Here is a 72,089-nt window from a genome sequence, read left to right as displayed (position 1 = left end):
GCACTCATATAATCTGTGCATTTATTGCAGAGGAACTGGGTGACTGACGTTTCGACTTGCGTCTTCCTCGGAGTTAACAGAGGAAAAGAAGGGGAAATGAAATATTCTGTTTTGCATTGGAAATAGAAACTATTTACAGGAATGATATATAGCGATCACTTTTCAAAAATGTGTAGGAAATGAAACGACTAGTCAGTGAAATCAAAGACCTATGTTGCTTAGTTAATTAATTATTATTATGTTGCAAACAGAATGGGCATTTTTATAATTTATCTTGGCCATCCACAATGATATTATGAATCGATTTGGCTGACGCACAGACATGTCAATCATGGCTTTTTTTCAGAACAATAACAAGCAGCTTCGGGTAGAATCTGTATGTTTCCATCGCATCATTTGTGCTTTTCTGAATAACATATTCGTATGTTACGAATCCCTAATGTGCATCCCTTCATGGCCATAATGTATACATCCTTTAATGGCTACTTTCAGCATAATACACCATGTCATAAGGCAAAATTCATCTCAAACTGGTTTCGTGAACATGACAGTGAGTTCAGTGTTCTTCAGTGGCCTTCCCCTTCACAGGATCTGAATCCAATAGAACACCTTTGGGATGTGGTAGAACGGGAGATTCACAGCTTGAAAGTGCACCTGAAAAATCTGCACTTTCAACACAATGTAGGCTGTTTTGAGAACAAAGGGAGGTCCTACCCAGTATTAGTATAGTGTTCCTAATAAAGTGTTCGGTGAGTGTCAGTTACTGTACTGTAGTTGCTGGGTAGCTTGGATTTACGGGGAAAAAAGTCAATTCATTGTTCTTCCCTCCTCTCGCCTTACTTGACTAGTAATAACCGTCACATGAGGAATGTTGATCTACTGCTGTGAACAATATAGCAATATTTAGTCCTAGCCAATGAGAAGATGAATCATCCTTCATGTGATGTATCTTGAAATGGATAAACCGGTGGTTTGGGTTTTCAAAGCACCAGTGAAATTGTCTCATACACAGTCCCAAGGGTTTAGAAATACACAGGAATTTGAGGAAGTCTCCTCTCATTTGGAGTTTGACTATGAACAATGTTGTGATTGTTGTGTTGCTGGTAAGCTGGGTGGCTAAGTGTTCTTATATTTAGTAATTTTTTAGGCCAGATAACCAAGCCAGATCTGATTGCCATAACTAGTGTTGTTCCGATACCGATACTAGTATCGGCATGGCCACCGATACGCACAAAAATGCTGGTATCGGTATCGGCGAGTACTTTACAAAAACAAAACAAAAATATTATTTTTTTTTTTTACTTAAGTTTTACAAAAACTTTACGGGCCGGTTTCACAGACAAGGCTTAAGCCTAATCCTAGACTAAAAAACATCTTCAATGGAGATTTTACATTGAAAGTGTGATTTAGTCCAGGACTAGGCTTAAGCCTTGTCTCTGAAACCGGCCCTATATGAGTTTTACAAAGGTTTTGAGCAGTGCCAGACTAAGTGTTAGCAATAATTTTACATCGAGGTTAGTATGTGGCTCAAAAAACATGTTTTTTTGTTTTGTTTTTTCAAACGCCGTGGTATCGGATCGGTACTCGGTATCGGCAAGTACTGCACGGTCAGGTATCGGTATCGGTATCGGGATCAAAAAATGGTATCGGAACAACACTAGCCATAACTAAGGTAGGCCGTTGCCACAAATAGGCCTGAATGTTTGTCCCCTGGTCTAGAGGTGGCAAAGAGGAGAGGAACAGCAAGTATAGTAGCGTGTCCCAGGCCACCAGGGGCCGCCAGAGAGAGGCACCAAGGAGTCGCCAGGGAAATGGCGACCCCAACCGTAACAGGTAGAAGCCGGCCCACTTCTGGCCCGGCGCACACAGTTGTCCTTGGGCCCAGGGTTCGAGTTATAAGCTGAGCTTTGTCGGGGTCTCCAAAATAACAGTGCGAAATGTTCTCATGCACGCGCGCGAATCATGCCCACACAGCGTTGGGACTTACAAGTTTTAATTAGCCATAGGCTACTCATTTCACCACATCAACAGCACCACATGAAACAACAGCTATAAGCGATAGTCACGGGTATCTCGGCCAATACACAATTAATGTGGCTGAAAGAAATCGCTGTTGAGTTACCATGGCAACTTGTAAATTAGCCTATTTCCTACACAGAAAAACCGCAAAATAGCTTTATATTAGCTTATCCTGATGTGATTTTGAAAATGTAAGGATACTAGGTGGTAGAACGCACATATCTAGGAAAAGTCATGAAAGGAGGGACCTGAAATTAGACATTTTGCAAAGATATAACGTTTTTCTTTACTCGGCTGTTCTAGTGTTAACTGTCAAGATTAAGTTAGATGCCTGTCAAAAATGTCTAACAGGCGGAAACTAAATCCCGAAAAACTGTTCCGTCAAGTGCCTTTTGGGAAACATCATGTCCGACCTTTTTAGATAGATTGATATATATTTTTTTAGATAGACATGAATATGCTTAAAGAAAAAAAAACATTTTTCAAATTGCTGACGGCTCATTCTCAAAACAGCAGCCTCAGATTGCTTCTTAGTCAGGATGGTGATCCCCCAATTGCATGTTTAAATTGTATCTTGATGTACTTCTGTATAAAAAAGAAAATCTTCAATAAACAAATGTAAAAATAAAATAAAAAGGGATGGTGATCCCCTTCACAGCCCACAAGGGACAAGGGGATGGGTATATTTAGTTATGCAAATAAGTTATTGGGGTTGTTAATACATCAACTAATGTTTGTTAGAAAATGGCCTTTTCCAAGCTCCGGTAGAAGTCGGGTAGGGAGAGAAGCTGATGTTGATTCTTCAGAGAATCATCACACTGCATTTCTATACGTTCTAATTGCAGACTATCTTCCACTTCTTCTGCATCCACCAGGAAGGGTGTAGAGAACAGTTTGATTTCTTTCTCAATGACAGAAAAATCTCGGAAGCGCTGACTGAAGAGATGTGATCACAGACACATATTTCCCTTTTTTAGCAGAAATGTTGGCCATTGGAAAAGAACATTTGGTTTTGGACAGCGTAGGGAAGTGTGCAACATTGAAGTTGCGTAGTTGTGTCTCAAAGAGACGAAGCTTTGCGCAGAATGCTTTCATGTGTGCATAAAGTTGTGGTACAAGCTGGTCTTTGCCTTGCAGGCTCTTGTTCAGTGTGTTAAAATGATCAGTAAGATCAACTTGAAATGCCAGGTCTGCCAACCATAGAGGGTCACTCAGTTCATGAAGAGGTCGGTCCTTCTCTTTCAGAAACTGGTCAATTTGTGATCTCAGGGAATAAAAGAGCACGTCCCCATATTCAGCATCAACATCACATAGGAAAGCTTTAAATTCTCTGTGGTAGAGCCCTCGTGCTCTAATTATGTTGATCGTTTTCACAACTGTGTTCATCACATCGTTAAGCTGGACTGCCTTGGCACAGAGGGCTTCTTGGTGGATGATACAGTGCATTTTAACAGCCTCACCTCAGTGGCGTAGCGCCAAATCCCGGGCCCCCCCCGCAAGGTGGCGGTGGGGGCCCTTTCGCAACGGAGTAAAAAATAAAAAATAGAAGCCGATGCGTTATTGACGTTGCGAAATTTCGCAATATGCACTCTACATTCTAAATGCTTGACTTAGCAAAAGCTACAAACAAGTGAGAGCAATAGCTAAAACCAAATGGTAGACTACATCAGTAGCATGTATTATAAGTAGAAAAGTACAAGCTTTATTTCTTTTAACAAAGTGTGGTGTGCACAGCAGCGCGATATCTGTAAACATACAAGCTGTAGACTCTCCGCTAAGGGTTGCCAGATGGGATTGAGAATTTCCAACCTAACCAATCTAAAAACTTCTAAATCCACCAAAAACCAGCCCATCTGGCAACCCTGTCTCCGCTGCATCAGAGTCTACTTGTTGCGTAAAATTGGCCAGGGTTTGTCAAATCCTTTGTTGGACATCTCGTTTCTTAAGTCCTGGTATATTGTGGCATTTCTTTAATGTTTGCCATCTGGTCTAGGAATACCCAGGGAGACGCAGACAGCAGAAGTAGAATAGAATAGTAGAATAGAAAAACTGACAGCCTGTGACTGTGAACTTGGCCGGACCCTGCCCTTCTGCCTGAGTTTGAGTATGATGCTGCCCAAATAAATGTTATTGTTTAGTGCTGTACGCTTTCGTGGTATTATATTGTGTGAATTATCATCTGTATGTTGTTTTTCTTTCACTCGACTAACCGCCGAGATAATACTTGAGACATGTACTTCCGTAAACATAATTTGTTTATTTTATTTTTTTACAATATCGGACCGACAGTCCCACATATAGCGGCTATAATGTCCGAATAGAGAATCTACCACCACCTAAAGAATGCTTATTGTACTTTGTATTGTATTTTCGCTTGCTCATTTTCCTTGTGTCTCGCTGCCTACGTGTGACGTCAAAGTCATGTTGCTATTGGATACGGCTAACTATGTATATATTTTTAAATATAGGCCTATATATTAAAATTAAGGTTGACACAATGAAGGGCCACTTATTTTCTTTGTTTTATATTTTTTTAAATTATAAAAAAAAAAAAAAAAAAAAGTTTGGATCCAATGTTAGGGGGCCCCCTAGTGGCTGGGGCCCCCCCGCGGTGCGTCGCTTGCGGGCCCGTCCGCTACGCCACTGCCTCACCTCCGCTCTCTCGCACCTTGGCGCACACCATAGTGGCCATTCCTTTGTGCTCACCTGTCATAGATGGAGGCCCATCCGTTGTAACTCCGCACAGCTTGTCCCATTTAAGTTCCATCTTGTCAATTGCATCTGACACGGCTTAAAAAATGTCCTTACCCGTTGTTGTGCCCTTTAGACTCCTAAGATCAAGCAGCTCCTCCGTAATGCAAAAGTTATCGTCAACTCCCCGCACAAAAATGAACAGCTGCGCGGTGTCTGTGGCATCTGTGCTGTCATCCCATGCAATCGAATAGAAATCAAAAGCACAAGCTTTATGTGACACTTGATGTTGTAAGTTAGCTGACAAGTCTTCGATCCGCCGCGCAATTGTGTTTCTGGACATGCTCACATTGTTCAATTCCTGCATCTTTTCCGGGCACATTAATCCTGCCACTTTAGTGAGGCACTGTTTTATGAAGTCACCATCTGAGAAAGGTTTTCCGTGTCACGCTATGAGTTGAGCTACCTCGTAGCTAGCTATTGTGGCATTTTCTTGTGTTTTCGTAGCACGGGAAAAAGACTGTTGTTGAGTTAGCAGGCTAGCTGCCATTTGCTTAACTTTCTCTTCTCGCTCAGCACCAGTGTAGGACTTCTAGGCCTGATGTTTAGTTTCATAGTGCCGTCGTACATTGTAGTCTTTCATCACCGCAACCGTTTCATTGCAAATCAAACAGACACACTTCCCCTTGACTTGTAGGAAAAAATATTCATTTTCCCACCGTTTCTGAAATGTTCTGCATTCACTTGCTATCTTGCGTTTCTTTGGTTCTGCCATTTTTGGTTATCCGTGACAAACTTATTCTTTGATTAATTTTGTGTTGTGGAGAAGCTGCATTGTTAAAGACAGCGCCACCTGTGTTAAAACTAAGAACTACAATACAGTCAAGTGCAAGTTCCGTGTGTGGGCCATGTTTAATTATATTTTTAGAATTTGTTTAGGGCCAATTAAAAACGGACCATGGGCCGCAGTTGGCCCGCGGGCCGTAGTTTGGACACCCCTGATGTAGACAGTGTGAAGTGAGGTGGACCAAAGCACAAGGTCCGGTCTGAGGTTGGTTGTGGCGACTTCCGGTGGAAAGTAGAGCCTCTCTTCCAGGTCCGCCAGTAACTTCCAGTCCTGTGCCACTCCCATCTGCCCAGCCTCTGAATTTGAAGTACAGGCCTTTTGTTGCTTTGCACCTTAATCTCACCCATGCATGAAAACAAGACTTTTCTTGTTCTGGCAAAATGGACAATGTGACAAATTTCAACGACAACTGCTGATTTTCCCCTTGTCTGTTACGGCTAGTTAATGTATTTGGACCCAGGTGCAGAGCAGAACAGAATAGATCAATGCAGGGATATGATATTATGATTCAAAATAAAGGTACTCTTTATTTGAGCAAACATGAATAATAAACCACACAGTAAGCGATGAAACAAAAGAGGAGAAAGCAAGTCTCCGATGAATGCGTAAATAATAATAGAAATCAAAAACAACAAAACAAAAGAGGAGATGGCTTTTGTCTCCCAAAACGCCGTCAATAGAATATGGCAAGGCAAGCTACTTACAATAGTCATTCGGTACTTATTTCCTAGGCAGACGAGGAGCGATAAGACTACGATGACACGCACACACACACAACGCAACGTAAAGTGAACAACCGACACAGAGGGGAAAACACAGGGGGATATAAATAGACCAAGACAATCACTCACAGCTGTTAACAATCACAGACATTAGGACAGACAGAGAAACAATTACACATCAAAGGGGGCGCCAAAGGGTCGCTCAACAGTAGAGCGATCCCCAACCTGACACTTGTCTACCTTTTACTACGCAACAATAGAAAAGAGCTACATCCACCATTCAATTTGACTGAAAACAAAAAACCTGCTCTTTAAATGCTTGGCTATGGTATTAATGTATTGATTTATCCACTCTGTTGTGATATTGTAGCTTGATACAGAAATTAGGCATATCAAAACTATCCCTGGCAATTACTGTATTTATTATAAAAGTATCATTTCACATCATTTTGATTTGATTTTATCTCAATGGTATGGATAGCCAATTTTGTGATGGCAGCTATGTAGTACCAGTGGCTAGTATAAAGAAATATATCATTGTAATTACAATTTCGCCTTGTTGTTTTCATGTATAGCTCCTTTATGAGTGACAGTACACTACTTAGCCTGGTTGTTTTTTTAAGTTATATTTCCCCAAGGACGGGTGACATCATTGTCATGCCCCCGTGTTTACAAATAATATAGTACATGGCTTGTCCAGTGGTGTAGCGCAAAATCCCGGGGCCCCCCCGCAAGGTAGCGGCGGGGGCCCTTTCGCAACGGAGTAAAAACAAAAAAAACAAAAAACGTGCGTTTTTTAGAGGCCGATGCGTTATTGACGTTGCGAAATTTCGCAATATGCACTCTACATTCTAAATGCTTGACTTAGCAAAAGGTACAAACAAGTGAGAGCAATAACTAAAACCAAATGGTAGACTACATCAGTAGAATGTATTATAAGTAGAATAGTACAAGCTTTATTTCTTTTAACAAAGTGTGGTGTGCACAGCAGTGTGATATCTGTAAACATATCTGTAGACTCTCCGCTAAGGGTTGCCAGATGGGATTGAGAATTTCCAACCTAACCAATCTAAAAACGTCTAAATCCACCAAAAACCAGCCAATCTGGCAACCCTGTCTCCGCTGCATCAGAGTCTACTTGTTGCGTAAAATTGGCCAGGGTTAGTCAAATCCTTTGTTGGACATCTCGTTTTTAAGTCCTGTTATATTGTGGCATTTCTTTACTGTTTGCCATCTGGTCTAAGAATACCCAGGGAGACGCAGACAGCAGAAGTAGAATAGAATAGTAGAATAGAAAAAGAAACAGCTATATATAGCCTAACCATGCTGAATGATGTACCTGTATGATGCACTGACAGCCTGTGACTGTGAACCTGGCCGGACCCTGCCCTTCTGCCTGAGTTTGAGTATGATGCTGCCCAAATAAACGTTATTGTTTAGTGCCGTACGCTTTCGTGGTATTATATTGTGTGAATTATCATCTGTATGTTGTTTTTCTTTCACTCGACTAACCGCCGAGATAATACTTGAGACATGTACTTCCTTAAACATACATTTTTTATTAGATTTTTTTTTACAATATTTGACCGACAGTCCCACATATAGCGGCTATAATGTCCGAATAGAGAATCTACCACCACCTAAAGAATGCTTATTGTACTTTGTATTGTATTTTCGCTTGCTCATTTTCCTACGTGTGACGTCAAAGTCATGTTGCTATTGGATACGGCTTACTATGTATATCTTTTTTAATATAGGCCTATATATTAAAATTAAGGTTAACACAATGAAGGGCCACTTATTTTCTTTGTTTTATATTTTTTTACATTTAAAAAAAAAAAAAAAAGAAGTTTGGATCCAATGTTAGGGGGGCCCCTAGTGGCTGGGGCCCCCCCGCGGTGCGTCGCTTGCGGGCCCGTCCGCTACGCCACTGGGCTTGTCATCATGTTTGGGGTTTTAAATAAAAGGCTGTTGTTGTTTTTTCAGTCAGAGTGGAGGGGTGGCAGAGCACTGAGGACACTTGCAAGGACCAACTCACCTTTTCTGTTAGTTAGGTATTTCTGTCTCTCTTACAGTATTATCAAGGAATATTATTTTGTATTGTAATAATCATTATTGCACAGTATGTTTCTTGAGGTAATTTATTGTACTTCTCCCCTCTCCTTTAGGCTCTGAGACCCCCTTCAGATGGAGAACCACACATACAACGAGTACATTCTACACCTGGAGGGGATAAAGGTCACCCACCAATCTTCGTACCCTGCCTTCATCATCCTCCTCATCATCTACATCTTCACCATGGTGTCTAACATCTCCCTCATAGTGCTGATCTCCATGGAGAGGAGCATGCACCAGCCTATGTACCTCCTCCTCTGCAACCTGCCCCTCAATGATGCTCTGTCGGCTGCTAACATTTTGCCTCGCGTTCTCAGTGACATTTTCATAGACAGTGCAGACCGGTATATCAGCTACATAAACTGTGTGGTCCAAGCATTCTTTGGCCATTTCTTTGGCACCTGCTCACACACAATACTTATGATTATGGCCTTTGACAGATATGTGGCCATCTGCAACCCCCTGCGGTACGCTACAATCATGACCAACAGAATGGTGGTCACACTAAGTGTGGCTGCCTGGGGGGTGGCCTTCTTCTTTATTCTCATCCTTATAGTCCTCAGCGTCCGTCTGTCACGCTGCAGGGATAGGATCCGCAACCCTTTCTGTGACAATGCCTCACTTTTCAAGCTCTCCTGCGAAAATCTGATTATCAACAACATCTACGGCTTGTGCTACACCGCGCTCCTCCTGTGCTCCTCCATGGGGTCTGTGACGCTGACCTATCTGAAAATCACTATGGTGTGTTTGAGGAGTAAGAACAGGGTGTTGAACAGCAAAGCCTTGCAGACTTGCACCACACACCTGGCCGTGTATGTCATCATGCTGGTGTCAGGCTTCACCATTGTCTTTCTGCACCGGTTTCCTGAGTGGTCCGACCAAAGGAAAATGGCATCCATTATGTTTAACGTGGTTCCACCTGCACTCAATCCTATCATCTATGGCCTGCAGATCAAAGAGATCAGACAGAGGATTTTTCACATGTTTCATAACAATAAAGCAACTGTATGATGATGGTTGAAGTTTGAGGAGCAAATACAAATAAAATATTTGAAATATCCAGCTCTGCCCAGGGCCTTTTCTGAGAATACCCGCCTAAAATAAGTGTGCCCAAAAAGAATATACTGTTAGTTCACAATGCCAGGGGCCACATGCTTGATTCTAGTATTAGAATAATGGTACTCTAACATCTATGTCAAGGTGAGAGTAATAATTAGGGGTGTACAAAGATGTCTTTATCTGTATCTTTTTTTTATTTTTATCATTGCAATTATTCACAATAACAAGCAATTATAAGTATGCATCCCCTCCTCACTCCCTCCCACATAGCAGAGTGATAGACAACAGGGCAGAGAAAAGAGAAAAGGTGTGTGTGTATGTTTACGTGCCTATAGATGCAGAACATTTTGTTTTCTATGTTATTTACATTTTACATTTTTGGCATTTAGCAGACGCCTTATTCCAAAGCGACTTACAATCAATGTTTTTTCAAAGTTTCTCAGTGAACCTTTCAGGGATAATCAAATATGTATCTCTAGCTTGATGAAATGTAATACATCCTTGATCCATCTAGTGTGGGTGGGTGGTGATGGGTGTTTCCATTTGAGAAGTATGAGGCCTCACGCGCTTCAGCCAAGTTTAAGATCCGAGGGTTTTGGTGCTCAGCAGTAAACTATTACCTGGGCACTTCCATTAGACTACTCAAAGCAAGACACCGGAGCACTCATATAATCTGTGCATTTATTGCAGAGGAACTGGGTGACTGACGTTTCGACTTGCGTCTTCCTCTGAGTTAACAGAGGAAATGAAATATGAGGAAATGAAATATTCTGTTTTGCATTGGAAATAGAAACTATTTACAGGAATGATATATAGCGATCACTTTTCAAAAATGTGTAGGAAATGAAACGACTAGTCAGTGAAATCAAAGACCTATGTTGCAAACAGAATGGGCATTTTTATAATTTATCTTGGCCATCCACAATGATATGAATCGATTTGGCTGACGCACAGACATGTCAATCATGGCTTTTTTTCAGAACAATAACAAGCAGCTTCGGGTAGAATCTGTATGTTTCCATCGCATCATTTGTGCTTTTCTGAATAACATATTCGTATGTTACGAATCCCTAATGTGCATCCCTTCATGGCCATGTAGGCTGTTTTGAGAACAAAGGGAGGTCCTACCCAGTATTAGTATAGTGTTCCTAATAAAGTGTTCGGTGAGTGTCAGTTACTGTACTGTAGTTGCTGGGTAGCTTGGATTTACGGGGAAAAAAGTCAATTCATTGTTCTTCCCTCCTCTCGCCTTACTTGACTAGTGCCCCCCTCCCCTCTCTGGAGGAGCTGTACAACACACGCTGTCTCAGGAGGGCCTCCAAGATCTCCAGGGACCCGACCCACCCTGGGCACGTACACTTTGTCAAGCTGCCCTCGAACAGGAGGTACAGGACCCCGGCCGCTAAGACAAACAGACTGAAGGACTGCTTCTACCACAGGGCCGTCAAGGCCCTGAACACAGAAAAGGCCTAAGTTCTGGGCCCAGGACAGTCCGGACGGATTGTATGGCAGCTAGTGCTGAGGCACAAACATGTACATTTTCAAGCCTGCAAACTGTGACACTTTAAAATAATGTGAAAAAATACTTTTGTGCAATATGACAACCCTAGTTGACTATCTGTGCAGTATAGTACAGTGGATTGTGTACATAGCCTTTATTGATGTAAACCAGCTCCTTACCTTCTTGTGATTTTATGCTTTTATGCTTTTTTTTTTTTTTTTTATTCTTTTTTTTCCCCTTTCCTAACACCAGGGGAGCCACCCCTCTTAAATTTCGTTGTTTGGTACCTGTACTGTAGCAATGACAAATAAAGTCCATTCCATTCCATTCCATTCCATTCCATTCCAATAACCGTCACATGAGGAATGTTGATCTACTGCTGTGAACAATATAGCAATATTTAGTCCTAGCCAATGAGAAGATGAATCATCCTTCATGTGATGTATCTTGAAATGGATAAACCGGTGGTTTGGGTTTTCAAAGCACCAGTGAAATTGTCTCATACACAGTCCCAAGGGTTTAGAAATACACAGGAATTTGAGGAAGTCTCCTCTCATTTGGAGTTTGACTATGAACAATGTTGTGTTGCTGGTAAGCTGGGTGGCTAAGTGTTCTTATATTTAGTAATTTTTTAGGCCAGATAACCAAGCCAGATCTGATTGCCATAACTAAGGTAGGCTGTTGCCACAAATAGGCCAGAATGTTTGTCCCCTGGTCTAGAGGTGGCAAAGAGGAGAGGAACAGCAAGTATAGTAGCGTGCAACTTGTAAATTATTTCCTACACAGAAAAACCGCAAAATAGCTTTATATTAGCTTATCCTGATGTGATTTTGAAAATGTAAGGATACTGGGTGGTAGAACGCACATATCTAGGAAAAGTCATGAAAGGAGGGTCCTGAAATTAGAAATTTTGCAAAGGGTTAGGGTTTAACATTTTTCTTTACTCACGGCTGTTCTAGTGTTAACTGTCAATATTAAGTTAGATGCCTGTCAAAAATGTCTAACAGGCGGAAACTAAATCCCGAAAAACAGTTCCGTCAAGTGCCTTTTGGGAAACATCATGTCCGACCTTTTTAGATAGATTGATAATTTGATAGTTTGATAGTTCGATAGATCTAGCCCAGGGGTGTCCAAACTTTTTTCACAGTGGGCCACAAACAGAAAAATATACTCAAGGCTGGGCCACTCACTAGAGGTGAGGTATCGCCTCACCTCTAATGTATTTAAGTTAATCAAATGTAGGTAAATTATGCTTGATACTTGAATATGCTTCAAGAAAAAAAAACAGCCCATATCATAACTTTCCATTAAATGTTTTTTATTTTTAAAATAATAATAATTGCTGACGGCTCATTCTCAAAAAAGCAGCCTCAGATTGCTTCTTAGTCAGGATGGTGATCCCCCAATTGCATGTTTAAATTGTATCTTGATGTACTTCAACTGATGGATGGAATCTTCAATAAACAAATGTTAAAAAAATAATTTAAAAAAGGATGGTGATCCCCTTCACAGCCCTGTATAAAGAGGTAAACATAAGGGACAAGGGGATAGGTATATTTAGTTATGCAAATAAGTTATTGGGGTTGTTAACACATCAACTAATGTTTGTTAGAAAATGCTATCAACTTTAATTGACTGTATTGAGTAGCCTAATTGGGCTTGTGAACACATGAATACGTGTAATATATTTGTAACTCACCTATAATGGGAACAGCGTTGCACTCAGTGGGAGCAGTGATGCTGCGCTTTGGACTGAAGGATGGCTGGCAGGTCAGGAGTAAGTTTGGTGGTTGAGATGCGAAGGACGTCACAGAGATGGCTGTCGGTCATTTTGGTTCTCAATTTGCTTTTGTTCAGAGCTAACAGAGAAAACGTTTGCTCAGTATGTTGAGCCGAACAGACTCGTCATTCTTTTTGCGTGGCGTCCAGTGGCGGCTCCTGCCAAATCTCTCAGGGGGGGCAATTGTTGCGTTGATGGTTAAGGTGACACGTTCAAGGGTAAATTCACCTAAATCAGCGGGCTTAAATAAATTGACTCTCACAGCCATTGGTATTCAGTTATCACATCTTTTATTTTAGGTGCAGCAAATCCAGGATAAAGAGCAGTGGCACAGGGGCTGATAATGTGCAATGGATGGATAAAACTATTTACATACTACAAAATACAAAATATGGACGGCATACATACTGCTCACTTGTATTGAAATTTAGCTCGTCTCTCTTTTAAAGCAGCAAAACAATCAATGACCCTCTCATTAAAATCAGGCATCTTCCTGACTAGTTCCCTCTCCATTGAAAGCATGGCCAGTGCATTCAGGCGCTCCTGGCCCATTGTGTTTCGCAGGAAGTTCTTGATTCTCTTAAGGGTCGAGAAACACCTCTCAGCTTCAGCTGTTGTCATGGGAGTAGTAATTAGGATGTTCAACAGAGCTACAGTCTCAGAGAAAGTCTCCTGGAGGTTGTAACTGTGTAGAACCTGGTACAGTGCCAGTGCACCAGAGCAGCCCTTGAACTCAGCACTCTCATAGACAAGGGACAGCTCAGTCTTGAGCTTCACCTGGTTCAGCATGGGGTATGCCTTGACAGTGGTGTTCAGAGCCTCAACAGGGAATGCATGGCAGTGCTGTTGGAACATCTCTCCTTGGAGCAGCGTGGCACTCACAAGGTGGTTGGTGAAAGAAAACCTTTCTTTGGAGTGGGCCAGGATTGTGTCGCAGATCTGTCAAAAGTATGGGGTGTAAAAGAAAATGTGGAAATAAGCACTTTGGAAGTACAACACTGAATAAAGACTGCTACCATCCCATCCCTGAATGTAACTCTGATTGGTGGTGATTTTCCAACACTGTGTTTCAAAACTTGGACCTACCTCTTTAGACAGCCTCTGCTTCTCTTCTTCTCCCAAGACCCTCCTTGATGTTCTGGTTCCTGTGGCTTCTTGCTGCTGCTCTTGAGATGAGCTTTGGTCCCTGAAGGCAGACAGACCAACAGTGTTAAGATTTCAAATAAGAAAATGTAGCTGAACAATCTGCTGTCTTGTAGTTGTAATTGTATCAATGTACAAACTATATTTTTTGATCTTACCTTATGGCCTGCATGCTGCTTGTGAAGCTTTGGACGGCATGTTTTATGAAGACTGCGTCAATGTCCTTCTTCTGCAGCTTCTGGTACAGCATGTCAACGTGAGGCATGATACCGTGGAAGAGATGCAGGAAAAACCGGAAGTTCTCATCCTCCAGCATCCTCACAAAGCCAGATGCCTCCTGCACTGTGGTGTTATCAAAGGAGCTGGTCCTGATGGTTTCGAAACACTCTATGAGGTCATCCAGGTTCTCGTATACAGTGTTCACGATTCTGCTGTTGAAATTCCATCTTGTGGACGAGGCTCTTGGCAGCCTTCTTGCAACAACCTCGTCGAGGATGCTCGTGCGTTTAGGCGACCGGGAAAAAAAAGTGGCAATACCACTCAAATCCGAAAAAAAAACTCTCACTGCGGGGATGTTAGAAGTGGCTTGCTGCATAATCAAGTTCAATTGGTGTGCGTAACAGTGGACATAATGGGCATTTCCATAATGTTCACGCACCTTCTGCTGAACACCAGCTCTCTCGCCCCTCATCACACTGGCCCCGTCATACGCTTGAGCGACAAGTTTACCTTGAATGAATGAATATTTTATTTTCGAACATGATTTAAATAATAAAAGAACAAATAACTAATATGTTATAACACTTTACAGTCCTATTATATTATAATCCAATTAATTAATAATAATGTAACGAACGAGGAACTGGTAGTGTAGCTCGCCCCATGCGGGAGTCGAACCCCGATCTCCCGCATAACCGCCGGCCTCGGCTCGCTAACCACAACACCAAGGGAGGAGCTGTTAACAGGCCCCGTACATTACCTTTCTCTTCTTCAGTGAAAAGGCTGCCAAGTCTCTCCAGCAGTACAGTAGCGATCGAGTCGGCCGTTGCATTCAAGATGGGGATGAATTCAAAAAAACGTTCTTGGACAGCATGGTTCCTGTCTATGTATCTCAGCACAAGCACCAACTGAGTCTGTGTAGAAACATCCGTGGTCTCATCTGCTTGGATTGCTACGAATCTGGCTAACTTCACTTCCTGAACGAACGCTACGCCGGACATGACGTAAGCACGTACGATTCTTTGTGCATGTCCCAAAACCCCATAGACAAATGACCGAATGGCCTGAAGTTACCAAAATAGATTTTACATGCAAGTCTACGAGAACAGCCTAGTGCAACTTCGAGTAGACTGAAAGTTGCCCTGAAAGGGGCGGGACTTGAAGCTGATTGGAACATACTCCACAGAACACTAGCTGATTGGACTATGATATACTCCACAGAACACTAGCTGATTGGACTATGATATTCAGAAGCAACACTGTCTAGAAGTCATAGAAAAAAAATCTCTCTCTTCTCCCTTTGGTGGGGCATTGTCCAATTGCCCCTATTGAACCAGCCTCCCCTGGTGGCGTCACATCAGAGGAAACTTGGCCTTTTCCAAGCTCCGGTAGAAGTCGGGTAGGGAGAGAAGCTGATGTTGATTCTTTTTTTTTTTTTTTTTCCTTTTTCACCCAATTTGGTAGCCAATTTAACCCAACTTAGCATCCAATTGTCCCCTGCCTATTGCGAAGGATCCGCCGCCCGACCCCGTGGCCGGCAGTCCCAGAGGAGGCCGCCAGGCAGACTAGGCTGACTGGCTCCTCGAGCCCAGTACCGTTACTCCAGCACCAGACGGGGGCGGTGTTGCGCGACGGATCCTAGTCCAGAAATACTCCTATCCCACCCTCGGAAGCGGCCGGCCAATATGCCGCTTCCCGTGTGCCTCGGCCATATCTGGATCTGGCGAGCCGGGATACGAACCCCGGCCCCGGTGGGCAGCATGCACTAGCGGCTACTGATGTTGATTCTTCAGAGAATCAGCACACTGCATTTCTATAAGTTCTAATTGCAGACTATCTTCCACTTCTTCTGCATCCACCAGGAAGGGTGTCGAGAACAGTTTGATTTCTTTCTCAATGACAGAAAAATCTCGGAAGCGCTGACTGAATTTTGTCATAAGAGATGTGATCACAGACACATATTTCCCTTTTTTAGCAGAAATGTTGGCCTTTGGAAAAGAACATTTGGTTTTGGACAGCGTAGGGAAGTGTGCAACATTGAAGTTGCGTAGTTGTGTCTCAAAGAGACGAAGCTTTGCGCAGAATGCTTTCATGTGTGCATAAAGTTGTGGTACAAGCTGGTCTTTGCCTTGCAGGCTCTTGTTCAGTGTGTTAAGATGATCAGTAAGATCAACTAGAAATGCCAGGTCTGCCAACCATAGAGGGTCACTCAGTTCATGAAGAGGTCGGTCCTTCTCTTTCAGAAACTGGTCAATTTGTGATCTCAGGGAATAAAAGAGCACGTCCCCATATTCAGCATCAACATCACATAGGAAAGCTTGAAATTCTCTGTGGTAGAGCCCTCGTGCTCTAATTATGTTGATAGTTTTCACAACTGTGTTCATCACATCGTTAAGCTGGACTGCCTTGGCACAGAGGGCTTCTTGGTGGATGATACAGTGCATTTTAACAGCCTCACCTCCGCTCTCTCGCACCTTGGCGCACACCATAGTGGCCATTCCTTTGTGCTCACCTGTCATAGATGGAGCCCCATCCGTTGTAACTCCACACCGCTTGTCCCATTTAAGTTCCATCTTGTCAATTGCATCTGACACGGCTTAATTACCTTACCCGTTGTTGTGCCCTTTAGACTCCTAAGATCAAGCAGCTCCTCCGTAATGCAAAAGTTATCGTCAACTCCCCGCACAAAGATTAACAGCTGCGCGGTGTCTGTGGCATCTGTGCTGTCATCACATCCAATCGAATAGAAATCAAAAGCACAAGCTTTATGTGACACTTGATGTTGTAAGTTAGCTGACAAGTCTTCGATCCGCCGCGCAATTGTGTTTCTGGACATGCTCACATTGTTCAATTCCTGCATCTTTTCCGGGCACATTAATCCTGCCACTTTAGTGAGGCACTGCAGGGCTCTCAAGTTTTGAACAGAGTTCAGAGTGAGATTTTGGCGGCGGCGGGGGGTGACGGGGGTCTGATCTGATAAATGACATCAATTTGTAAAAAATAAAAAAATAAAAATCACACACACACACACAGTCTCAGCGTCAAAGGATATGGTCTTCTCCCACGTCGACCAGTCTGTAGCCACTTCGAGATGTGAATGATCAATTCAAATAATCTGTCCTCTTCTGTGTAGCGAGCATCTGAATCAATAGCTCAGCCCGTGTCGTTGGAATCAGAACGTTGTTTGTTGTAGCGGGAATATCAAAATGTTACCCGGATACAGCAATGCTATTATTTTCTGATTGGCGGTTCGGTAGCTATATTTTTTTATTTGATTAGCTGGTGCGTGGCCTTCTGAACTCTAGGGGAACCAGAGGGAACTCACTTGATTCTCTACCTGTTCTATTTTTTAAAATAGCGGTGCAACCCTGGTAATTTGAATGAATGAATTAATGAATGAATGGTCTTTATTGTCATTGCTACAGTACAGGTACCAAACAACGACATTTAGGAGGGGTGGCTCCCCTGGTGTTAGGAAAGAAAAAAATAAAAACTTTTAAAAAAAATCACAAAGAAGGGAAGGAGCTGGTTTACATAAATAAAGGCTATGTACACTATCCACTATACTATACTGTACAGATAGACGACTAGGGTTGTCATATTGCACAATAGTGTTATTGCACATTTATTTAAAGTGTCGCAGTTTGCAGGCTTGAAATGTACATATTTGTGCCTCAGTTTGCAGGCTTGAAATGTACATTATTTGTGCCTCAGCACTACACCTGATTTTTTCAGTCCAGCAGCTGCCATCAATCCGTCCAGACTGTCCAGGGCCCAGAACCTAGGTCTTTGCTGTGTTCAGGGCCTGGACGGCCCTGTGGTAGAAGCTGTTCTTCAGTCTGTTTGTCCTTGCGGCCAAGGTCCTGGACCGCCTTTTCGAGGGCAGCCGGGTAAAGTGTTCGTACCCAGGGTGGGTCGGGTCCCTGGAGATCTTGGAGGCCTTCCTGAGACAGCGTGTGTTGTCTCTGCGTGAGAAATACAAGGTGTGGCGTGTGAGCGTGTGAACGGGTTGAAATGCGTGTGTCTCACGCCCAATGCGTGAGACTTGAGAGCCCTGCACTGTTTTATGAAGTCACCATCTGAGAAAGGTTTTCCGTGTCGTTGAGCTACCTCGTAGCTAGCTATTGTGGCATTTTCTTGTGTTTTCGTAGCACGGGAAAAATACTGTTGTTGAGTTAGCAGGCTAGCTGCCATTTGCTTAACTTTCTCTTCTCGCTCAGCACCAGTGTAGGACTTCTAGGCCTGATGTTTAGTTTCATAGTGCCGTCGTACATTGTAGTCTTTCATCACCGCAACCGTTTCATTGCAAATCAAACAGACACACTTCCCCTTGACTTCTAGGAAAAAATATTCATTTTCCCACCGTTTCTGAAATTTTCTGCATTCACTTGCTATCTTGCGTTTCTTTGGTTCTGCCATTTTTGGTTATCCGTGACAAACTTATTCTTTGATTAACAGAACAGAATAGATCGATGCAGGGATATGATATGATTCAAAATAAAGGTACTCTTCATTTGAGCAAACATGAATAATAAACCGCACAGTAAGCGATGAAACAAAAGAGGAGAAAGCAAGTCTTCGATGAATGCGTAAATAATAATAGAAATCAAAAACAACAAAACAAAAGAGGAGATGGCTTTTGTCTCCCAAAACGCCGTCAATAGAATATGGCAAGGCAAGCTACTTACAATAGTCATTCGGTACTTATTTCCTAGGCAGACGAGGAGCGATAAGACTACGATGACACGCACACACACACAACGCAACGTAAAGTGAACAACCGACACAGAGGGGAAAACACAGGGGGATATAAATAGACCAAGACAATCACTCACAGCTGTTAACAATCACAGACATTAGGACAGACAGAGAAACAATTACACATCAAAGGGGGTGCCAAAGGGTCGCTCAACAGTAGAGCGATCCCCAACCTGACACTTGTCTACCTTTTACTACGCAACAATAGAAAAGAGCTACATCCACCATTCAATTTGACTGAAAACAAAAAACCTGCTCTTTAAATGCTTGGCTATGGTATTAATGTATTGATTTATCCACTCTGTTGTGATATTGTAGCTTGATACAGAAATTAGGCATATCAAAACTATCCCTGGCAATTACTGTATTTATTATAAAAGTATCATTTCACATCATTATGATTTGATTTTATCTCAATGGTATGGATAGCCAATTTTGTGATGGAAGCTATGTAGTACCAGTGGCTAGTATAAAGAAATATATCATTGTAATTACAATTTCGCCTTGTTGTTTTCATGTATAGCTCCTTTATGAGTGACAGTACACTACTTAGCCTGGTTGTTTTTTTAAGTTATATTTCCCCGGCAGTCTCTCCCTTCCAAATTTTAAACACTATTACTGGGCCTTTACACTTAGACCTCTGTTAACTTGGATACAACCTGAGGCTTTGGTGTCATGGCGGGCCCTGGAGGAGAGTCTGGTGCGTCCTCACTCCCTCCAAGAGCTTCTGTACTCGAACATTCCCATCACTCACTGTCGCCGGAAATTTGGTCCCATAGTGTCCCAACTGATTTCGACATGGAGGGCAGTAGAGAAACTGAGTGGTTGCCCCTTTGCATGGAATCCTTGCTCTCCATTGTTTAATAATGCCAGACTGCTGATTGGTGGCCATCCTATTCAGTTCTCTCGATGGAAAGAGAAAGGTGTCCAAACGCTGGGAGACATCTACGGAAATGAGGGTTTACTTACTTTTCAAGAGCTATGCATAACATTTGGTTTGCCATGTTCTTCTTTTTTCTTTTATTTACAATTGAGAGCTGCTCTGAAAGCCAGTGGAGTCTCTCTGCAAACTCCTCTCACACCACATCCATTGCACAAAGTCCTTTACAGCACTGATGGCTCTAGTGGCCTGGTTTCTAATCTCTATCGTTTTATTTCTAAACACGCTTACACACCCCTGGCTTTGGATACTATATGGAGGGCCGACATCCCAGAACTAGATTCAGCCTTTGATTGGGATAAGGTCTGGTCCAACATACTGTTAGCATCTAGAAATCCTGACCACCAGCAAATTCATTACAACTTCATACATAGAGTTTACCTGACACCCAAGAAACTTTTCTTGATGAAAATCAACACACACCCTACTTGCACCTTGTGCGCTAACAAGGCCTATGGCACCTACATGCACATGGTCTGGGAGTGTCCTCCAGTGGCTAGTTTCTGGGAGATGGTGGCCTCTAACCTCTCTGAGCTATTTGAGACTAATGTGCCTTACTCCCCCATTGCACTTATCTTAAACAATCTATCCAATGTGGGCCTACCTCTGATCAAGAAGCGAGGCTTACTAGCCGGAATTACAGCAGCTAAAAAGTTAATTGCCACACATTGGAAGCCTCCCCATACACTTTCTCGGAGAGTCTGGGTCCTAACTTACCTAGACATAGTCTACTTAGAGCTATCAACAGCCCGGATGCACGGGGCAAAACAGCCAATACTGGAGATGTGGAACTCAATTTCGTTGAGCCTCAAAAGCTTAGTATAACCACTTGATGTAGCGAATAGCCTGGATCCCGGGTGGGGGGGTGGGAGGTCGTCATTTTAATTTTGTTGTGGTTTATTTTTGGTTCTTGTTTAATTTTACTGTGTCGTGTTGTATGTGTCGTTATTGTTTATAATGTACCTGTCTTGTTGTCGAGTTGTTTAAAAAAAAAGAAAAAAAAAGTTGATCACAAAAAAACAAAAATATATATTTCCCCAAGGACGGGTGACATCATTGTCATGCCCCCGTGTTTACAGAGAATATAGTACATGGCTTGTCATCATGTTTGGGGTTTTAAATAAAAGGCTGTTGTTGTTTTTTCAGTCAGAGTGGAGGGGTGGCAGAGCACTGAGGACACTTGCAAGGACCAACTCACCTTTTCTGTTAGTTAGGTATTTCTGTCTCTCTTACAGTATTATCAAGGAATATTATTTTGTATTGTAATAATCATTATTGCACAGTATGTTTCTTGAGGTAATTTATTGTACTTCTCCCCTCTCCTTTAGGCTCTGAGACCCCCTTCAGATGGAGAACCACACATACAACGAGTACATTCTACACCTGGAGGGGATAAAGGTCACCCACCAATCTTCGTACCCTGCCTTCATCATCCTCCTCATCATCTACATCTTCACCATGGTGTCTAACATCTCCCTCATAGTGCTGATCTCCATGGAGAGGAGCATGCACCAGCCTATGTACCTCCTCCTCTGCAACCTGCCCCTCAATGATGCTCTGTCGGCTGCTAACATTTTGCCTCGCGTTCTCAGTGACATTTTCATAGACAGTGCAGACCGGTATATCAGCTACATAAACTGTGTGGTCCAAGCATTCTTTGGCCATTTCTTTGGCACCTGCTGTCACACAATACTTATGATTATGGCCTTTGACAGATATGTGGCCATCTGCAACCCCCTGCGGTACGCTACAATCATGACCAACAGAATGGTGGTCACACTAAGTGTGGCTGCCTGGGGGGTGGCCTTCATCTTGATTCTCATCCTTATACTGCTCAGCGTCCGTCTGTCACGCTGCAGGGATAGGATCCTCAACCCTTTCTGTGACAATGCCTCGCTGTTCAAGCTCTCCTGTGAGAGCCTGCTCATCAACCACATCTACGGCCTGTTTATCACTGTGATCATCATGGGCGTCTCCCTGGGATCTGTGACGCTGACCTACCTGAAGATCACTATGGTGTGTTTGAGGAGTAAGAACAGGGTGTTGAACAGCAAAGCCTTGCAGACTTGCACCACACACCTGGCCGTGTATGTCCTCATGCTGGTGTCAGGCTTCACCATTGTCTTTCTGCACCGGTTTCCTGAGTGGTCTGACCAAAGGAAAATGGCATCCATTATGTTTAACGTGGTTCCACCTGCACTCAATCCTATCATCTATGGCCTGCAGATCAAAGAGATCAGAGAGAGGATTTTTCACATGTTTCATAACAATAAAGTGACTATGTGATGGTTGAAGTTATGTTTGAAGTAATGTTTGAAATGCGTCGTCCAACTTGGTCCAGGGCCTTTAGTTAGACCATCAGCTTCAAAGATAGACTGTTGGTTCACAATACCCGGGGAACATGCTTGATCCTAGCATAAAAGGGTTGTGCACAATACTACTGAAATGAAAATGAAATTAAAATGTATTCAGTAACTGAATCCTGCTTACATGGCTCAAAATGTATTCAGTATTCATGTAACTTTGAGGAATTGTGTTCCTACATGTACACAGGAGTACTAAAGGACACTCTTTCTTTATTATTATACAGGAAAGGATTTAAAGTAACATTACCGATTTTAAAATGTGTTACATTTAGACTGGCCTGACTCTGATAACTGATTTAGAGCAGGTTCCTGTTCTGCAGCACTAAAAGACAGAATCACAAACAATATAAAAAGTAAAAGTGGGAACAATCACACAAGGAAGACAACAGGAAAACATAAACAGCTACACAGCACTACAAAGGAGAGGACTACAAAGGAGGGAGTGAATAAGATGATATGTGAGCTGGATCAGTGGTTGCAGGTGTATCCTTCCATCAGATGGTGTTTATATGCCTGTTTGAATGAGATAGAGGTTGTTGCTCTAATGTAATATAGGATCTCATTCCAGATTTCAGTGTATGTGTGAAAAAAATGACATCTGACCATAGTTGTTTTTGTAAGGTGGAACTGGGATGAGTGCAAGTGAAATTGATCTAGTGATGCGTTCTTGTCTTGTATTTTGTCTTGGAAGTAGAGCAGTGAGTGTTGGAGGGGAGTAATTGTTTTGGATCTGAAATAAATATGGCTAGATTATTCTGAAGTCAGGGTTAGTGATTGGAATGTGAAAATGCAGTGCAGTGGTGTGTCTGGGGGAAGGTTGCCATGGATCTATTATATAGTCTTGCTATTGGTTCAATGATTTCCTTTGAGGTAAGAGACCAAATTGTGAGACATTATCTCGGATATCGTTGAAAGAATGACTGCATGTAGATACTGTATGTGTCAGAGACAGTATGGGTGAGATATGGTCTGATCTTGTTATAAACATATTATAAACACAGTTTCACAATTCAAAGATTGATCTTCTTTGTTAGATTTATTAATGTGGTTTCGACAAGTGAGATGTGAATCAAGGAGTACACCAAGATATGTGTTGTACTTCACCGATTTGTGACCTCAAATTGAATAGGAAAAATCCTTATGGGAATGGAAATCTTGTCACTAGCAATAAAAGGCTTGTGAATAAGGGTGAACTAATTTCATGGCTCTGGTTAAAAAAAAGCTAGAGTGAATGCATTTGCTAGCACTGAATATGACAGTATATCATAATATAAATACAGACTTTTATTTTGTAATGACGGTATGAGGAATGTGGCCCTTACGTTCCTGACGCTAATGGCCTATATTTGCGTGTGATTGGTACATCCAATCACAACAAAGATTTATCTGGGCCACACCCGGATGCCAGTAGAAACCAGACATGGGCCAGGGGCTATTCCACGTACGTTGATTAGTATATCGGCGATTAAAAGAAAAGCCGCGTTCAGGCAACTCGTGATTGGGATTCAAGCCTCAAGTGATTCCTCGAACGAGGATCAGCCTTTTGTCATCAGTGTTCACAGAACGCCGGTTTAGAAATCCTCGATATGGGCGAGTGCACGCAGACATAAAGAGCCCAGAAGAGTCGAACTGTCGAAATGCAGATACTACACTCCGCAGCGGTCCTACTTATTGCGCAGCAGTCCTACTTATTGATCTTTCTGAAGACGAAAAATAAGATGTAAAATAGTGCAATACTGCCGCAATTAACAAGGCGAGGGAAATGGTTTGGCCGATTAAATGGGTAGGTCATACTAGCCCCAGATATTGTTATATGTTCATATTTTAATAAATGAATATTTACTACTGTGGTGATATCAGCAGCAGGCTACAAACCGTCATATTGTCACGATGGCATAGTGGTATTTACCGCTGCCATAGTATTCATTTGTCATTTTAAGACGGTGGTTCAAATCCCTCTTCTGACACACTTTTTACTGCATTTCGTTGTCTGAATCTAATCTAAAATCTAATCTAAAGAAGTATGTAGGCTATAAAATGATGGTGTAGGCTAATTTACAAGAACTGACACGATTACAATGGTGTTTGAAGCCTTTCTGAGCAGTAAATGATACTGCTAGCTGGCTGCCTTAACCCCTGCGCCAAACACACCACTGTGATGACGTCAATGCAAGTTAATAGACATACCTATTTATTTATTTTTTAAACTTTTTTATTTATCTATCTATCTATCACACTTTCAAAATATCAAGTTATCTATCACACAATCAAACTATTTATCTATCTATCTCTATACACTTTCAAAATATCTAATTATCTATCTATCACACAGTCAAACTATCTATCTATCTATCTATCTCGTAAAAAGTGGGAACTAATATTTCCTAAAAGACACTTGACGGAACTGTCGTGGGATGTAGTTTCCGCCTGTGAGACATTTCTGACGCACGTATGACCTAAACCAGCCTGTAAACCTGCTCGCTACCAGGGTTGTTCTGAAGGATTAGTTGCATAGCAACCAAGCAGCAAATTATTTGAGCCACATTGATGGAACGGAACGCAAGCTGAAACTAACGCCCGGATCTGATTTAAACCTGGATCAGATTTAATCACGGTACATGGAATAGGCCCCAGGTGGTGTAATTAAGTGTTATTGTTGATGGGGTCAATACTGTTGATGTGTTCAATACTTCTTTCCCCCACTGTATAGCGCCTTATTCCAAAGTGCTTTACAATGGCCTGTCATTCACCCATTTACACACACACATTCACACACCAATGGCAGCAAGCTACCATGCAAGGCCTGCCTGCTCATTGGGATTTGGGATCAATTTGGGGTTCAGTGTTTTGCCCAAGGACACCTCAACATGTGGCCTGCCGGGGTTCGAACCACTGATATACCGACCTTCCGATCATTAGACGCCAGCTCTACCTCCTGAGCCACAGTCTATAAGGCTGGATATTTTTCTATAGATCTTACAGGATTTATCAAAATAAGCCTATCCCATCCTTTAGCGATGGAATAGCGTTGATGGAATACCCCCCAGGCTTTTTCAATTAATCGCTGATTTAGTTATCAACGTGAAATACCCCTGTTTGGTTCAATAGGGTGTTAAGGCTTAATGCCAAAACACAGTTTTTTGCTCTGGTCAACAATTGAGCTGCTGTTGCCTGGAAACAGTTTGCCCTTCAGAACATAGCATGCCTAGGAATGTTAGGAATACAACTTTACTGGATCTCTTGAAGGCTTTGTTGTTATGGTCAGAGCTAATGAATCCAGGGGGGTGTTCCATCAACGTCGCTAAAGGGAAATCTAGGCTTATTTCGTTAAGTCTCGCGAGACTCTTAAAAAGATCCAGGCATACCTTGATAGATCTCGCGAGACTTGTCAAAATAAGCCTAGATTTTCCTTTAGCGACGTTGATGGAATACCCCCCTGGACACCGGACAATGAATGCAGAACACAGTCAGGACACTGTGGCAACCACTGGCCTCGACCAGGGGAATTTGCACACACCCAACCTAGTGAACAACACAGATGTAAGTGTTAGGCTTTTAGCCAGCAACGGGCGTATTACACTGATTAGCCCCGAGCTCACCCTGTGCTGATTGCTCGATGCAGGGCAGCTGTGTGAGGAGACGGTGTGCCCTGTACAGGATGTGCTGCGCTGTCCGCGGTGCTGAAGGCCCTTATCCTACGGCCGACAGGCAGGGTTGCCACAACATGTATATAACATAATTGGGTATTTAATGAGGGGATAGCAAGGAATGGGGAAAAGCAAGGTGATATGGCAAACAGGGCAGGGTAAGCAGGCAAGTAGACAGGCAGGGCAGGTTGCATAGACTGGACAGTTAAACTAGGCAGGAAGGGCAGGCGGATAGTACAGACAAACAAGGACAGATAGGAGAGGGAGCGACTGGCACCGACGAGGTGGAAGTGAAGGGCGTGACATTATGTATGGTGGCCCAAATTTGTGACAGCCCGCTAGTTTGTGTGTTTGCCTGTTTGCGTAAAGTAGTTTTTCCCAAATCTATAATATCTACGATCATCTTTAACATCTATACATCTATAACATTAAACATTTGAGTCATGACAAGGATGTCAGTGGTCCTTGAGGAATTTATTATGTGTGTTATTATGTGTGTTGAGGAAATTGTTATTTCCTCAAGGACCACTGACATCATTGTCATGACTCAAATGTTTCATGTTACAGAGGATGTACATGACTTGTCGTCACATTAGGGGTTTTAGATAAAAGAACGTGTTCCTGTTTGTGCAGTCAGACTGGAGGGGTGGGAGAGCAGCCAGGAATCTAGTGGAAGACTGAAGAACCTGATCAAAGTTAGTTTGATATTTTACTGTTATTTCAATTAATATTATTTTCATTTATGTAGAATTCTTTGTTGTTGTTTTTGTTTGCATTTCCTTCCAATAATAATAATAATAATAATAATAATAATCATCATCATTTTTATTTATTTAAGTACTGTCTAAGTATTGCTAATTATTTGTTTTGTATGATGAGTCAGTAATGAAGTAATTCCAGCCTGTGAAAGCAAAACATTAATGTAGTAATTACAGCCTGTAAAAATCTATTGTTCAGAGTCATTTCTCGGGTAACAGGCTTAGTCATACTGCTTGCCTCTGAAGTTAAACATGGCCTTGGGCCAAGTCAATCCTTAATGTCAGACGTAATCCCACTGATATAACATTATCATTCAAAGGTTATTTAGTAATTAAGTATTTACTTAATAATTTCATAGTATTTGCAATCATGCAAAATGATGTTTTACCTGTTATTACCTTATTTTGTCTTGACAGATGTGTTGTTTAGATACACAGTCTGAGATCTGTGAATATGTTCAAGGGTCATTAATTAGACATCAACATTTGTTTAAACATATTGTGTGGATGTCATGGAGTGTCAGTCCTTACATCTAGAGTGTGTATATGCACCCCCCCAGGCCCATTCCTCAGCTCTATACCAAAACAACTGGCATTTCAGTTCTGCTGAAAAACAAATCCCTGATTGTGGCTTTAACAATGATACCATTATCTCACCTTTACTTGTTTGGCTCTACTTTAGTTCAAGCTGTCAAATGAAACATGATTGATCTCAGTTAGATATAAGGTCCCTCAAATCAGTATGTTACTTGTGGAAGTAATGCACATTTGTACGTTTTCTCTTCTCACCTCTCCTTTAGGCTCTGAGATCCCCATCAGATGGAGAACCACACACACAACATGCACATTTTATACGTGGAGGGGTTAAAGGTCACCCACCAATCCTCCTACCCTGCCTTCATCATCCTCCTTTTCATCTACATCTTCACCATGGTGTCTAACATCTCCCTCATAGTGCTGATCTCCATGGAGAGGAACCTGCACCAGCCCATGTACCTCCTCCTATGTAACCTGCCTATCAGTGACACTATATCATCTACTGCTGTTGTGCCTCACATTCTCAGTGACATTTTTATAGACAGCACAGACCGCTATATCAGCTACAGCATGTGTGCTATCCAAGCCTTCTTTGCCCACCTCCTTGCCAGCTGCTCTCACACAATACTTATGATCATGGCCTTTGACAGGTACGTGGCCATCTGCAACCCCCTGCGGTACGCTACAATCATGAACAACAGAATGGTGGTCACACTAAGTGTGGCTGCCTGGGGGGTGGCCTTCTTCTTTATTCTCATCCTTATACTGCTCAGCGTCCGTCTGTCACGCTGCAGGGATAGGATCCTCAACCCTTTCTGTGACAATGCCTCACTTTTCAAGCTCTCCTGCGACAATCTGATTATCAACAACATCTATGGCTTGTCCTACACCGCGCTCCTCCTGTGCTCCTCCATGGGGTCTGTGACACTGACCTATCTGAAAATCACTATGGTTTGTTTGAGGAGTAAGAACAAGGCATTGAACACCAGAGCCCTGCAGACCTGTGGCACACACCTGGCCGTGTATGTCATCATGCTGGTGTCAGGCTTCACTATTATCTTCCTGCACCGGTTTCCTGAGTGGTCTGACCATAGGAAACTAGCATCCATTATGTTTCATGTGGTTCCGCCTGCACTCAATCCTCTCATCTATGGTCTGCAAACCAAAGAGATCAGAGAGAGGATCTTCCAAATATTTCATAACAATAAAATTACGGTATGATGATGGTTGAAGTTTGGGTAAATAAAAATGTAATCTTTCAAATGTGTTGGCCCAGGGCCTTTCTGAGAATATCTGCCTAATAGAAATATTATGCCCAAAGAAAATAGATTGTTGGATCATAATGCCACTAATGCCATAATGCCATTAATCCTAGTATAAACATGAAGGTGACTCGTGTCCAGGTGAGAAGTCTGTAACTAGGGGTAGTGGTTGCCTAATGGGTAGTGAGTTAGACTGGAGATCAGAGACTGTCCCTGTAGTCTCTAATTGTAAGTCTTCTAAATGGTAAACATTTTAATCTAACAATGTACTGTATGTATTAGACAGCCAGAGCAGCAGTAGATGAAGCACAGCAGATTTTTTATTTTTATTTTTTAAATGTAATGTTAGTTTATTGCGTGAGCTTTCGGTCATAGACCTTCTTCAGGCATGTTTTTTTGCACTCTATTGATACTCTTCAGTTCCAGAACCTCAAAGTAGGTCTGATCACGGATGAGCGGTGGTATTTTTACTATTTCTGTGAGAGTAACAAAAAATTGTTACTGGTAATGAATAAACAGGATTTCTCCCACATGTCAGACTAGCTATGCACATTGAAAAATGTTGACAGTGTAACAGTGTGACAAGATTCCACAAAAAAATACATTGTAGAATGTTGTTCTATACATTAAACTGAATTCTCTTCACTGGTAACTTATACAGTAGTAGCAAATTAGTTGGCTTAGTGAGTTAGTCAGTTTCCAAGTAGCAGGGTAATGGTTGTTCCGCAACAGTAAATACAATTTTTTACAGAGTATATTGTATATCATATAGTTAATATAATACTGTTGCTGTTTTGAGATTTACTAACTAAAACATGGAAAGTGTATACCCAGGATGATTGAATGGACTAATTATGGCCATCTTATGAGTGAAGTCAAATTAAGGGTGTAACGTTCCAAACACACGTCCCTGGCAACCATCATGATCACCTCGCGTCCCTGACAACCACTATGATCACTAGGGTTGGGTATCGTTTGGGTTTTATCCGATACCGGTGCCAAAACGATATTTTTCAAAACAGTACCGGAATCGATACTTTTGATACTTAAAAAAAGAAAAAGGATATATATATATATATATATAGGCTATATAACAACACGGTCGACAACATTAAACAGCTTTTTACTTTTGTATTGCTGAGGCACAATTACAGTTAAATATACTCAAATAAAAATAAATAAAAATAAATAAAAATAAAACTCCTAACACATAATTTAGGGTTCCCATGAGTCCTTGAAAGTTTGTGAATTTGAGAAAAGAAAATCAAGGTCTTAAAAGTTTTTGAAAATAGACATGGGTCATTGAAAGTGCTTGAATTCCCCCCCCCCCCCCTCTCTCTAAAAAATAATAATATATATATACATTTTAAAAAGTTTTACTTAGCTTGTCAACTAGTAAATAAGTCTCTGTATTACCCATATTTCACACAATAGGCCTATATTGTTTTGCTGTGCTGTGGTAGAGAAGGCAAGAGACAATCTAGTGTTCACACATTCAAGCCTCTCTTTTTAATTGTTGTCTGTGAGTGGATAGTTCCTATTATATAAATTCTCATCTAGTGCTTGAATTTGATGTTTCAGAAGGTGTGGGAACCCTGATAACTACACATCCCAAAACGAAGGTATTTACTAAAGTCTCCCTTACCAGTAGCCTATGACAAACGAGAATAGTGAATCCAATCCACAAATTATAAGTACTTAAGGCCAATGCACACGACCCCGATTTTGTCGCACCGCCGAATTCGATTCCATTGTTTTGAATGAGACAATGCACACGGCGTGCGATACGATATTATCACACGACAACATTCGATTCTCCATTCACACCAATTGAAATAATTCAAAGAATTGAGAATAGAATGTTGTCGTGCGACAAAATCGCACGCCGTGTGCATTGGGCTTTAGGCGTAGGCTACACGACGACGAAGCGCAATTTCGATCTCTGGCCACACAAGCGTTTTCTCATTGTTGCGCAAAAGAATCTCTGGCCACATGGGTATTGTCAACTCCCGATCAATCTTCTCTCAGATTACATTACGTCTGCATCCAAGATGTCCCCAGCACTACCTTAATTAGGCCCTTATACTTTCTCTTATTTCTTTTTTGTTTCTTTTTATTATTACTACTCAATCTTTTCAGTTTGTAAAGCGTTTTTGAGTGTCTAGAAAAGCACTATATAAGTCTAATGTATTATTATTATTATTATCATTAAACAGCATGAATAGTGTGTGTGTGTGTGTGTGTGTCTGTGTCTACACAGCACAGGAGGGACATGTTGTCACTGCACTGGCTCCGACTAGATGGAAGTGGAGGGCGCAACATTCAGTGGCGTAGCGGATGGGCCCGCAAGCGGGGGGCCCAGCCACTAGGGGGCCCCCTAACATTGTATCCAAACTTTTTAAATATTTTAATTTTTTTATTTTAGAAAATATAAAACAAAGAAAATAAGTGGCCCTTCATTGTGTCAACCTTAATTTTAATATATAGGCCTATATTTAAAAATATATACATAGTTAGCCGTATCCAATAGCAACATGACTTTGACGTCACACGTAGGCAGCGAGACACAAGGAAAATGAGCAAGCGAAAATACCTCAGCGTTGCGCAAAAACAGGAACTTTCCTATAAAAAGGAACAAAATTCTGCGAAACTTCGAAAAATGTCATATTTTCTTTTACCCAATGCAGCTTCTGAGACGCGGGTAGGGATGCGATTAGCACTGGGTCAGGGACAAACGTCGTTGATGCACCTGTTGCTAGCAGCACCACTGTGGAGGCCAGTGTTACTGCAACTGGCATGGTGCAGGCTGACCCGGCTTCGGTGCACCTTGCTGCCTGATTGTCTGTCCCTGTGTCATTCACTCTCAACATGGATACAAGTACAATAAGCATTCTTTAGGTGGTGGTAGATTCTCTATTCGGACATTATAGCCGCTATATGTGGGACTGTCGGTCCGATATTGTAAAAAAATCAAATAAAAAAATATGTTTACGGAAGTACATGTCTCAAGTATTATCTCGGCGGTTAGTCGAGTGAAAGAAAAACAACATAGGCCTACAGATGATAATTCACACAATATAATACCACGAAAGCGTACAGCACTAAACAATAACATTTATTTGGGCAGCATCATACTCAAACTCAGGCAGAAGGGCAGGGTCCGGCCAGGTTCACAGTCACAGACTGTCAGTGCATCATACAGGTACATCATTCAGCATGGTTATAGCTGTTTCTTTTTCTATTCTACCATTCTATTCTAGTGGTTTTATCATTATATGCTTTCTATTTGAATCATTTTTAACACAAGGCAGAGCAGGAGATTTTCAGTCCATTAGTATGTTTTTCTTAGTTGCAACCATTTCCAGCAACATGGCAAAAACATATACCTTGCTCTGAGCTTCATTAGGCATAGGTAACATGCATGTATAGACCGAGCTTACATTAAAACATTTACCTGAATGTAAAGAGGTCAACCTTGATAACCTTTGAACCGTACATGATAGAACCATGGGGTTTGGACCATTGTTTTTCTCATGAAATTCTCTGTGAGATGGACATATTTATTTTAATCTAAAGTGAAAGCAAAATGATATGTGTGAACACCCTACAACATGTAGCCTTGTTAGCCAGGGAGAAAACATGTACTAAGAAAGACACAACCTCCGAGGTTTAGACGACGCTAGCAGAGGAAACACGACGAACTACTCACCTACACGACGTCTGGTTGGAACACAGAAACGTTTTTGATTCAATTACAATTAATTAATTTAGTTACCTGATGTAATGAGTTGCAGCTGATAGTTGAGAAGACAGGAGTAGTTTGGTAGCGGCCGTTATCTTCGAGAGCGCCCGCGTGACTGACACTAATGTCCAATCATCTTCTTCTTCTTCTCAGTTTGAATGGCGGTTTGCGACCAACTTGAGGCGCATTACCGCCACCTACCGGACTGTGTTTGGACGGTATATTTGACAGTGAAAACTTAAAAATTAAAGAAGGGGGGGGGGGGGGTTAAATCGTGTCTATCAACCCAGTATCTTTCAAATACTGAATGGCCTGTTTGTCCATTTTGATTGCATTTCCTAATAAACTCTCCACAGTATCAATGGCCCCGGGCCTGAGCTGGATTACACTTCCTGCTAGTTTTTTTTTGTCCTGGGACACACCAATTGAATTATTATTAACTAATTCATAATGTAAAATATATAATAGGATAATTCATTATTATACTTGAATTATTCCAATTGGAACAAGATCGCCTGACTGTCTTAAGACATTGATAATCAGTGTCTTAAGACATCTCAAGATGTTCTGTGTCTTCAAGACACAGAAAATATGGCTCTTGTGCTCCATGTCTTAAGTGAGTGAATGAGTGCATGTCTTCAGGTTAGGTCTTAAGACGACTTAAGACATCTTGACAGACAAAATGTCTTATTTTGGTTAATTAAGACATCTTAAGACATCTCAAGACAAGGTGATGGCTGGGTATGTGGTTTTATCATTATAAGCTTTCTATTTGAATCATTTTTAACACAAGGCAGAGCAGGAGATTTTCAGTCCATTAGTATGTTTTTCTTAGTTGCAACCATTTCCAGCAACATGGCAAAAACATATACCTTGCTCTGAGCTTCATTAGGCATAGGTAACATGCATGTATAGACAGAGCTTACATTAAAACATTTACCTGAATGTAAAGAGGTCAACCTTGATAACCTTTGAACCGTACATGATAGAACCATGGGGTTTGGACCATTGTTTTTCTCATGAAATTCTCTGTGAGATGGACATATTTATTTTAATCTAAAGTGAAAGCAAAATGATATGTGTGAACACCCTACAACATGTAGCCTTGTTAGCCAGGGAGAAAACATGTACGGTACTAAGAAAGACACAACCTCCGAGGTTTAGACGACGCTAGCAGAGGAAACACGACGAACTACTCACCTACACGACGTCTGGTTGGAACACAGAAACGTTTTTGATTCAATTACAATTAATTAATTTAGTTACCTGATGTAATGAGATGCAGCTGATAGTTGAGAAGACAGGAGTAGTTTGGTAGCGGCCGTTATCTTCGAGAGCGCCCGCGTGACTGACACTAATGTCCAATCATCTTCTTCTTCTTCTCAGTTTGAATGGCGGTTTGCGACCAACTTGAGGCGCATTACCGCCACCTACCGGACTGTGTTTGGACGGTATATTTGACAGTGAAAACTTAAAAATTAAAGGGGGGGGGGGGGGGGTTAAATCGTGTCTATCAACCCAGTATCTTTCAAATACTGAATTGCCTGTTTGTCCATTTTGATTGCATTTCCTAATAAACTCTCCACAGTATCAATGGCCCCGGGCCTGAGCTGGATTACACTTCCTGCTAGTTTTTTTATGTCCCGGGACACACCAATTGAATTATTATTAACTAATTCATAATGTAAAATATATAATAGGATAATTCATTATTATACTTGAATTATTCCAATTGGAACAAGATCGCCTGACTGTCTTAAGACATTGATATTCAGTGTCTTAAGACATCTCAAGATGTTCTGTGTCTTCAAGACACAGAAAATATGGCTCTTATGCTCCATGTCTTAAGTGAGTGAATGAGTGCATGTCTTCAGGTTAGGTCTTAAGACGACTTAAGACATCTTGACAGACAAAATGTCTTATTTTGGTTAATTAAGACATCTTAAGACATCTCAAGACAAGGTGATGGCTGGGTATGTATTGCTCTCACTTGTTTGTACCTTTTGCTAAGTCAAGCATTTAGAATGTAGAGTGCATATTGCGAAATTTCGCAACGTCAATAACGCATCGGCCTCTAAAAAACGCACGTTTTTTTTTTTTTTTTTTTTTACTCCGTTGCGAAAGGGCCCCCGCCGCCACCTTGCGGGGGGGCCTCGGGATTTTGCGGTACGCCACTGGCAACATTATGTTTGGTGGCCCAAATTAGGGACAGTCTACTAATTAGTCTGTTTGCGTAAAGTAGTTTTTCCCAAATCTATATTTCCTCAAGGACCACTGACATCATTGTCATGACTCAAATGTTTCATGTCGCAGAGGATGTACATGACCTGTCGTCACATTAGGGATTTTAGATAAAAGACTGTGTTCCTGTTTGTGCAGTCAGACTGGAGGGGTGGGAGGGCAGCCAGGAATCTAGTGGAAGACTTAAGAACCTGATCAAAGTTAGTCTGATATTTTACTGTTATTTCAATGTATTATTTTCATTTTATCTCGCATTCTTTTCTGTTTGCATTTCCCTCCAATAATAATAATCATCATCATCATCATCAGCAATATAACAAGTACTGCCTTGCTAATTATTTGTTTTGTATGGTAAATTAATCATGTAAGAGTTACAGTATGTGAAAGCTAATCTATTGTTCAGAGTAAGGGTTCCAGGTTAGGTCATACTACTTGCTTCTGGAACTAAGCAGGGTCTTGGGCCAAGTCGATCCTTGATGTCAGACCAGGTTGCTAGAAATGGTGTTGAAGGGTCAGTGGAAGCCCTGATCCCACTGATATACAGTAAATGATAAAAGAAAATATGACTGCAAAAACAGTGCCGTCTTAACATCAGGTATGTTAATATTGGTGCCCGGGCTAAATGTCCCATCTGGCCCTCTTACTATCTTGGCCCTCTAGTCAACCTCAGCTTTCAATTGGGTAATTCATCTCCTATCCTCTTGCATAGTTGGTTGCTGCAAATAGAGTAAGTTCTCAGTCAACCATGAATTTCGATATAGAGTTAAGTTACAGAAGTTATTCAGTAATTAAGTATTTGCAAAATAATTTTATATTATTTGCAGTCATGCAAAAGGATGTTCTGCCTTTGTTATTTTCTCTTGACAAATGTATAATCTTCCTTCTTACGTTAACCTGTTGTACCCTGTCTCATCAGTGATGACCGGAGCCCTACAGAGGAGAGAACGCAGCTCAGCGCAGACGAGAGGTACCTGGGCTCCTCTCCCCCCGCTTCGCCCTACAGACAGGAGGACTAAGCGATAGTTTGGATTATACCCCTTTTTCCCCTCCGAGACAAGAACGAACCTACTTTGGTATCATACCCCTTTTTCCCCTCAAGAAAAGGACGAGCCACGGAGTGAGCGCTTCTGGCTGGAGAGAGAGCAGGCGACCGGGAGGCAGCCAGGAGGAGGGTGAGCGCCGTATAGGGCCTACCGGCTGTACTGACATACCACTGTCACCTAACCTCTGCTGTTCTGTCTCCCTGTTCTGTCTGCCTAGTAACGGCCAGGAGTCAGTTTTGCTGAAAAACAAATCCCACATTGTGGCTTTAACAATGATACCATTACCTCACCTTTACTTGTTTGGCTCTACTTTAGCTCAAGCTGTCAAATAAAACATGATTGATCTCAGTTAATTATAAAGTACATTTGTACTTCTTCTCTTCTCCCCTCTCCTTTAGGCTCTGAGATCCCCATCAGATGGAGAACCACACATTCAACATGCACATTTTACATCTGGAGGGGATAAAGGTTACCCACCAGTCCTCCTACCCTGCCTTCATCCTCCTCCTTTTCATCTACATCTTCACCATGGTGTCTAACATCGGCCTCGTGGTGCTGATCTGCATGGAGAGGAGCCTGCACCAGCCCATGTACCTCCTCCTCTGTAACCTGCCTATCAGTGACACTTTATCATCTACTGCTGTTGTGCCTGGCGTTCTCAAAGATATTTTTACAGACAGCGCAGACCGCTATATCAGCTACGGCATGTGTGCCAGCCAAGCCTTCTTTGCCCACTTCCTTGGCAGCTGCTCTCACACAATACTTGCGGTCATGGCCTTTGACAGGTACGTGGCCATCTGCAACCCCCTGCGGTACGCTACAATCATGAACAACAGAATGGTGGTCACACTAAGTGTGGCTGCCTGGGCGTTGGCCTTCACCTTAATTTTCATCCTTATAGTCCTCAGCGTCCGTCTGTCACGCTGCAGGGATAGGATCCTCAACCCTTTCTGTGACAACCCCTCACTTTGGAAGCTCTCCTGTGAGAGCCTGGTTATCAACAATATCTATGGCTTGTTTATCACTGTGATCCTCATGGGCGTCTCCCTGGGGTCTGTGACGCTGACCTATCTGAAAATCACTATGGTGTGTTTGAGGAGTAAGAACAAGGCATTGAACACCAGAGCCCTGCAGACCTGCGCCACACACCTGGCCGTGTATGTCATCATGTTGGTGTCAGGCTTCACTGTTATCTTCCTGCACCGGTTTACTGAGTGGTCTGACCATAGGAAACTAGCATCCATTATGTTTCACGTGGTTCCGCCTGCACTCAATCCTCTCATCTATGGCCTGCAAACCAAAGAGATCAGAGAGAGGATCTTCCAAATATTTCATAAAGTGACTGTATGATGAAGGTTGAAGTTTGGGTAAATAAAAATGTAATCTTTCAAATGTGTTATCCAGCTTGGCCCAAGGCCTTTCTGAGAATATCCACCTAATACAAATATTATGCCCAAAGAAAATAGATTGTTGGTTCATAATACCACATGTTTAATCCTAATATAAACATGAAGGTGACACGTGTCCAGGTGAGAAGTCTGTAACTAGGGGTAGTGGTTGCCTAATGGGTAGTGAGTTAGACTGGAGATCAGAAGGTCATGAGTTCAAATCCCACATGGGAACACCACCACTAGTGTGCCCTTGAGTAAGGCCAAGTTACTTCAGGGAGACTGTCCCTGCAGTCTCTAATTGTAAGTCTGCTAAATGGTAAAAAAAAAAAAAAAAAAAATCTAACAATGTATGTATTAGACAGCCAGAGCAGCAGAGGATGAAGCAGAGCAGAAATAGATATATAATTATATATAACATTTGTTAGTTTATTGCGCAAGCTTTCGGTCATAGACCTTCTTCAGGCATGGTTTTGCACTCTATTGATACTCTTCAGTTCCAGCACCTCAGCTAAGTCTGATCACGGATGAGCGGTGGTATTTTTACTATTTCTGTGAGAGTAACAAAAAGTTGTTACTGGTAATGAATAAACAGGATTTCTCCCATAACTGGCTACCTATGCACATTGAAAAAAACTGTGTGACAGTTACAGAATACTATAAGAAAAGAAAGATTCCACACAAAAAAAGACATTGTAGAATGTTGTTCTATACTGTACATTAGACTGACTATAATTAATTATCTTCACTGGTAACTTATACAGTAGTAGCAAATTAGTTGGCTTAGTGAGTTAGTCAGTTTCCAAGTAGCAAGGTAATGGTTGCTTCGCAACAGTAAATACATTTTTTTACAGAGTATATTGTATATTGTTAATATAATACTGTTGCTGTTTTGAGATGTACTAAAACATATGGAAAGTGTATAACCAGAATGATTGAATGTACTAATATGGCCGTCTTATGAGTGAAGCCAAATTAAGGATGTAACGTTCCAACCACACGTCCCTGGCAACCACCATGATCACCTCGCGTCCCTGACAACCACCATGATCACCAAGACCAAAGATAAACAACAGAGCGCGCCCTCGGACTCTGTCGTGAAATCAACGCCATTGATTTCAACTCGCCTGTGGCAAGTCACAGGTGCTGGCAATATAGAAATCACACTTGCAAGCAGTTAAAATAGAGAAAAGTTGACTCAACCTTTATGTTGTGTGTCTGTGTGTACCACACTGAGTGTGTCCACTGTGCACAATGTCAACAAGACGTTTACAGCTATGGCACTGTCGCTAACCTCCCTGGCCGTGGACAGATGAGAAAAATTGATGAAAGATTTTTGGTAAAGCACATCATTGTTCTGTTTACAGAAAACAAAATGAGGCCTTCAAAGAAAAGAACACGGTCCCTACAGTCAAACATGGTGGAGGTTCACAGATGTTTTGTGGTTGCTTTGCTGCTTCTGGCACCGGATGCCTTGAATGTCTGAAGACTACCAAAGAATGTTGGGGTAATGTGGGGCCCAGTGACAGAAAGCTGGGTCTCCATTAAAGGTCATGCGTCTTCCAGCAGGACAATGACCCAAAGCAAACTTAAAAACGCACACAGAAATGGTTTAAGACAAAGTGCTGGAGAGTTCTGAAGTGGCCAGCAATGAGTCCAGATCAAAATCCCACAGCACACCTGTGGCGCTATCTCAAAACAGCAGTTGGGAGAAGGCTTCCTTCAAATGTGAGAGACCTGGAGTAGGTGGCAAAAGAAGAGTGGTCCAAAATTCCAGTAGAGAGATGTAAGAAAGTCATTCATGGCTACAGGAATCGATTGATTTCAGTTATTTTTTTCCAAAGGGTGTGCTACCAAATATTAAGTTGAGTAATTCTTTCCAGTCCATTTTTGTTCTGTGTGGAATCATATCAGATTTGGTCCTTTTTCTCTGCTTTTTTGTGTTGTTCCAATGCAAACAAAATAAATAAACATGTGAACACAAAGCATTTGTAATTGCAAGAATCTTCTGGGAGAAGTGGGTTCCAGCCACGCTACGAGAGTCCTGGTGGAGGGAGAAGAGTGGCTCGGCCACGTTCTTGCCTTGGACAGGGTAGTCAAAAACCTTACACATAGCCTGGGTGAAGTCAGAGTAGGAGGAGCAGATAGCAGATGGTTTCTCCCAAATAGCGGAGGGCTTGCTGGAGGAACTGTATCCGCTGGGTTCATAGTCATGGCCAGATCGTACTGTTACGGTCAGAGCTAATGAATCCAGGGCCAGAACACAGAGTCAGGACACATCATATGGTATTTAATGAGGGGATAGCAGGGAACGGGGAAAATAGAGTTATGGCAAACGGAGCAGGGTAAGCAGACAGGGCACATAGGGCAGGTTGGGTAGACTGGACAGAAAGACTAGGCAAGAAGTGCAAATAGCTAGTGTGGGCAGGCGGCTATTGCGGGTAGGCAGGAGGACAGGTAGACAGACAGTTGGAAAACCGAGACAAGGTCCTGGAGCATTAGGAGACAATTGTCAGACAGTGGACGAAAACACAGGGTCTAGAATCATGAAACACGGGACATGATGTTATACTGTCCGTTGTGCCAATGGATGGTACACACATGAGGTTTGCCTTGATGTTGAGAGTGGCATGGGAGCTGTATCTCAGACATGGGAAGGATGTACATCATCAGTAGTGTACCTTTGAATCATGGGATGTTTCGGCCTTTCAACACTAGACACCCTCATATAAGGTGGCCAGCTACAGGGTGACCAAGCCTGAGCATGTGTCCCATGCCCAATCATGAGAATTGCCTGGTTGTTTAAATGGCGCAGCCCACGGGACTATGCAAGGCAGGGGCGTCCTCTTCCCTGAGTCAGGCCTAGAGCTGACCGCATACCTTGTTCACCCTCCTCCTGGAGGGTTCTGACCTGGGTTCTCAAGTGGGGGGTGGGGTAGGGGGGGATTAGTGAGCGGGTCGTGTTGATGTTCGTTGAGCCCAGCAAGGGTCCTTCCGCTTCATCCATATCCACTGGCTGCTTCTTTCGGCCGCTTCAGAGACTGATCTAATTGTCTGCTGCAGAGCCTGTCCATGGATGCCAAGGTCTTTCAGCAGCCTAATGGTGAAAGAAGCCACAAAACCAGCATTCCATCCTCGCTGTTGAGCGTCTGCTGCCAGTTCTGTGTAGCGCAGTTTCTTGCGCTCATCGGCCTCTTCAGCTGAATTCTCCTACGGGACTGTGAGCTCTATGATGTAAACAGACTTCAGTGAAGGGGACCAGAGTACCAAGTCTGGTTTAAGGGTGGTGGCTGCAATCTCAGGTGGAAAGATTAGTTGGTGGCCAATATCAACTAGCATCTTCCAATCCCGGGCCATGGCTAGCTGTCCGGGTTCTGGTTTGGTAGGAGGATGGTTGGACTTTTTCTGTCCCTCTCGGATGAATGTTTGTGCCGTGATGGAATTGGTTGCTCTCAGGGGCAAGGAGTTGGTGGTATTCCTCTTGCTCTCAAGAGATGGTTGTGCCTCCAGGTGTAGCGGCCTTGTATGAGGCTGGTCTTACAACCGGTCAAGATGTGTTTGAGAGTCGCTGGAGTTGGGCAGAGGGCACAGGTTGGGTCCTCTCCATACCAATGGTGAAGGTTTTTTGGAGATGGGAGGACATCATAGGTAGCTCTAATAATGAAGCTGATGTTGCTTGCCTCCATTTCCCAGAGCTCCCTCCAGCTGACCTTTCTCCTCTCCAGGCCTTCCCACCTCATCCATTGTCCCTGCTTGGCAAGAGAGACAGCCTTCGCGCTTCTTTCAGCCTCCTCCTGACGGCGCACCTCTTCGACCACCATTTTCCTCCTCTCTGATGTTGAGGCCTTACGCCAAGTAGGGCAGAAGGATGAAAGACCAGGCAGTGAAAGTGGAGGCTAAAAGGGGTCAGAAGTTCAAATGTGATACATATTGTTATTTTCCCGCGGAAAAACTAAACTCCTCCCTCACTCAGCAGAGGAGGGTCTCTGCATGGGAGTACAACATTACACTCTGCAGGTGCAGTACTGCAGTATACTCACTGTCAGAGCTTGACAAAATGAGCAACACAAGTGAAAAGAGGACAGCCCTGGGATATCTGGGACACATCCTTGATTATGATCACGACAGTGAAATAGAGGAGAATGTGTCTGAAGATGAAGACCACCTTGAGGTAAATTCTGATGATGAAGATTCTGATTATGAACCATCAGATGAGGAAACTGCTACTCCTCCAAATGAGACATTCATGTCAAAAAATTAAATACGGTGGTCCTTATCCCCCAATACATGCCAGTCAACACTGTCGGCAAACATAATAACGGCAGTGCCAGGGCCCACCAGGATGGCAGTGACTCATGTCACAGACATCAAGTCTGCTTTTGATCTAGTCATTCCCAATTCAGTACAGAAAATCATTCTAGAAGGGTGTGTTTGGGGAGGAGTGGAAGGAGCTGGACGAAACACATTTACATGTGTTTTACAGCAGTTCTACACAAAGCTTTATACATGAGGCCCCAGGTGAGCAGAACGAGAAGGTGGAGAATATGACTGACAGGGAACCGGTGCCTGTCCACATCCACACACAACACAAACAGACAAACAAGGATAGATAGGAGAGAGGGAGGCACTGGCTCCGACTAGGTGGAAGTGGAGGGCGTGACATTATGTATGGTGGCCCAAATTAGGGACAGCCCATTAATTAGTCTGTTTGCGTAAAGTAGTTTTTCTATATTTCCTCAAGGACCACTGACATCATTGTCATGACTCAAATGTTTAATGTCACAGAGGATGTACATGACTTATCGTCACATTAGGGATTTTAGATAAAAGACTGTGTTCCTGTTTGTGCAGTCAGACTGGAGGGGTGGGAGGGCAGCCAGGAATCTAGTGGAAGACTGAAGAACCTGATCAAAGTTAGTTTGATATTTTACTGTTATTTAAATGTATATTATTTTCATTCTATCTCACATTCTTTTCTGTTTGCATTTCCCTCCAATAATAATAATCATCATCATCAGCAATATAACAATGTGTTTTATTGTAAAGCACTTCTGACGGACAAGTACTGCCTTGCTAATTATTTGTTTTGTATGGTAAATCAATCATGTAAGAGTTACAGTATGTGAAAGCTAATCTATTGTTCAGAGTAAGGGTTCCAGGTTAGGTCATACTACTTGCTTCTGGAACTAAGCAGGGTCTTGGGCCAAGTCGATCCTTGATGTCAGACAGGGTTGCTAGAAATGGTGTTGAAGGGTTAACATTGGTGCCCTGGCTAAATGGCCCATCTGGCCCTTTTACTATCATGGCCCTCTAGTCAACCTCAGCTTTCAATTGGGTAAATCATCTCCTATCCTCTTGCATAGTTGGTTGCTGCAAATAGAGTAAGTTCTCAGAACCATGAATTTCAGTATAGAGATAAGTTACAGAAGTTATTCAGTAAGTAAGTATTTGCTAAATAATTTCTCATGACAAATGTATAATCTTCCTTTTTATGTGACGTTAACCTGTTGTACCCTGTCTCACCAGTGATGACCGGAGCCCATACAGAGGAGAGAACGCAGCTCAGCACAGACGAGAGGTATCTGGGCTCCTCTCCCCCCGCTTCGCCCTACAGACAGGAGGACTAAGCAATAGTTTGGATTATACCCCTTTTTTACCTCCAAACGAGGACAAGCCACGGAGTGAGCGCGTCTAGCTGGAGAGAGAGCAGGCGACCGGGAGGCAGCCAGGAGGAGGGTGAGCGCCGTATAGGGCCTACCGGCAGTACTGACATACCACTGTCACCTAACCTCTGTTGTTCTGTCTCCCTGTTCTGTCTGCCTAGTAACGACCAGGAGTCAGTTTTGCTGAAAAACAAATCCCAGATTGTGGCTTTAACAATGATACCATTATCTCACCTTTACTTGTTTGGCTCTACTTTAGCTCAAGCTGTCTAATAAAACATGATTGATCTCAAGTACATTTGTACTTTTTCTCATCTCCCCTGTCCTTTAGGCTCTGAGATCCCCATCAGATGGAGAACCACACATACAACATGCACATTTTATATCTGGAGGGGATAAAGGTTACCCACCAGTCCTCCTACCCTGCCTTCATCCTCCTCCTTTTCATCTACATCTTCACCATGGTGTCTAATATCGGACTTGTGGTGCTGATCTCCATGGAGAGGAGCCTGCACCAGCCCATGTACCTCCTCCTCTGCAACCTGCCTATCAGTGACACTATATCATCTAATGTCATTGTGCCTCGCGTTCTCACTGAAATTTTTATAGACAGCGCAGACCGCTATATCAGCTACAGCATGTGTGTCATCCAAGCCTTCTTTGGCCACCTCCTTGCCAGCTGCTCTCACACAATACTTATGATCATGGCCTTTGACAGGTACGTGGCCATCTGCAACCCCCTGCGTTACGCTACAATCATGAACAACAGAATGGTGATCACACTAACTGTGGCTGCCTGGGGGGTGGCCTTCTTCTTTATTCTCATCCTTATAGTCCTCAGCGTCCGTCTGTCACGCTGCAGGGATAGGATCCTCAACCCTTTCTGTGACAATGCCTCACTTTTCAAGCTCTCCTGCGACAATCTGATTATCAACAACATCTATGGCTTGTCCTACACCGCGCTCCTCCTGTGCTCCTCCATGGGGTCTGTGACGCTGACCTATCTGAAAATCACTATGGTTTGTTTGAGGAGTAAGAACAAGGCATTGAACACCAGAGCCCTGCAGACCTGCGCCACACACCTGGCCGTGTATGTCATCATGCTGGTGTCAGGCTTCACTATTATCTTCCTGCACCGGTTTCCTGAGTGGTCTGACCATAGGAAACTAGCATCCATTATGTTTCATGTGGTTCCGCCTGCACTCAATCCTCTCATCTATGGTCTGCAAACCAAAGAGATCAGAGAGAGGATCTTCCAAATATTTCATAACAAAAAAGTGACTGTATGATGATGGTTGAAGTTTGGGTAAATAAAAACGTAATCTTTCAAATGTGTTATCCAGCTTGGCCCAGGGCCTTTCTGAGAATATCTGCCTAATACAAATATTATGCCCAAAGAAAATAGATTGTTGGTTCATAATACCACATGTTTAATCCCAGTATAAACATGAAGGTGACACGTGTCCAGGTGAACGTCTGTAACTAGGGGTAGTGGTTGCCTAATGGGTAGTGAGTTAGACTGGAGATTAGAAGGTCATGAGTTCGAATCCCACATGGGAACACCACCACTAGTGTGCCCTTGAGTAAGGCCTTGAGTAAGGGAGACTGTCCCTGTAGTCTCTAATTGGAAGTCTGCTAAATGTAAAAAATGTAAATCTAACAATGTATGTATTTGTATGTTACTGGTAATGAATAAACAGGATTTCTCCCACATGTCAGACTGGCTAGCTATGCACATTGAAAAAACAATGTGACAGTGTGACAAGATTCCACAAAAAAAAAGACATTGTAGAATGTTGTTTCTGCATGGGAGTACAACATTACACTCTGCAGGTGCAGTGTAGCTCACTGTCAGAGCTTGACAAAATGAGCAACACAAGTGAAAAGAGGACAGCCCTGGGATATCTGGGACACATCCTTGATTATGATCACGACAGTGAAATAGAGGAGAATGTGTCTGAAGATGAAGACCACCTTGAGGTAAATTCTGATGATGAAGATTCTGATTATGAACCATCAGATGAGGAAACTGCTACTCCTCCAAATGAGACATTCATGTCAAAAAATGTAATACAGTGGTCCTTATCCCCCAATACATGCCAGTCAACACTGTCGGCAAACATAATAACGGCAGTGCCAGGGCCCACCAGGATGGCAGTGACTCATGTCACAGACATCAAGTCTGCTTTTGATCTAGTCATTCCCAATTCAGTACAGAAAATAATTCTAGAAGGGAGATGTGTGTTTGGGGCGGAGTGGAAGGAGCTGGACGAAACACTTTTACATGTGTTTTATGGCAGTTCTACACAAAGCTTTATACACGAGGCCCCAGGTGAGCAGAACGAGCAGGAGGTCTGGGGGTCTCCCTCATTTTTACAATACAAAAGAACTGTCAAACTATGGTTGGTTACATGACATGGCGTTGGTACTATTATGTAAATTATGACAACCTAGCTAGCTAGCTAGTTAACATTAATGAAGTGTCGAGTATAAACATAAATAAAATGTTAGCAACAAAACGTTACTATTAACTAGCTAGCTAGCAAAATAGATAGCTATCATTACATAAAAGCTTTGAGTGAGCTAACGTTAACGTTGCTACTCACCCATTTTCGTTGATTCCTGTCTTATTTTTGAAGAAAAGTTAAGTGATGTGCATTCCAGAAGACCGTTTTTAACGGTCGTAATAATAACGTCAGTTTTCAAAATGTTTAATCGGTCACAAGGTACTATTAATTCATTCTAGGCAAATATGCCTATACTAACCATGTGTACATGTTTACATTCGTAGATGTATTAATGTAAAAGATAGCTGCTACAATACTAGCTATACTGCATGCATGATTTATTTCCGTGTCATGCCACATAGCTCCACGGCCTATCTCACATGGTCATGGACAAGACACCTATATTACATAATAATGTAACGTTACAATAATAATAATAATAATAATAATAATAATAACAATCGTACGGAAGCAGGGACGCGGGAAGGGGGGTGCTGAGGGTGCTGCAGCACCCCCTAGCGGCAAGCAGAAGGAGCTCCTCCTGCCTGAATTTTAAAAATAAAAATATTATTCAAACAATAATTTAAAACAATATAATAACTATTGTTGCTTTTGGGAATAAAAATAAATGTGTTTTTTGTAATAAATGTAAAAATGTGTTTGTTAGTTTTAATGTTAGTGATCACATGGTCATATCTTGCTAGGGACTTGACATCCGAGTCTTGACACCCCCACCCCCACCCCCGTTTGACGAGCCGTGTCGACCAGACATACGTTTTCCTGGGAGGAAAATTGGAACAGAGACATTCGAGTTTCATTTCATTTTTAAAAAGCTGGTTTACCAGGTGGAAATGGTTGCATTATGTCACTGAAAGAGACCCTGTTCTTTGCTTCTCTTGCAGTAAAGCTATATAGAGAAGGGGTTAAGGCACCACGACAGAAAGACAAGTGCATTTACAGTAGGAGGCTTTTGTAAGTTTAGCCAACACGAGATGTCTGACATACATTCAGAATCGGTGAGATTGCTTGCTTCGCTTAACAACACTCCCATTAATGCTCTACTGTCGGACGTTGTTGAGAAAGAGCAACAGACGGCCAGAAACGTATTAGAACTGATATTCAGATCCATCCGATTCTTCGGCAGCGAAGGGCTTCCGTTAAGATGCAATACCAATCGACATGGAGTGCTGTCTGTAATAATGGTCAACATCATGTTTGTGGACATTGTGGGACACTGTGAGCTGAGTGGAAATTACTGTAAATTCCAACACATTGTTGGTAAAATATTTAACGTTACGTCTTTGTAGTGTGTGGGTGCATGCGTGCGTGCTTAACTATTATTGCCCGTGCATTGGGGCCCGTCGTTATGCCACTGTGTGCGTGTGAGCGAACGAGCAATCAGCGAGAGGGAGGGAGAGAAATCGTTATAATTTTTTCCCTGGCAATTTTTTCCCCTGTAGCGTATAAAGACAGCACCTCAGCACCCCCAGTCAAAATACCTTCCCGCGTGCCTGTACGGAAGAGTATTAGGGCCACGAACTGAGTTTTTTTTTCTCCCGAAATGGGGGGGGGTTATATTCTGAGTTTAAAGTCTGAATTTCAGAGAAAAAAGTCTGAATTTCAGAGAAAAAAGTCAGAATTTCAGAGATAAAAAGCCAGAATTTCAGAGAAAAAACTCAGAATTTCAGAGATAAAAAGTCAGAATTTCTGAGATTATAGTCAGAATTTCAGAGATAAAAAGTCTGAATTTCTGAGATTAAAGTCAGAATTTATTAGAAAAAGTCAGTTCAGTGTTTATTGGTATTACTCAGATTTAAATGAGGTAATAGCCTTTGTGCCGGAGGAACTATCAGGAAGTGGCCAAATGCAAGGCTATCGTTGGATGCATCTTCGTGCCATTCGAATGGGATTCGTGGTGCAATCCCATTGCAACTGACCCTCAAGTTGTGGAACAGCGACGGGCACATCGTCTGCGGCGATGGCAGCACTCTACCTGAGGTCCTAATGCACTCTGGCATATGGACTCTTACGACAAACTGAAGCCGTATGGAATCAATAGGGATCAATGGTTGCATCGATGGCTATAGTCGTTATGTGGTATTGATGGAAGCGTACACTACAAACAACGACCCGAAAGTCATAGCTGGATATTATATTCAAAGCATTGCGTTGGAGGATGTCCAGAGAGGCTGCGAACTGATAGGGGCACTGTTACGTCTGTAGTTTTACGACAGTTTGGACTTTACTACAGTGCCGTATTACGTTATGTGTTACACACGTTGTTGAATAAATGGAGTACACGCTCCGACTAGAAGCTCTGAGTTCAGGCTCCGTTATTGAACATAACCTTGGCGACGAGGATGGCTGATTGTTCTCTACCTCCACCCTCTCCTTTCCTAGCAGTCCCGGCAGAACCACCGATTCCGTGGAACCGCTGGATTTCCTCGTTCGAGACATATATCCTAGCCGCCGGCTTAGAGGACGTATCTGACAAGAGGAAATGTGCGCTGCTGCGTCACTGCCTAGGAGCAGAGGGTCAGCGAGTGTATGGAACTCTCGGCACCGCGGCGAGATACACAGACGCTGTGGAACTACTGAAGCAACACTTCGCCCCTCCACAAAGCGCTCTTCTCCGCCGTGTCATATTCAGACGAAGACACCAACGTACAGGTGAGACAGTGACACAGTATGTGGCTGATCTGCGGGGTTTGGCGAGCTTATGCAAGTTCGGGACATTACAGAACGAAATGATAAGAGACCAACTCATCTTACACACGAACTGTGACAAGATTAGGGAAAAACTGTTACTGGAAAATGATGAACTTACATTATCAGCAGCTCTGAACATGGCGGTCCAGGTTGAAACAGCATTGGAATGTGCAGTTAGTTTTTCAGCCTCTCCCAGCTCACCGGCAGAGGGCACGCACAGCCTACAGGTGCCCCTCCTCCACATGAGTGCAGCCAGCGGCGGGGAGAGCGTTTTACTGGCCTCTCGGTCACGCGACCAGCCACACCAGCCGTGTGGGAATTGCGGCTCTTCTGCACACAATTCAAGAGCTCAGACATGCCCAGCCCGTGGTAAAACCTGCTCCAACTGCGGGAGACTAAACCACTTTCACAAGGTCTGCAGGTCTGCCCCAGCTAGAGCTTCCCAGTCACCTACCACAGTCATCCATAATGTCAGCTCAGGACGAGCGCCATTCAAAACATGCTCGTTGATGGTTGGTGATGTCACTCTGCCGCTCCTCCTAGACACTGGAGCCACAGTGTCCCTTGTGAACTTGACGACCTATACACAGTTCTTCTCCCATGTGCCCCTGGGGTTGCCCTCCACCACCCTGCGTGGCTATGCCAACTCTGAGATTGACATTGTGGGCTCTTTTCAGCTGCCTGTGAAGTACGGGGAGAGGACACTGCCGGCTTTCAGGTTCAACGTTGCACGCCACGGGACCAACCTGTTAGGCCTCGACCTGTTCAACGCCCTCGGTTTCACCCTGCTAGACACAGCTGGCTCAGAGATTCACACCGTTTCCATCCCCTGGCAGCAACAGTGGCCTGCGCTGTTCAGCGGTGTAGGCTGCCTCGACACTTTTGCCCACCAGCCTCTGTTAGATCCTACAGTGATGCCTGTTATACAGCCCCTCCGCCGCTCCCCCCTGGCTCTCCGCGATGACATCTCCTCTCAACTACAGAGCATGCTCGATAGCGACATCATTGAGCAGGTGAATGCATCGCCTTGGATCTCCAACCTGGTGGTGGCGAAGAAGAAGTCTGGGGGGCTGCGCATCTGCGTGGAGGCCATCATCCCTGACAAATACCCCCTGCCAACGATAGAGGAGCTCACCGCCCAGTTCTACGGGTCCAGCGTGTTCTCTAAACTGGACCTCCGTCAGGGTTACCTCCAAGTGCCACTACACCCCGAGAGCCGCAACCTCACAGCGTTCATCACTCACAGAGGGGTTTTCCGCTACAAACGCATGGTTTTCGGTTTAAGCTCCGCCCCCAGCTGCTTCCAAAAGATCATGGCCTCCATCTTCGCTGGGATCCCAGGTGTGGCCATCTATCTTGATGACATCGTGGTTCACGGGGCCACCGTCGAGAGCCACGACGAGCGTCTCCACAGTGTGTTCAGTGCATTGGCCAAGCATCACCTCACACTCAATGGTGAGAAGTGTGTATTCACCGCCCCAGCCATTGACTTTGTGGGGTTCCGCCTCTCAGCTGATGGCACGTACCCGCTGCACTCGAACACCGAGGCCATCCATCATGTCCCGGAGCCCACCACAGCCGCTCAGGTGGCCTCCTTTCTAGGCATGACGGCGTACTACCTCCGTTTCCTGCCACAGTACTCGGCCACAACCACACCACTGCGGAAGCTGTTGAAGCATGACGAGCCCTGGCTCTGGACGTCTGCCTGCTCAGACGCCGTACGCCTCCTGAAGGCCCAACTCACCTCGCCACCGGTCCTGGCGCATTTCGACCTGGCCAGCCCCACTCTTGTCACGTGCGACGCCTCTGCCACAGCCATTGGTGCGGTGATGTCCCAGCTGCAAGGGGGGGTGGAGAGACCGATCGCCTTCGCCTCCCGTGCTCTCAGCCCCACGGAACAGAAGTACTCGGTGGGGGAGCGGGAGGCCCTAGCATGCCTCTGGGCATGTGAGCGCTGGCACATCTATGACACGTCTATTCACACTGAGGACAGACCACCAGGCCCTCATCACCCTCCTGGCCACGTCTGGCACCGGTCACAAGCCACTCCGCCTCCACCGCTGGGCCGACCGCCTGCAGCAGTACAACTATCGGCTACAGTTCACGCCAGGACGAGACAACGTGGTAGCCGACTTGCTATCACGCTCAATCCCCAGCCCACCCACAGCCCCAACCTTGACCCCCGGACTGGACCAGGCTGAGCATGACCTCGTCCAGCTCCTCCACACACCCCTTCAGGAGACGGTGTCGCTGAAAGAGCTCCGGGATGCCTCAGCCGATGACCCCACCCTCTCTACACTCTCAACCTACATCACGCAGGGGTGGCCGGCAAGAGTACCTGACGAGCTACTCACTTACTCCAGGATCAGGGAGGAGTTGTCGGTTTGGAATGACACCTGTGTCGCTCGCGGGTTCTGCACTGTGGTCCCAGGTGTCCTTCGGGCGCGTATCCTTGCTATGGCGCACGAGGGTCACCTGGGCATAGTCAGGCTCAAACAGCGCTGTCGTGATGTTGTGTGGTGGCCAGGCATCGACAGGGAACTCGAAACCCTGGTCAAGGATTGCACTGCCTGTCTCCTTAGTGGTAAGACCAGGGCTCCAGCTCCACCCCCGCCCATGCAGCCGTTGGACTGGCCATCTCAACCCTGGGAGCACCTGCAACTGGATATCTGCGGCGAGCTGCATGGGGTACCACATCACCAGCGTTTTCTCGTCGTGACCTACGACCTCCACTCTAAGTGGCCAGAGGTGACACCTGTGGGCTCGGTCACAGCAAAGGTGCTGATCGACATTCTCGACGCTCTGTTTGCACGTTGGGGCCTGCCCAAGAGGATCACGACTGACAACGGTCCTCAAATGATTTCCCATGAACTGTCCTCCTATCTAGTGGGTAAAGGGATCCACCACATCCGCACAGCGTTCTACCACCCTGCTGCGAACGGGGGGGTGGAACGGCTGAACCAAACACTGAAAAATGGCATCAGGGCCCACCTGGCACAAGGGTGCACGCTCACCACCAGCCTCCTCCAGACGCTGTTGCATTATCGGGCCACGCGACACGCCACTACAGGAGTCTCCCCAGCCTCCCTCATGCTGGGGCGGGAGCTCCAGCTGCCTCTCGATAGGCTCCGCCCTACACTAGCTCAGCCCCCGGTCCATCCAGTTCAAGCCACAGTCACCAAACACCAGCGCTTGATGAAGGATCGTTTCGACAGGGCCAGACGTGCTAGGCCACCTGTCATTGCTGTGTCGGACTGGGTCAGGATCCGACGACCTCATCGGGACAACAAACTCCAGTCGTTTTGGTCTGACCCTGTCCAGGTCAGCAAACAGCTTGGCCCAGCCTCGTTTAGGCTCGCCGACGGCACTCGCTGGCATGCTACCCGCCTGCGTAAGGTGCAGCCTCCCCCTGGCCCAGCGCTGGGTGTGGCCTCTTCCACAGTCTTGCCAGCCGCACGGTTGGATGAAGCAGCAACCCCGGCCTACCAGATTTGATAATCTGTTGTGTCACATCTTGTTGCACCACGAATCCCATTCGAATGGCACGAAGATGCATCCAAAGATAGCCTTGCATTTGGCCACTTCCTGATAGTTCCTCCTGCACAAAGGCTATTACCTCATTTAAATCTGAGTGATTTCTCCTTCTGTAGCCTAAAGACCCAGTTCGCGACAACGTCGCTTCAAAGTATGAATACTTATAATAAGGTGATTTTGTGCCAATAGACAAAGAATGTCCTTATTACTAAAGCCAATTCCAAAGTATAACTTGATAAGAGCATTCATGTCATTCATTTTAACCAGTAGGGCCAATAAACACTAATCAATTCTGACTTTTTATCTCAGAAATTCTGACTTTTTTCTCAGAAATTCTGACTTTAATCTCAGAAATTCTGACTTTAAACTCAGAATATAACCCCCCCCTTTCGGGAGAAAAAAAAACTCAAGTTGGTGGCCCTAATACTCTTCCGTACAATCAAGCATGTAAGCACAATATGCCCAGTTGTATCTTGTAGAAATTGTGGAAGCAAGGCAAGCAATATTGGTAGAGCCTATTGTAATCAGCCTGCCTGGTGCTGCCTGGTCCAACGTCGGTGGTGTGAATTAAGAATCGAATGTTGTCGTGCGATGTCGGTCGCACGCCACACAGTCCTTGTTTTTGAACACGTCCTAAAACGAAAGTATGTTTACAAGTCATTATCACTTACGGTATGGCAAACGAGAACAGTGAATCCAATCCACAAATGATTAAATTAAGTATTTAGTGATCGTTAAACTGTTGTATATTATATCGAGTGGGTACTTTAAAACTTCAAGTTGCCTGTTATGAAAAAACCCGAAAAACAGATATTGTTGACACAATAAATCACGTTTCAACCCCTTCGATTCTGCGACTGGTTTATGGTCTCACCAGCGGGCGTCACTAGGCTACACTTAAAAAAAGGGTCCTATAATTGATTTGCCATATGTAAGAGAAGATAAATAGAATAAAAATCTGACGGCACTAAAACTTAAAAAAATAAAAATAAATCAGGCAGTAACTTTTTTTTTCTTCTACAAGGCTGAATGCTGCTGTTTTAACTTTAAACCAGTTGGTCACTGAGTACTGCACAGTATTGTTTTTGTTGCTTGAATAAAGGCTGGCAGTCTTTAATAGCCAACTGTTGTTGTGGACTATATACTGGGGAAGTATTTGTTATTATTCAGGAGTAAAAAAATAAATACAAATATAGAATTGATATCAGTATCGGTAGTGAATGGGATCGGGACATCCCTAGTTTTCATGGGGTGTCTTTTTCACATGACTGTATGTTTTGTCCTGTCCCAAGATGCCTAATGGACGATTGTCATGACTCCCATGTTTATAGCATTACATTATGTCAAATGACAGACTTCAATGTCACCAGGTTTGGGGTTATAAAAAAAGACAGTGTCGCTCTTTGTGCAGTCAGAGTGGAGGAGCGGGAGAACACCAATCAATCCAATTGGAACACTGAGGAACCTATGGAAAACGAACTCACCGTTGTTGGCGTTGGTTTATTACACTAGTAGTTAGTTAGTACTTCAACAATTACATCGAGAACAATCTTTATTTTGTTGCCTTGTGTTGATACTTGGTAATTGTGTGTTTTTGAATGGTAAGATGGTACATTCTAACAAGGGTGTTTACTCTTTATTACTATTTGTTCTATGCTCTCTCTCTCTCTCTCTAAATATAATCATTATTCATTGTTCTATTTTTTATAAATTACATTTATTTGACAGAGACAGTGCACATTAGACAACATTTCAGTGTTCAAATCAATGTAAATGTGCCAGAGTTAGCTACAGACCCAGGTTTTATCAGGTTAAAACAGAAACACAATATTTACGGTGACATGGTTCTCTCTCACTTTACATGTTTTTGTCTATTTCTACTTATGCTCTTATTTATTTATTTTATTTCAATCTTGTTTGGAGATGTTTATTATTAATTTCATTAGGGTTAGGATTAGGGTAATTAATTTTGTCTTTAAAATTAGTAGTTATTTGCAGTGCTTTTCACAGTCTGCCTTCTCCCCCAGACTCTGAGACCACCATTAGATGGAGAACCAAACATTCAAACAGCATGTTCTACTCCTGGAGGGGTTAAACCTCACCAACCAGTCTTCCTACCCTGCCTTCATCCTCTTTCTCATCATCTACATCTTCACCATGGTGTTTAACATCGGCCTCATGGTGCTGATCTCCATGGAGAGGAGCCTGCACCAGCCCATTTACCTCCTCTTCTGTAACCTGCCTGTCAATGACATAGTCGGGGCTTCAGTGATGGTGCCCCGTCTGCTGAGGGACATTTTAACCACAGCTTCTGAGCGATATATAAGTTACTTTGAGTGTGTCGTTCAGGCTTTCTTTGCTCATGTTTATGGTACAACATCTCACACCGTTCTCATGATTATGGCCTTTGACAGATACGTGGCTATCTGTAACCCCCTGCGCTACGCCTCCATCATGAGCAACAGATTGGTGGTCAAGCTAACTATGTCTGCTTGGGGGGTGGCCTTCGTCTTAGTGGGGATCCTTGTGGGTCTTAGTGTCCGCCTTTCGCGCTGCAAGGTGGCCATTAGGAACCCATACTGTGACAACGCGTCTCTATTCAAGCTCTCCTGTGAGAGCGTGTTGATCAATAACATCTACGGTTTTGGCTTCACTGTGGTGCTGTTTGTCTCATCTATAGGCAGCATCGGTCTTACTTACCTGAAGATCGCCATAGTGTGTCTGAGAAGTAAAAACAGCTCTCTAAATAGCAAAGCCCTGGTGACCTGTAGCACCCACCTCCTGGTCTACCTCATTGTGCTGTTCTGTGGCTTCACCATCATCACCCTGCATCGTTTCCCGGCCTACTCTGATCTGGGCAAGCTGGGCAGCGTGCTGTTCTGTGTCGTCCCTACTTTCCTCAACCCCATAATATATGGCTTACAGACTAAAGAGATCAAACTGAGGATTATTAGAGTGTTTCACAAGGCCAAGGTGACAAGGCCATGATGATTGTGTTAAACTGAAAGGAAAATATACAGTTTCTTCTTTTGGCTCGACTCCAAAAGTTTTGATTTTAAAGCAAACATTTACTATAAGGCTAGTATATAAGTAGAGATTCTTAGCTTATATTTGATGGTATTTCTGTGCATAGAAGAAATTACAATGTTTGATTTTGTCATAGGCAAACATAGCCTACTGTTCTGGCTATGTTTTAGATTTTTTTGCCTAATAAGGGATTGCATGAATGAGGCATTGACATCGCTTTGGTCAATACTAGACATTGACAGCTCTCTTACGCCTGCAAAACTATGTGATGGAACACACCTGACTTACCAGATACACCTGTCAAGCCAATTGTCCCATTACTTTTGGGTATGCTGAAATAGGAGGACTATGCATAAAAAGTGTTGACATTTGTAAATGGTGAAACCAATATGTACACAGATGTGACATGGTCCCAAGTCCTCAAGTAGGGCAAGGTAATGTTCCAGATTATGAAAGTGATTGTAAACTTTCAAATGGCGTGTCATACATTGAAATCTGAAAATAGTTGAAGAAGATTATGCTTATTTGAATGTTGGTACACCTCAAACCAAATACCGGAGAAACTCGCTCTGAATCAATACACGCAAAACAGCTGCTAGTAGCTAGCAGCTAAAAGGGAACATTGCTATGAACATCTAACTGCATGTTTAGCACATCACAACATGCTAATAGAACATCAACATGCTAAAAACACATAACTACACATAATTAGATGATCACGTGGTCCTAATTGGAAGTCTGCTAAATGTAAAAAATGTAAATCTAACAATGTATGTATTTGTATGTTACTGGTAATGAATAAACAGGATTTCTCCCACATGTCAGACTGGCTAGCTATGCACATTGAAAAAACAATGTGACAGTGTGACAAGATTCCACACAAAAAATGACATTGTAGAATGTTGTTTCTGCATGGGAGTACAACATTACACTCTGCAGGTGCAGTGTAGCTCACTGTCAGAGCTTGACAAAATGAGCAACACAAGTGAAAAGAGGACAGCCCTGGGATATCTGGGACACATCCTTGATTATGATCACGACAGTGAAATAGAGGAGAATGTGTCTGAAGATGAAGACCACCTTGAGGTAAATTCTGATGATGAAGATTCTGATTATGAGGAAACTGCTACTCCTCCAAATGAGACATTCATGTCAAAAAATGTAATACAGTGGTCCTTATCCCCCAATACATGCCAGTCAACACTGTCGGCAAACATAATAACGGCAGTGCCAGGGCCCACCAGGATGGCAGTGACTCATGTCACAGACATCAAGTCTGCTTTTGATCTAGTCATTCCCAATTCAGTACAGAAAATCATTCTAGAAGGGAGATGTGTGTTTGGGGCGGAGTGGAAGGAGCTGGACGAAACACTTTTACATGTGTTTTACGGCAGTTCTACACAAAGCTTTATACATGAGGCCCCAGGTGAGCAGAAGGAGCAGGGGGTCTGGGGGTCTCCCTCATTTTTACAATACAAAAGAACTGTCAAACTATGGTTGGTTTACATGACATGGCGTTGGTATTATTATGTAAATTATGACAACCTAGCTAGCTAGCTAGTTAACATTAATGAAGTGTCGAGTAAATAAAATGTTAGCAACAAAACGTTACTATTAACTAGCTAGCTAGCAAAATAGCTAGCTATCATTACATAAAAGCTTTGAGTGAGCTAACGTTAACGTTGCTACTCACCCATTTTCGTTGATTCCTGTCTTCTTTTTGAAGAAAAGTTAAGTGATGTGCATTCCAGAAGACCGTTTTTAACGGTCGTAATAATAACGTCAGTTTTCAAAATGTTTAATCGGTCACAAGGTACTATTAATTCATTCTAGGCAAATATGCCTATACTAACCATGTGTACATGTTTACATTCGTAGATGTATAAATGTAAAAGATAGCTGCTACAATACTAGCTATACTGCATGCATGATTTATTTCCGTGTCATGCCACATAGCTCCACGGCCCATCTCACATGGTCATGGACAAGACACCTATATTACATAATAATGTAACGTTACAATAATAATAATAATAATAATAATAATAATAATAATAATAATAACAATCGTACGGAAGAGTATTAGGGCCACGAACTGAGTTTTTTTTCTCCCGAAAGGGGGGGGGGGTTATATTCTGAGTTTAAAGTCAGAATTTCAGAGAAAAAAGTCAGAATTTCAGAGATAAAAAGCCAGAATTTCAGAGAAAAAACTCAGAATTTCAGAGATAAAAAGTCAGAATTTCTGAGATTATAGTCAGAATTTCAGAGATAAAAAGTCTGAATTTCTGAGATTAAAGTCAGAATTTATTAGAAAAAGTCAGTTCAGTGTTTATTGGTATTACTCAGATTTAAATGAGGTAATAGCCTTTGTGCCGGAGGAACTATCAGGAAGTGGCCAAATGCAAGGCTATCGTTGGATGCATCTTCGTGCCATTCGAATGGGATTCGTGGTGCAATCCCATTGCAACTGACCCTCAAATTGTGGAACTGCGACGGGCACATCGTCTGCGGCGATGGCAGCACTCTACCTGAGGTCCTAATGCACTCTGGCATATGGACTCTTACGACAAACTGAAGCCGTATGGAATCAATAGGGATCAATGGTTGCATCGATGGCTATAGTCGTTATGTGGTATTGATGGAAGCGTACACTACAAACAACGACCCGAAAGTCATAGCTGGATATTATATTCAAAGCATTGCGTTGGAGGATGTCCAGAGAGGCTGCGAACTGATAGGGGCACAGAACATGGGTCAATTAATTTGATAATCTGTTGTATCACATCTTGTTGCACCACGAATCCCATTCAAATGGCACGAAGATGCATCCAACGATAGCTTTGCATTACGCCACTTCCTGATAGTTCCTCCTGCACAAAGGCTATTACCTCATTTAAATCGGAGTGATTTCTCCTTCTGTAGCCTAAAGACCCAGTTCGCGACAACATCGCTTCAAAGTACGAATACTTGTTATAATAAGGTGATTTTGTGCCAATAGACAAAGAATGTCCTTATTACTAAAGCCAATTCCAAAGTATAACTTGATAAGAGCATTCATGTCATTCATTTTAACCAGTAGGACCAATAAACACTAATCAATTCAGACTTTTTATCTCAGAAATTCAGACTTTTTATCTCAGAAATTCAGACTTTTTTCTCAGAAATTCAGACTTTAATCTCAGAAATTCTGACTTTAATCTCAGAAATTCTGACTTTAAACTCAGAATATAACCCCCCCCCCCCTTCGGGAGAAAAAAAAAAACTCAAGTTGGTGGCCCTAATACTCTTCTGTACAATCGAGCATGTAAGCACAATATGCCCAGTTGTATCTTGTAGAAATTGTGGAAGCAAGGCAAGCAATATTGGTAGAGCCTATTGTAATCAGCCTGCCTGGTGCTGCCTGGTCCAACGTCCAATGGTGTGAATTAAGAATCGAATGTTGTCATGCGATGTCGGTCGCACGCCACACAGTCCTTGTTTTTGAACACGTCCTAAAACGAAAGTATGTTTACAAGTCATTATCACTTACGGTATGGCAAACGAGAACAGTGAATCCAATCCACAAATTATTAAATTAAGTATTTAGTGATTGTTAAACTGTTGTATATTCTATCGAGTGGGTACTTTAAAACTTCAAGTTGCCTGTTATGAAAAAAACTGAAAAACAGATATTGTTGACACAATAAATCACGTTTCAACCCCTTCGATTCTGCGACTGGTTTATGGTCTCACCAGCGGGTGTCACTAGGCTACACTTTTAAAAAGGGTCCTATAATTGATTTGCCATATGTAAGAGAAGATAAATAGAATAAAAATCTGAAGGCACTAAAACTTAAAAAATAAAAAATAAATCAGACAGTAACTTTTTTTCTTCTTCTACAAGGCTGAATGCTGCTGTTTTAACTTTAAACCAGTTGGTCACTGAGTACTGCACAGTATTGTTTTTGTTGCTTGAATAAAGGCTGGCAGTCTTTAATAGCCAACTGTTGTTGTGGACTATATACTGGGGAAGTATTTGTTATTATTCAGGAGTAAAAAAATAAATACAAATATTGAATTGATATCAGTATCGGTAGTGAATGGGATCAGGTAGTGAATGGGATCGGGACATCCCTAGTTTTCATGGGGTGTCTTTTTCACATGACTGTATGTTTTGTCCTGTCCCAAGATGCCTAATGGACGATTGTCATGACTCCCATGTTTATAGCATTACATTATGTCAAATGACAGACTTGTCACCAGGTTTGGGGTTATAAAAAAAGACAGTGTCGCTCTTTGTGCAGTCAGAGTGGAGGAGCGGGAGAACACCAATCAATCCCATTGGAACACTGAGGAACCTATGGAAAACGAACTCACCGTTGTTGGCGTTGGTTTATTACACTAGTAGTTAGTTAGTACTTCAACAATTACATCGAGAACAATCTTTATTTTGTTGCCTTGTGTTGATACTTGGTAATTGTGTGTTTTTGAATGGTAAGATGGTACATTCTAACAAGGGTGTTTACTCTTTATTACTATTTGTTCTATGCTCTCTCTCTCTCTCTCTCTCTAAATATAATCATTATTCATTTTTTATTAATTACATTTATTTGACAGAGACAGTGCACATTAGACAACATTTCAGTGTTCAAATCAATGTAAATGTGCCAGAGTTAGCTACAGACCCAGGTTTTATCAGGTTAAAACAGAAACACAATATTTACAGTGACATGGTTCTCTCTCACTTTACATGTTTTTGTCTATTTCTACTTATGCCCTTATTTATTTATTTTATTTCAATCTTGTTTGGAGATGTTTATTATTAATTTCATTAGGGTTAGGATTAGGGTAATTAATTTTGTCTTTAAAATTAGTAGTTATTTGCAGTGCTTTTCACAGTCTGCCTTCTCCCCCAGACTCTGAGACCACCATTAGATGGAGAACCAAACATTCAAACAGCATGTTCTACTCCTGGAGGGGTTAAACCTCACCAACCAGGCTTCCTACCCTGCCTTCATCCTCCTTCTCATCATCTACATCTTCACCATGGTGTTTAACATCGGCCTCATGGTGCTGATCTCCATGGAGAGGAGCCTGCACCAGCCCATTTACCTCCTCTTCTGTAACCTGCCTGTCAATGACATAGTCGGGGCTTCAGTGATGGTGCCCCGTCTGCTGAGGGACATTTTAACCACCGCTTCTGAGCGATATATAAGTTACTTTGAGTGTGTCGTTCAGGCTTTCTTTGCTCATGTTTATGGTACAACATCTCACACCGTTCTCATGATTATGGCCTTTGACAGATACGTGGCTATCTGTAACCCCCTGCGCTACGCCTCCATCATGAGCAACAGATTGGTGGTCAAGCTAACTATGTCTGCTTGGGGGGTGGCCTTCGTCTTAGTGGGGATCCTTGTGGGTCTTAGTGTCCGCCTTTCGCGCTGCAAGGTGGCCATTAGGAACCCATACTGTGACAACGCGTCTCTATTCAAGCTCTCCTGTGAGAGCGTGTTGATCAACAACATCTACGGTTTTGGCTTCACTGTGGTGCTGTTTGTCTCATCTATAGGCAGCATCGGTCTTACTTACCTGAAGATCGCCATAGTGTGTCTGAGAAGTAAAAACAGCTCTCTAAATAGCAAAGCCCTGGTGACCTGTAGCACCCACCTCCTGGTCTACCTCATTGTGCTGTTCTGTGGCTTCACCATCATCACCCTGCATCGTTTCCCGGCCTACTCTGATCTGGGCAAGCTGGGCAGCGTGCTGTTCCATGTCGTCCCTACTTTCCTCAACCCCATAATATATGGCTTACAGACTAAAGAGATCAAACAGAGGATTATTAGAGTGTTTCACAAGGCCAAGGTGACCCCATGATGATTGTGTTAAACTGAAAGGAAAATATACAGTTTCTTCTTTTGGCTCGACTCCAAAAGTTTTGAATTTTAAATCGAACATTTACTATAAGGCTAGTATATAAGTAGAGATTCTTAGCTTATATTTGATGGTATTTCTGTGCATAGAAGAAATTGCTATGTTTGATTTTGTCATAGGCAAACATAGCCTACTGTTCTGGCTATGTTTTAGATTTTTGTTGCCTAATAAGGGATTGCATGAATGAGGCATTGACATCGCTTTGGTCAATACTAGACATTGACAGCTCTCTTACGCCTGCAAAACTATGTGATGGAACACACCTGACTTACCAGATACACCTGTCAAGCCAAGAATTGTCCCATTACTTTTGGGTATGCTGAAATAGGAGGACTATGCATAAAAAGTGTTGACATTTGTAAATGGTGAAATCAATATGTACACAAATGTGACACAGTCCCAAGTCCTCAAGTAGGGCAAGGTAATGTTCCAGATTATGAAAGTGATTGTAAACTTTCAAATGGCGTGTCATACATTGAAATCTGAAAATAGTTGAAGAAGATTATGCTTATTTAAATGTCGGTACACCTCAAACCAAATACCGGAGAAACTCGCTCTGAATCAATACACGCAAAACAGCTGCTAGTAGCTAGCAGCTAAAAGGGAACATTGCTATGAACATCTAACTGCATGTTTAGCACATCACAACATGCTAATAGAACATCAACATGCTAAAAACACATAACTCCACATAATTAGATGATCACGCTGTCCTTGCTTTTGAACACATCCTAAACCGTAAGTTTGTTTATAAGCCATGTATCACTTACCCAGTAGCCTACGGCAAGTGATACAGTGAATCCAATTCACAAATGATTAGGATTTTAGTCATCCTAAAACTATTGTTTGTTATATCGAGTGGGCACTTCAACACTTAAGCTTTCGTAATATGAATGGAATCGTAATATGAATGGTCTTTATTGTTGTCTTTATTGTTTATTGTTATTTGGTACCTGTACTATAGCAATGACAATAAAGACCATTCATTCATTCATTCATTCATTCATTCATTCATTCATTCATTCATTCATTCATTAAGCTTTCGTAATATGCAAAATAAACTGAAAACACAACCTTTGGGGGGTAATTTCCGCAACTTGAGACTTGCCTACATGTGGACCTTTTCACCAGACCGTGTCACAAATACCATCAAATAAAAGCTGAGAATATCTACTTTAACCACAAACTAATTGTTTCATTTCAAATCCCAAACTTTTTCAAAGAAGGACAAATTACTCATGCAGGGCGCTGTATATTGTGTGTATAACATGATATTATACTATACAATTCAATATGATATGATATGAATAGAACACAGTAAGATAATGTGATATATATTATGATTTGATATGATATTGTATGGTATGATATGAAGGGGAGAGCAGCAACGTATGTGTGTGTATTTACAGTACTGTTAGCTTAAATCGTCTTGGCCTCCCACTTGTCCCACCAGTTGCATAGAGTTGCTGCTGCACATACTGAAATTACAGCTACTCAAATGACTGTAATCTTGGTGTGAAAAATTGCCATCATTCATGCAAATTAAAAATACACAACAAGGAGATGTGTGTGGTTTTCAAGCTGAATTAAACTACGTTTATTTGTCCATAATAGGGTCACAACAGGGACAGAGATGCACAAAAGCAACGAATAAATGTGATAACATGTTGACAACCTGAACAGTTATTTCAGTTCAAACTTCAAACTATAATGACAAATGGACAACTGTCCAATTTACACTACTCTTAAACTAAAAATGATCCAACAGTTGAACATTTCAATTAGTCTCAGTTTATCATCTGTGCGGGGTCATCCCGGGTCATCTCAGATGCAAAATACCTTTCTCATAGTTACAGATAACCTGCATTATGATATGATGTAATTACCCAAATCTGTTGCATATGAGTTACTAGCCTAGTAACTAAACACAGTGTGAAAATAATCGTGGTTATAACCCTATTCATAATGGACCGCATGGCAGTTAGCAGTTTGTACTAATGGCTGAACACTAAAATCATTAGGAGCACAGCTTTACATTACATTGATGCTATTTTCAGTCTTCGGAAATAATACAATATTCACAAACAATTAACACAAATTATGAAAATCACGTTTATGACCGGTCTGTCATAATGGTTGTTAACATGTTACAGTAGGTGATATTTTCTGCATCCGTGGTGGCAGTTTGCCATCATAGTTTTGTTCAAAATATGTTCTTAGCGACACCCAAAACAACATAGTAGGCTAATGATGAAACAAGATGAGACAAGGGTCAGGGGGGTATTCCATCAACATCGCTAAAAGAAAATCCAGGTTTAGTCTTATAAGTCTCGCGAGAGTTCTTAAAAATATCTAGGCATATTCTGATAAGTCTCGCGAGAGTTATCAAAAATAAGCCAGGATTTTCCTTTAGCGACGTTGATGGAATACCCCCCAGGTTTAGGAGAACGGGGAGTATACATTTGGGGTAGGCCTATTTTTGCTGGTTGGCATGACCCTGCAGCTTTTCCCAAGGTGAGATGCACGGCCTTATGGATTCCCACTTGTTAGGCATGGCCGTCTTTCCGTAAATAATAGAATTTCAGTGTGATATTTGCTAGCATTAAGAGGCTTAGAGAGGGTCATTTTACAATTGATATAGTACAAAAACACACAGGCAGTTATGAAAAAGTGGGGATTATTTAACTATAGCAAACCATAGCAAGGCCCGTTGAGGGTGCGGTCATGAGTGCTATGGTTGTCTTGCAGAGTTGAGGCGTTTTTGAGACCAGGACGGCTTATGGCTGGTTGTGTTTTACGGTCAGGAGAGTGTGTTGAATGTTTTGCGACCAGGACAGCTTATGGTAGGTTTTCTTGCGGCAATGAGAGTGTGTCGAGTGGTTTTGCAGTCAGAACAGCTCATGGTTGGTTGTCTTCCAGTCAAGAGAGTGTGACGACTGCTTTGCGACCCGCACGTGAAACAGCTCTGTATCTGCCCAAGGCCCTCTTCAGGGCGTCTCGCAGCTCTTTATTCCTCATACTGTAGATGATCGGGTTCAGGAAGGGGGTCAGAGCTGAGTACAGGACAGCCACGATGATACGCACCTACAACGTCAACACAACATTAACACAACATTATCAATCGCAATTCCTCCATATAGTAGACCCGCAAACATAAAGTAGGCACCAGGCACATTTGATAGTACATTTGATTTGTTTGATAGTATTCCTCAATCCATTCAATGCATTACAATGAGCCCCGTCCTACAATTTCTACCTCCACTAGACTTCCCTGGTATGCACAAAGTCCCCAGCATTGCCTGAACCATGCCGTGCTTCAAGATGCTGCGCTCAACATCAATGCAACACTGACATCTACTGGTTATGAGAGGTTCTAATCATATTTCACCACAGTACAGGAAAGCAGAGCAATGGCATGAACACACATCATAAGGTGAACATACTCTTTCACAGCGAGACAAGGGGAAGGGGAGGAAGAGAAAGAGACAGAGAGAGACGGGAAAGTTAGGGAAAGAGGAGGACAGAGAGAAGGGAAGGGGGGAACAGGAGGACAGAGAGATGGGAAAGTAAAGGAATAGCAGGATTGCTACACACCTCTGGAGAAAAGTTCCCTACACGGTAGGAGATGTAGACAAAAGAGGCGGAGCCATAGGAGATGGACACCACAGTCAGGTGGGCAATACAGGTGGCAAAGGCCTTCAGCCGCTGGCCAGACGCCATCCTTGCTACCGAAACACAGATGAGAAGATAGGAAGTGAGGATGAGCATCCCTGTGACAAGCAGCGCAACAATGGCCATGGATACAGACACGATGGTATCCGTTCTTGTGTTCCCGCACACCAACGCCCTCACAGACGGTGGGTCACACCAGCCGTGCTTCACCACGTTGGGTTCGCAGTATGTCCTCCGTGTGGCCATGGAGATGGAGGGGATCGTGCAGAAGCCGGCGAAGGACCAGGCCCCAAAAATTAGGAGCAGGCGGACGGAGCGTGTCATTATGGAGGTGTAACGGAGGGGGTTGCAAATGGCCAAGTAGCGGTCGTAGGCCATGACGGTCAGCAGGGCGCGGCCGGTCACAGCCATGTGGATGAAGCAGTACATCTGCACGAAGCAGCCCGGGACAGTGATGGTATTGATGTCGGTCAGGAAGCCAGACAGCATGTTGGGGATGGTGACGGTGGTGTAGACCATGTCTACGAAGGACAGGTTGTGGAGGAAGAAGTACATAGGAGAGCTGAGCTTCGGGTCGGTCCGCACCTAGGATGACGAGACAAAATGGGATTAGACATTGATATCATTGCTAGACAAGGGACGCTCGGAACAGTTTTCTCCCATGTTCTCAAACTTCACGTTCTATTCATGACATATCTTGTTAATGTCGTCTTAATAGTCCTTCATCTCGATCTCCGTACCAGGAAGATAATCATACTGTTGCCTCCCAGGATAATGATGTAGGCCACAAGGAAGATAACAAACAGAACTATCTTCTTCTCCCCCAGAGCGGCCAGGCCCTGGATGATGAAGAAGGGCACATTCTCAAGCTGAGTGCTGTTCATATCATGGGCCTCTCTGTCTGATAGGATCACACCTAGCTGGTACAGGCATGCAGAGAGAGAGAGAGAGAGAGAGAGAGAGAGAGAGAGAGAGAGAGAGAGAGAGAGAGAGAGAGAGAGAGAGAGAGAGAGAGATGAAACATCAAGTTAGGAGAGAGATATGATACCTTACCACCATACCACATAGGAACACACACATACTTAAAAAGGCATACTTGAGCACCCACCCACAAACTCATACCCACCCTGAAATTCAATGATAAAATTAAATATACAAAGAAAATAAAGATACAAAGAAAATAAAACAAGCAGTTTATCATGTTCAGAGATGTTTAAGAAGTTAGTAATCTATGTTTCATTTATGTTTCAGAGATAAAGGTTTCAGAAGAGAGTGAGAAAATTCAAGTTGTAAATATGACATAACATTAACATATTATGTATGTTACGTATTCAATAGGTGCTGCTGTGCAGATAATCTACTATCATGCAGTATAATGCAAATACAACAACAAAATAACACAGAACTGCATTATCTTGAACCATACGTTCGCAATTAGTTCCAAACATACAATGTATGACACTATTGAGTAAATTCAGTTCTGCTCTGTCCATACATTCAAACATGTATCTCTTCAGACAGACAAGCAAAGCCAGTCTAAGTTCTTGTATGATCGGTGTATTCTTACCTGACCGCTGGTCACACCTGGTCACAGAGTGAACAAGGGCAGCACCTTAAATACAACCCTTTCAGAACCCTCCCGTAGTCTCTGTTTCTCCAAAGGATGGTGTGGAAGGCCAAAGGGATTTCTTACAGTACATCTACCTCAATTACAATAGTTTTGGGATTAATTAAACAGGAAATATGTTTTGTGACTCCAAGGCAACAAAGTGTGTAAACTAGATGATATCATTAAAGCAGGAAAGTCATTTATTTAATTCTAATTGCTGGTGTGTGATTGTATGTTTCTTTCTCTTGTGTGCAATTAATCTGGTTACTGGCTATACACGGAGGTTGACTTAAAATCTTGTTGGTGGTGGAGGTTTAGTCCACAACAGCTGTCCACAACATACTATGTTGTGTAACAATGCTAAATGATTATGTAAAAAAATAAAAATAATCACACACACTGGACACAAATTCTGAATGTATATAAACCAGGAGAAATCAACGCTTATCTGTATATGCTTTGATCAGTCATACCATGCTGCCAAGGAGCGAATGCAATGGAGAGAACTCCTTGAAGCCTTCTGTCCTTAGGGGATGAGGAGGAGTAAGTACGTAAGTTTGATCAGTCATGTGATTCATTTGTTTGTTCACTTACTGAACTGTGAACCTTGTCTAACCCACAACTATTCAGCTCACTAAACAACTAAGACTAAAATATATACGTAGGTTCACTAAGAAAGTCTTCATTAAAATAAGATAAGCAGCAGAGGTGAGACCTTCAACTGAAATAACAGGTTTACTCTCCCACAGTCATAAGCAACAACAAATATTTTTTGGCAACACTCTATTGCAGGCAGCTGTTAGGGTATCATTTAGGCCCCACCCTACAGTTGTGATTGATTGTTTGTTTGTTTGTTTGTTTATTAGGATCCCCATTAGCTAATGCCATGACATTAGCTATTCTTCCTGGGGTCCGACACAAAAATCATATTTGAACAATTGTCAACATTATATACATACAGACAATTGAAAACAATGTATACATACATGCATCATAATAACAAAAGAAAGGAATACAATTAAAAATTCAAATAAAAACCAAAGAAAATAAAGGAAATTACAACAGATCAGCAAACGAGATAAATCATCTACCGGTACTGTTCATTCAGAGTTAATTGTATTAAGTGCTCTTTTATTGTTTTCTTGAAAGTGCATCTAGAATTAGTTTTTACTAGCATGCTTGGGTAAGGAGTTCCATCCTGTAATGGCTCTGTAAATTACAGTAGATTTGAGAAGATTTTGTCCTAGTTCGAGGTGGTAAGAAATATCCTGAAACGGCCTGTCTGGTCAGATAGTTGTTTTCATTTCAAGTACTGTGGTTTCTTGTCATTTATGACATTCCTGAAGAAGATCAGAAGACTGGATTGTATCTATTTTCTACAGGAAGTTATTGGAGATTTCTATGCATTTCCAAAACATTTGTGTTTTGAGCGATTTTGAGTTTTCTTAGATCTTTCTTAGCTGCAGATGACCACATGACTGGACGTGGACAGTACTCAAGGTGTGACACAACTAAAGCTTGAATCACTTGGTTCAGAGTGTTTGATGTTACTTAGAACATGTCCTTGTTACGGCAATGCTCTTAACCCTTTTAGTTGCAATATTATCAATATGTTCAGTCCATGTGAGTTTAGCATCCAGCACAATGCCAAGTAGCTTGTTCTTTTTAACTTGTTCTACTGGCTTTCCACCAAGTGATAAGCTTAGTTGAGGATTAGTGACCAGCATAGGTCTAGATCCAAACACCATACATTTTGTTTTAGAGATATTCAGCACTAGTTTGTTGTTACTAACCCACTCAGCCACTGATCTGAGCTCAGTGCTCAGTACATCAGTTAGCTCTTGATATGTTAATGCTGCGCTGTACATAGTGGAATCATCAGCATACATAACCACTCTTGCTTCATCATAATACTGATGGGAGATCATTTGTGAATATAGAATATAGGAGAGGTCCTAAGCAACTGCCCTGAGGAACCCCGCATTGTACCTCTTTACTATTCGAATAGCTACCATTGAAGAGCACTCTCTCTGTCTTCTTCTGGACAGGTAACTCTCCACCCAGGACAAAGCATTGATTTAAAGCCATAACATTTAAGTTTACCAAGCAACAGGCAATGATCAATAACATCAAACGCAGCACTGACATCCAACATCACCACCCCCACTAGCCTCCTGTCATCCATGCTCTTCAGCAACTCATCAGTCATTTGTGCTAATGTTGTGCTAGTGGATTGACCTTCTCTATATGTGGGAATGACCTTCTCTATATGCATGCTGGTAGCTCGTCATCAGACCCTTAACCTTTGCCTCTTTCCAAATCTCCAGACATACACCATACTCTAAACTTTATTAAATATGTGACATAATGGAGTGGATATGTACTTGGTCGTAATTCTGAGTAATTTGCCATCTAGATTGTCTGTACCTGGAGATTTGTCGTCCAAGAGAGATAACAGAAGTTTTTCAACATATTATTTTTCTACATGTTGGAACACAAAACATGCACTGCCTTTCCTTCATGATACAGCCTTTTATTATGGTGTGTGCGATGCATACAGAAAAAGGGACTGAGCCATGTATCAAATTCTTCCTTCGTCTAGCATTATGACTGCTCATGGCCCCTGGCCCGAGCATAGATTACTTTTTCTTGCTATGACTGATGTATATATGATTCACTTACTTAGACAAATGTATTTGTTGTAAATCGCTTTGGATAAAGATGTCTGCTAAACGGCCAAAAAACTAATTAATAGCCAGTACATTTGTGGACGTGAGAGACAGAGACAGAGTATCAGGAGACGCAGCCAGCCATCAGTGCAGAGAGTGAGGTGTCAGGAGAGGTAGAGAGAGATAAGAAGAAAAGGGGGGATTCTGACTCAGCGGTTCAGGAGGTGTGGTAATCAGGGCAGAAGTGCAGCATGGCTGTTTCTCCTCTCTGGGCTGTCTGTCCGGCCCTGAATCAGAGTTAAAGACTTAACAGGAAGGCTGAGGGAACCTCAAGGTCATAACAGTCCTCCAAAGCCATAGCAGAGTGATTTAACACACTCATTCAAATAAGGTGCAGAGAGTTTGAGAATGTATAGGACCATTGACCTTCCCTTAAAACCATGACAGGACGATTTAAAATGGATATTTATTAGAGGTACTGAGATTTGAGAACTTACAGAAGTAGTGACCTGTATCCTAGCTGTCTGATGTATGGAGGGGGACCTCTAATTAAGTGGTATGGGAAAGCTTTGACCAAAGCACAGTGTGTGTGTCTGAGAGAGAGAGAGTGTGTGTGTGTGTGTGTGTGTGTGTGTGTGTGTGTGTGTGTGTGTGTGTGTGTGTGTGTGTGTGTGTGAGTGAGAGTGTGCGTATGCGTGTGCGCGTGCGTGTGCCTGTGCCAGCCTATGTGCCTTTGTTAGCCTGTGTGTGTGTGTGTGTGACTAAGTGCCTGTGTACCTGTCAGTTTCTTTTGTGTGTTTGAGAGAGGTCATGATTGACTGTATGTCTTGTTCTGTAACTGTTCTACATTGACTTTTTGTGTTTGTCAAGTGTCCCTGTCCGTCCCAAAACATTGTAGTTATTTTATGTATTGCACCGCACTTCCCAGTCGTCACTGAACAGAATTTGTTCTTAACTGACCCGACTGGATAACTAAAGGTTAAAGGAGCAAACAGCAACATCCTCCCCATTAATAATACAGTACAACCGCCTGCAATGACCGTGTCTGACACAGCTGTGGTGTTTCTGCATGTGCGCATGATTCGAAGAGGCAGCCACCAGAGCCAGAAAGGTGAGAATCACTGATTCCACTCCCCTAGAACCCCCCTGGCAGTAACAACATCGTTTATATGCATACCGAGTCCAAACCTTTTATCTGGACCAAAACAGTTCCTAAATGAAATATTTCTTTCGAGGGATCGCTACCGATTAAACATTAAACATAGTCATTAAACATAGTCATTCCAAACATTAGGAAGCTTTTAGAAAGCTTGAATGTTATATACTGGAAAAAGAGGAGGGCTCTGTGTGATAGCTAATGGGTTTTTAATTAGGAGGTAAATAGTGTTTATGTACAAACTGCCCTATTAGTCTCTACTTCAGAGACCGCTCAGGAACCCCTGAGGCCCGCAGCTCTCATAATGAGCAATTACATCAAACACATACTAAACACACAAACACACACACGCCCACCCACCCACACGAAACACGTTATGATGGGCTATAATAAGTTCTTTTGAGTCCTGATATGGGCTCTGAGGGGCAAAGACAAGCTCACCCACAAGACTCATTAGGGCTATGTCTCTAGAGGGGTGGAGGGTCAGGGCGGTAGTGTATGTGTATGTATGGCGCCATTAAATGGATCAATCTCAACGGTGAAGGCTGAGTAAATGATGTAATATAGGGAAAAGGAAATATATTCAAACACACACAGAGACACAAACACACGCACACGCACACACACAAACGCACACACAAAGCATGATAGTGAGTGGAAATTGAGGGGGTATTTAGTTTTCTCTAAAACATTTGACTCAGCAATGCCAACATTAATTATACGACCCAGTCTGTCGAAGCTATATGGACTATTAAAACCCTGACCCCACTACTAAAGTTCACTGCTGGAACTCAAGTTGCTCTTTAAAGGCTGGTTGTCACTATTATCTCGCTGATCTGGTGGCTGTCACATATACACACATACATGTACACACACACACACACACACAGTTAGTCTCTTTGGCAGCTTTTGTGTGGGAGTAATACTCTTATCTAAAAACAGTTTTACCCTGTTGTCTCCCTGTTGTCCAAACAGGGTTCTGGAACGATGGGGTCTTATTCAAGGGAGGGTTTATTCAACTAGACATGTTAGGCTGGTTTCCATTTCCCAGACACAGATTAAGCCTAATCCTAGACTAAAACACATCTTTAATGGAGATTTTCCATTTAAAGTGTGACTCTATCTGAGAAAGTCCCTTCCCGAGTAAGCCCCGGGTAATGTATTGGAGACTGTAGGCTGGAGCCAGGAGGGTAGTCATATGTGACACAGTCTGATCATTTTGGTCTGCATGTCGGCAATCAATCAAAATGTTCAGACTTTTCTTTTGAAACACGGAACTACGGAAATACGAATCACAACACAAACTCGCTAGTCAAGCCAAAATTCTGCAACGTAATGGATTCGGTGAGTAATCCCCACTGCTACCTAGTTAACAAACATTTTCGAAAGAAAAGTCCAATCATTACATCGGATCCCAATATGAGGACCAAATGATCAGATTGTCTAGAATAGCCACATAGGCAGGGGTGCACATAACTGGTGCGCCAGTGCGCATGCGTCGCCAAAATGCATGCTGCGCGGAAGATCAGCCGCATGAACGCGCTCTTGCGCACCAACAGCTGCAAGCGCTGGGAGAGGAATTTACTTCCTCAAAATCCACCTGCTGACTGCTGACTGCTGCATCACTGCAAGCCCCGTAACGCCATCACAACGACCACGGCGACTCCCCTCACGAAAACATTCGGAAAGTATCGTAACTTGTACTTTCATTCCGCGTATCGCGTATCGCACGGTTATCACGCCGACACGTGAAAATTCAGTCCCGAACGACTCGTCGCTAAAAGGAAAAACAACACCAAGGGACTTCACGTTTCTTTTCTCTGAAGCTTTCAAACGTTCAGACGTTTGTTTTACAGCTTCATTATCGCACCTAGACCCCTGACCCAGGGAATATGGTTGGGAATTCTATTAGGGAAAAAAAAAAGACTTTGTTGCACAATCAAAATAATGAGCTATTTAAAGTGATAGCCTACAACATCCTCTACCATGGTTGAAATTGAGGACAGTGATAACTTACAGCAGTCAAGAGAGCAGTGATGATTATGATTAAGCTTGTAGCATAAATAAATGCTTAGGCTGTAACTTTTTGTTGAAAAGTTGATTTCAGTGTTTACAGAACAGACATTCAGTTAGTGCTTAAAGAGATGTCAGTTGATTTCATTGTGTTTAAAGGAGTCTGACAGACTTTCATGCTTAAAGAGCAGTCATTTGATTTTGCATTTGTTTCTTTTGTTTTGCACACAATCATTTGTTCGTTCATCTTTATTTATGAATAAATGTCGTTTTGCTAATATAAGTTATCCATGTATCCCTTTTTTATCCATCCTGTGGGACGGGTCGTGACTCGCGAGCTCGGGGAGCACCAAGCAGCATCCCTAGGTGCTCCTCTGAGCACTGGCCCCAAAAAGTTATGTGCACCCCTGCACATAGGCCTATTAGGGCTACAACAGTGTTTTCAGTGTGTGGAGTTCAGGTGTGTTTTGTTTCCGACACAGCGAGGATGGAAATTAAACTAGCCCGAGGATTAGTGAAAGTGGATGAGGAAGATTAGACGCCCCCTTCACTGGTGAACACTCAGATGGGTTTAAATCTTTAAAAGTTCAATTGCTTTCCTGATTCATTCACAAAGCACTGATGATGTCAAAGGGTTATTGGATTACAACAGTACATGTCCTTAGAACTTCCACAGAACTGGAATATCTAACTGCGTTATTCCTCTTTTGTTCATTTTTCTCATATTTGGAGAGCGGGGGAACCAACAAACATATCAAGACGTTTTTTAAAAGTATGAAATATGTAATATATTTAATGGCGTAGTACATATTATGCAATATCCATTTTAGATACGTCATAGT

General features: G+C 42.7%; 8 protein-coding genes across 8 annotated transcripts; 7 read left to right on the top strand and 1 right to left on the bottom strand.

Moving 5' to 3' along the window:
- Window positions 1-8,466: 8,466 nt before the first annotated feature.
- On the top strand, window positions 8,467-9,405 carry LOC308174520 (olfactory receptor 1E16-like; the record flags this gene model as incomplete). The annotated part of the gene is made up of 1 exon (XM_080549609.1): window positions 8,467-9,405. The coding sequence occupies one exon, from the start codon at window positions 8,467-8,469 to the stop codon at window positions 9,403-9,405; it is 939 nt and encodes a 312-aa protein (XP_080405735.1).
- An 11,736-nt stretch (window positions 9,406-21,141) lies between these two features.
- LOC308174954 (olfactory receptor 52N4-like) lies at window positions 21,142-22,080 on the top strand (the record flags this gene model as incomplete). Its single annotated transcript, XM_080550065.1, has 1 exon — window positions 21,142-22,080. The coding sequence occupies one exon, from the start codon at window positions 21,142-21,144 to the stop codon at window positions 22,078-22,080; it is 939 nt and encodes a 312-aa protein (XP_080406191.1).
- A 5,304-nt stretch (window positions 22,081-27,384) lies between these two features.
- On the top strand, window positions 27,385-28,323 carry LOC308174953 (olfactory receptor 52N2-like; the record flags this gene model as incomplete). Its single annotated transcript, XM_080550064.1, has 1 exon — window positions 27,385-28,323. The coding sequence occupies one exon, from the start codon at window positions 27,385-27,387 to the stop codon at window positions 28,321-28,323; it is 939 nt and encodes a 312-aa protein (XP_080406190.1).
- Window positions 28,324-35,807: 7,484 nt separating this feature from the next.
- On the top strand, window positions 35,808-36,740 carry LOC308174952 (olfactory receptor 52Z1P-like; the record flags this gene model as incomplete). The annotated part of the gene is made up of 1 exon (XM_080550063.1): window positions 35,808-36,740. One exon carries the CDS (start codon window positions 35,808-35,810, stop codon window positions 36,738-36,740), a length of 933 nt encoding a protein of 310 aa, XP_080406189.1.
- A 6,051-nt stretch (window positions 36,741-42,791) lies between these two features.
- On the top strand, window positions 42,792-43,730 carry LOC308174521 (olfactory receptor 52N2-like; the record flags this gene model as incomplete). The annotated part of the gene is made up of 1 exon (XM_080549610.1): window positions 42,792-43,730. The coding sequence occupies one exon, from the start codon at window positions 42,792-42,794 to the stop codon at window positions 43,728-43,730; it is 939 nt and encodes a 312-aa protein (XP_080405736.1).
- A 9,507-nt stretch (window positions 43,731-53,237) lies between these two features.
- LOC308174951 (olfactory receptor 8G17-like) lies at window positions 53,238-54,179 on the top strand (the record flags this gene model as incomplete). The annotated part of the gene is made up of 1 exon (XM_080550062.1): window positions 53,238-54,179. The coding sequence occupies one exon, from the start codon at window positions 53,238-53,240 to the stop codon at window positions 54,177-54,179; it is 942 nt and encodes a 313-aa protein (XP_080406188.1).
- A 4,953-nt stretch (window positions 54,180-59,132) lies between these two features.
- On the top strand, window positions 59,133-60,071 carry LOC308174950 (olfactory receptor 8G17-like; the record flags this gene model as incomplete). The annotated part of the gene is made up of 1 exon (XM_080550061.1): window positions 59,133-60,071. One exon carries the CDS (start codon window positions 59,133-59,135, stop codon window positions 60,069-60,071), a length of 939 nt encoding a protein of 312 aa, XP_080406187.1.
- Window positions 60,072-63,047: 2,976 nt separating this feature from the next.
- or6at1 (odorant receptor, family 6, subfamily AT, member 1) lies at window positions 63,048-64,684 on the bottom strand (the record flags this gene model as incomplete). Its single annotated transcript, XM_080550060.1, has 3 exons — window positions 63,048-63,212; window positions 63,723-64,385; window positions 64,541-64,684. 3 exons carry the CDS (start codon window positions 64,682-64,684, stop codon window positions 63,048-63,050), a joined length of 972 nt encoding a protein of 323 aa, XP_080406186.1.
- Window positions 64,685-72,089: the final 7,405 nt, after the last annotated feature.

Source organism: Nansenia antarctica, assembly GCF_963989245.1.
Source record: "Nansenia antarctica genome assembly, chromosome: 20".
NCBI classification, from domain to species: domain Eukaryota; kingdom Metazoa; phylum Chordata; class Actinopteri; order Argentiniformes; family Microstomatidae; genus Nansenia; species Nansenia antarctica.
The sequence above is the reverse complement of the archived record's forward strand: the minus strand, read 5'-3'. Positions and strand labels throughout refer to the sequence as shown.